The following is a 72,089-nucleotide window of genomic DNA, read 5'->3' on the forward strand; positions in this document are numbered from 1 at the left end:
GTTAGATATTTAAATCTTAAAGGTAAATTTACTATCATGATAAATTATAATTTCTTAACTAAAATAAGTCTAGATTAACTTATCTCAATTGGTCACATATTTAAATTTAGGCTATTAATTAAATTATTGGACATAAAGAATTTATTTGCTACTTATCTCAAGTTAATTAAATAAATCCCTAAACCTTCTTTTATTTTAAAATGATTTATTATTTATCTTAAATAAATTCTAAGAATATTTTCTTAATATTAAAATTTATTTCTTTACTCCAACTCCGGTCCGGCCTCACTTAATGAACTGAAAAGAATAAAATTTAAACTACTGAATAAAATACTTAGCTTCAAAGAATGCATTTAAATACTCATGCAATGAAGTCAATTTAATTAAAAAAAATTAGAATTATGCATGGCTTATACGCAGTCTAATTACGGGTTCTACAATATCACCATGGACTTTGTCACGAAATTTCCGAAGTCGTCGAGGGGTTGCGATGCCATTTGGGTTATCGTTGACAGATTAACCAAGTATTAGTATTTCATTCCTTATCAGATGACATATAGGCATGATCATATGGCGAGATTGTACATCAGAGAAGTTTTGCGATTGCATGGTGTGCCTAAGTCCATTGTATCAGATCGTGATCCTAGATTTTCTTCTCATTTTTGGCAGAGTTTACAAGAGGCCCTTGGTACTCGTTTGCATTTGAGTACAGCATATCATCCTCAGACAGACGGACAGTCAGAACGTACTATTCAGACATTAGAGTATATGCTAAGAGCTGTAGTGATGGATTTCGGTATTGGTTGGCAGGATTCGTTACCACTTGTCGAGTTTTCTTATAACAACAGTTCTCAAGTGAGCATTGGAATGTCACCATTTGAAGCACTATATGACAGGAAGTGTCGATCTCCTTTGTATTGGGACGATTTATCTGAAGCACCAATTGTAGAACCTGATATGATAAGAGATATGACAGAGAAGGTGAAATTGATTCAGGGTCGTATGCGAGCTGCTCAGGATAGGCAGGCTAAGTATGCGAACATCAGGAGACGACCATTGATTTTTTAGAAAGGTGACAGAGTTTTTCTGAAAATATCTCCTTTCCGCGGTACAGTTAGATTTGGAAAGAAAAGAAAATTATCACCGAGATTTGTAGGTCCGTATGAGATTTTGGAACGTGTTGGTGATTTGGCTTATAGATTAGCTCTTCCTCCTGCATTATCAGGTGTTCATGATGTTTTTCATGTATCCATGTTGAAGAAATATCATCCAGATCCTTCTCATGTACTTCCACCTGACGAGGTTGAGTTAGATCAGATTTTGAGCTATATTGAGAGACCGATTCAGATTCTAGACAGAAAAGATAAGCAACTCAGAAATAAATTGATACCGTTGATTAAAGCACAGTGGAAGAGACGTGGTGTCGAGGAGGCAACTTGGGAATTAGAAGAAAAAAATGAGACATAAATATCCAGAGTTATTCAAATGAAGTATGCTTCTATTTTCAATATTGATCATCATATCGTAGACTTGAAATTGACGATTTGATTTCGAGTACAAAATCTATTTTTAGAGGAGAGAAATTGTAATGCCTGATTTTTTTTTAAAAAAATTACTATTCATGCGCTGCGGCGCTTGAATAGTGGCGCCTAGGCGCTGACAGTTCGGGATTTTGGCGCTGAGGCGCTAGAAAATAGCGTTGCTGCTCTAATAAATGCGAAAATTGATTTTTTTTAAGCTCACTTTGACTTCCACCATTCTTCTTCCAATCATTTCTCCTCCTCCTCTATCGAAACTTTTCTCTTCTATCCATTATCGAATTTCTTTCTTCAATTTAAGGGAGATTTGCTCAAGAAAATTATCAAATAAAGTTAGATTTGTGATCATCTCATCACGGGCTTCACGAGGATGTAAGTATTTTTTATTTTTATTCAAGTTTGGAAATGAGTTGAAGTTTAGAATTGATATTTGAGTTGATATTTGAGATATTAAGATGTTGTAATTTAGTTGGTTTGAATTTAAAATGGATATGAGTATGGTTTCTTGTTTTTGTGCAAGATCAAATTTTATGCCTACTGTATTTCGGGTATATGGGATGGTTCTATTTGGATTTTGATGTTATGGTCTTCATCAAACTTGTAGACCATCAAGTTAGCTTCGATTTGGTTCTTGAATCACTCAATTCCATGAAGAAATGAGAGAGATATGTAATTTTTACTAAAATTGGTCTGGAATTCCGAGTAAGTGCAGATTTGTGTACATGGCTTATGTTTATTCAAATTTTGGTATTAATCGGTTGGGATTCTGAATTTGATGTTCAAATGAGAGTTATAGATCATTGTCTTATCTTCGAAATGATAACAAATTGGCTTGATTCCATTTGATATTGAGGAAGTTATGCTCAAAATAATAAAGTGTGCCAGAAATGTATTGACACAGAATTCGTGAGAATAATGTTGTATGTTTCAGATTATGAACAAATGGGTAAACGACTTTGTTTGACAAAACTTTGTGAAAAACAATTGTTGGGCTTTGAGTTTTCTTTAATATTCAATTTGCGGATCTTGATTTGAAGCAATATTGAATTAATTATGAATTTTGTACAGAAACTGCTCTGTTTTGATAAATGAACCGAGTTCTTGAGTTATAGTAACTTCAGAGATTCAAGACTTCTCGACTACACCATTCGATATCCTTTTGGTAATATTTGAAAGGTATGTTATGGTCAGTAACATACGAGGTAAGAGTATCATTTTTATTTTAAATTGAAAATTCTATGGCTCGATTAAATACTTGTGATTTGATGATGATTGTTGTCTTGAGATGAGTTTATTATGATATCGAGATGATGATATTGATTTGCATCATTACATTGCATATTGAGCCACTTGTCGCTTTAGATTTCATATGGCGGAGGTCGCCTTGATTTATTGATTTGTTGGATGTATGGGGCTATAGTTCAGTTGACATAGTGTATGCGGAGGTCGCTGCTATGGCCTGAACACTCTCTATAGGTGCACCATAGTCCTAGGATTGTAGAACACAGCAACCCACCCCGAGCGGATGAGTCGGTGGATGTTGCTGGGGGATTCTCTTCCCTTGGGTACCCTATGAGCAGATGATTCACTTGATTTTGAGATTTATTGATAGCCCACAGCTTCTGATTATGCATTGCATTATATTGCATCTTTTTGAAATTATATGAACTATTTGTCATTATAAATCTCATATGTTATTGATTGTATCATACTGGGTTTATAGTCACCGGCAAGTCGGCTACCTCTTGTTTTCATGTGTTTGACGGTAGGTGAGGCGAGGCTTGGGATGCCAGAGTCCAGCTCCAGGCGAGGAGATACGAGTTAGAGTGGGATTCTCGGGTCTTAGGAGCTATGTGATGATGTTGGATTTCTTTGATTCAATACTTTATTTTGGCATGTTAAAATTTATATTTCAAGTATTTGAGATCTTTAAATTATTTTAACGATATTTATGTCGGTTGGTGAACAACTGCTTATATATTTTACTCAATCATTTGATTTGTTACATTTATAATTATTAATATTAGATGTCGGACCCGGAGCCCCACAAATTCGGTGATTAAAGTCGAGGAACAAAGCAATGAAAGAAGGGACATAGAATTGAAGTTGGAGGAGACAAAGACTACTATTACAACTACGTGGCATTAATAAAATTTTTGACCCTTTCTCTCATTTGGCCTATAAATAGAGGCCTTGTGCTAGCTTGAGAATCATTCTATCTCATTGTAAAATATAGTGTGAGTGTGTATAAAAGTTCTAAGTTCCAATATATTTTTCATTTTCCCAATTATGAGTGATGTTTTTAGTGTTGATCAAAAGTAAGCTCATGGAAAGCTAAATCTGTTATGTCAAGGTGAAGAGGATGAATTCTTGGTGAAGTAAGATTGTTTATATTTTGTATATTCTTTCTTTATTTCTTTTCATTTTGCTAATTTCTTTTCATTGTAGGTATAAAAATGAATTATTTGTTGTTATCAATTTACATCAAATGTTTGATATCGTTGAAGTGGTTATCTTAATTTGTTGTTTAATGTTGATACAATAAATATTTCATCAATTATTATTGTTATATTATATATATATATACCTATACATACATATATATATATTTATATAATTATATCATTTATTTCATTTAGACGATAACGTGGCTCTGCCAGTTGTTCTAAATGAAATATTATGATTTAATACTAATATCTAACAATCTAACAGTTACTTTATCGCAACTAACTTTTACTTTCCGCATCTAACATTTATTTTATCGCAACTAAATTTTACTTTTTGTAGTAACTTTTACTTTCTCGGAAATAACTTATTAAATCATATATTTCATTTAGGCAATAGCGTGGCTCTGCCGATTGTTCTAAATGAAATATAATGATTTAATTTAACATTTACTTTATGCAATTATATATTTATATAGTTATATTATATATATAATCATAGGTACCATATATAAAATATCGGTGAATTCTGTATTTTCTATATTGGGAACTATATTATATTAGGTGTGTGCTTAAATATTTAATTTTCTTGGAACCATTATTTATGGTGGTTTCCTTTGTTTTACTTTTAGTTAAACAATATTTCATAAACCAAGAATAAATCCTGTAGTCTTGACAAAATTTATAATTTGTAAACTTCGTTCTTGCATTTGGTAATCTATAAATTAATAAATTTAAACTTAAAAAAACTTCTCTGTGGATCGATCTCGTACTTACGAAATATATTACTTCCAGACAACCTACACTTGGGTGAATTATAATTTAAGTAGTAGCAAGTTTTTGGCGCCGTTGCCGGGGAGGTATAAATTAAGTTTATATTTGTTAATTATGTTTTATTTATAAGTATTGTGTTGTTTTTTTTTTTTTGTATGAGTATTTGGAGTTGAAAAAAAGTGGTAGACTTATTCGAGTATCTGAAAATAATTTAAACATGGATGATAAGTCAAATAACCAAGATAATGATAACAATAATAACAATAATAATAATAATAATAATAATCAAGAACATGATCAATTAAGAACACTTAGGCACCATATGAACCCTATTAGAACTAGTGCCCCATCTTGTTTAGTTTTTCCTCCTGATGCATCTAATTTCAACTTTAAACCTCAAATTATTCAACTTTTACCAAATTTTCATGGCTTAGATTCTGAAAATCCATATTTACATCTAAGAGAATTTGAGGAAGTTTGTAACACTTATAATGATCAAAATTGTAGCATGGATATAGTTCGATTAAAGCTTTTCCCTTTTTCTTTAAAAGATAAAGCTAAAACATGGCTACAAAATTTGAGATCAAGTTCAATAAGATCATGGGAAGAAATGCAACAACAATTTCTCAAAAAGTTTTTTCCTTCCCATAGAACAAACTCTTTTAAAAGACAAATTACTACTTTTTCTCAAAAACAAGGAGAAACATTTTATCAATGTTGGGATAGATATAAAGAATTACTTAATACATGCCCACATCATGGTTTTGAAACATGGAGAATAGTTTCTCACTTTTATGAAGGTCTAATACCTAAAGATAGGCAAATGATAGAATTCATGTGTAATGGAACTTTTGAAGATAAAAACCCAAATGAAGCTATGGAGTATTTGGATTCATTAGCAGAAAATGCTCAAAATTGGGATAATATAGGCACAATAGAACCACCAACAACTAAAATCAATAATTCAACAAATGGGGGTGGTATCTATAATCTTAAAGATGATATGGATATTCAAGCTAAACTTGCATCTTTAGCAAGAAAAATTGAGTCATTAGAAATGAAAAAGAGTGGTCAATTAAAAAGTATTCAAGAAATTGTTTGTCATATATGTGATACACATGATCATGCTACAAAAGATTGTCCAACATTACCTTCATTTAAAGAATGTCTCCATGAACAAGCAAATTATGTTAACAATTATAAAAAACCAATACTAGATCCTTTTTCAACATCATATAATCCTGGATGGAAAAATCATCCTAATTTTAGTTTAAAGAATGATAATAATGCACAACCCTCACAAAAATATTTTCAAAATAACCAAAATCATCAAGGTTATATTCCTTATGTTACACCTTCAAGAAAAAAATTTGAAGATGTAATTCATGCATTTATCCAAAAGCAAGAATCTATCAATATTCAAAACAGTCAATCTATGAGTGATTTGAAAGAAACTCTTGCAAAATTTGCATCTGCACTTAATATTCATGAAAAAGGAAAATTTCCATCTCAACCTCAACCTAAACCTAATCCTAAAAATCAAAATCAAGAATTAAAAAATGAAAAAATTGATCAAATAAAATCTGTTATTACCCTTAGAAGTGGTAAAATAGTTAATGACCATATAGTAATGAAAACAAGGATCATTTAAAATCAAAGAGTAAGGATGATAATCCTGATACTTTTGATATTGATGATACCTTAAATTCTAAAAATAATATGTTGAATGATAAATCATCTGAAATAGTAAATATATCAAATAAACCTCCACCATTTCCTCATGCATTAACAAATCATAAAAAACAAAAAAATGATTCTGATATTTATGAAGTTTTTAAACAAGTAAAGATAAATATTTCATTATTAGATGCTATTAAACAAGTACCTTCGTATGCAAAATTTTTAAAAGACTTATGTACTGTGAAGAGAAAATTGCATGTGAGGAAGAAAGCATTCTTGGCTGAACAAGTAAGTTCTATTCTTCAAAATAATTATAGTTTAAAATATAAAGATCCTGGTTGTCCAACAATTTCATGTATTATTGGAAAAAATAAAATTAAAAAAGCTTTGTTAGATTTGGGAGCAAGTGTGAATTTACTTCCTTATTCGGTTTATTAAAAACTTAATTTAGGAGAATTAAAACCCACTTCTGTTACTCTCTTACTGGCGGATAGGTCAATCAAAATACCTAGAGTTATTGTAGGAGATGTGTTGGTTCAAGTTGATAAATTCATATATCCTGTAGATTTTATTGTTTTGGATACACAACCAATAGAAGTACATAATGAAATTCCAGTAATATTGGGACGATTATTTCTAACAACTTCAAATGCTTTAATTAATTGTCGAAAAGGAATAATGAAATTGTCTTTTGGAAATATGACTCTAGAACTTAATGTGTTCAATTTATGTAAACAACCAAGTATTAATGAAAATGAATATGATAATGAAATTGAAACAATTGTGGAAGAAAATATATGAAAAGAAAACTTAAATCAACAATCTGAAATTTTTTCAATAGATAGTTTTGAGTCTGATAATAATTTTAAAGAAGATGATAATACAAAACTTGAATTAAAAGTTTTACCATTCGAATTGAAATATGTATTTCTTGGTGAAATAAAACATTTTCTGTTGTAATTTCTTCCACTCTTCTACCAAATCAAGAAGAAGATTTAATTAAGTTACTTAAAAAATATAAAAATGCAATTGGATGGACTTTGAAAGATATAAAAGATATAAATCCTTTAATTTGCACACATAAAATTCATTTGGAAAAAAATGCTAAAACATATCAACAACCACAAAGAAGGTTAAATCCACATATGAAGGAAGTTGTTAAGAATGAAGTATTAAAACTATTAGACGCTGGAATTATCTAGCCAATCTCAGATAGTAAATGGGTAAGTCCAACACAAGTAGTGCCTAAAAAGTCAGGCATCACTGTTATAAAAAATGAAAAGGGAGAGTTATTACAAGCTAGGATTCCATCTAGTTGGCGTATGTGTATTGATTATAAAAAATTCAATGATGCAACTAGAAAAGATCATTTCACAATACCATTTTTAGATAGAATTCTAGGAAAAGTAGCAGGAAATTCTTATTATTGTTTTCTTGATGGGTATTCGGGGTATTATCAAATACCTATATCATTAGAAGATCAAGAAAAAAATACTTTCACTTGTCCTTTCGGAACTTTTGCATTTAAAAGAATGTCATTTGGTTTATGTAATGCTCCGGCTACTTTTCAAAGATGCATGTTAAGTATTTTTAGTGATATGATTGAAGAATTTTTAGAAGTTTTTATGGATGATATAACTGTTTTTGGAAACTCATTTGAAATTTGTCTTAAAAACTTAGAAGAAGTATTAAAACGATGTGAAGAAAAAATCTTGTTTTAAATTGGGAAAAATGTCATTATATGGTTAAAGCTAGGATTGTGTTAGGTCATGTGATATCTGAAAAAGGAATTAAAGTTGATATAACCAAAGTTGATGTTATTGCTAATTTAACATCACCAAAAACGGTCAAAGAAGTTCGATCATTCTTGGGTCATGCAGGTTTTTATAGAAGGTTTATAAAAAATTTCAGCATAATATCTAAACCAATTTCGAATCGTTTAACATCACCAAAAACGGTCAAAGAAGTTCGATCAGTTGTCTTATGCTACTGTTATGCCCTGGTTTGCTAACATTGTAAATTTTATTGTGACAAATAAAATGCCTTCTCATTTTAATTCACAGGATAAGAATAAATTCTTGATAGAAGTTAAAAAAATTTTATTGGGATGATCCTTACTTGTTTAAGTATTGTCCTCACCAAATTTTTCGACGATGCATACCCGACAATGAAGTAAGTAATGTTATTAAATTTTGTCGTTCTGAAGCATGTGGAGATCATTTTTCATCCAATAAAACAGCTGCAAAAATCTTACAATGTGGATTTTATTGGCCCTCTTTATTCAAAGATACGCATTTATTTTGCAAATCTTGTGAAAACTGTCAGAAGATGGGATCAATTTTCAAAACGAAACATGATGTCTTCAAATCCAATCATAATTATTGAAATATTCGATAGTTGGGGGATAGATTTTATTGGTCCATTTCCATTATCTTTTGGATATACGTACATTTTAGTCGCTGTTGATTATGTTTCAAAATGGATTGAAGCAATTGCATGTAGAACTCATGATCATAAAGTTGTTATAAAATTTTTAAAAGAAAATATTTTTAGCCGATTTGGAATACCTAGAGCAATAATTAGTGATGGAAGAAGTCATTTTAAAAATAAATCATTTTCTTCTTTGTTAAGAAAATATGGCATTACACATAAATTTTCTACCCCATATCATCCTCAAAGTAATGGTCAAGTTGAACTTGAAAATAGAGAAATAAAACAAATATAAGAAAAAACAGTTAATCCAAATCGAAAAGATTGGTCTTTAAGATTAATAGATGCATTATGGACATATAGAACTGCATTTAAAACATCATTAGGGATGTCACCATATTGGTTAGTTTTTGATAAGCATTGTCATTTACCGTTTGAACTTGAACAGAAAGCTTATTGGGCAATTAAAGCATTTAATAATAATTTAGATGATGCATCTAAATTTAGAAAATTGCAATTAAATGAACTTGAAGAATTAAGAAATGATGCATATGAAAATTCAAAGATTTATAAAGATAAAACTAAAGCCTTTCATGATAAAATTATTTTGAGAAAGTCATTTGAAATTGGACAAAAAGTTTTACTTTATAATTCTCATTTGCATTTATTTCAGGAAAACTAAGATCGAGATGGTCAGGACCATTTATAGTTAAATTTGTTTATCCTCATGGTGCTGTTGATATTGAAAATTCTAAAAATAATGACGTGTTTAAAGTTAATGGGCAAAGACTTAAGCCTTTTATAGAAAATGAAATTCTTAATGATGATTTTATGCCTTTATATGATCCACAATAGTTGTTTGATATTTTCATTTTGTTTTTGCTGATTCTAGTTCATTTCCCGGTTAAGTGGCGGATAACGGTACTCCGTGACTATCTAAGTCGGTTTTTTCAGTTTTCCCAAAATAATTAAAATATATAATAATAATATGGATGCTTGTATTGTGAATCTTCATAAATATTTTGCTTGTTTACCTGATAATGCGTTGAAAAAATTTATAAAGTCAGATGTGAGCGACTAAGGTTGATGATGTCATATGGCATACCGAATGATATCCGTTTGATGATTGAAGCAAAAGTCCGATTGGTTGGGGAAGCAAGTGAAATAATAATAAGACATATGTCAGGATTTGGTAAAAGCACATATGCCAAAAAGCGAAAAGCTAAACGTATAGGTGGATGTCATAAATGTGCAAGGTGTACTTGTAAAGAGAAATGCAAAAATGTTGGAATGACATCAATGAATAGAGAAGATAAAATTTTATTCATTAAGAATGGTCTGAGTAAAGAGCCTTTGGATAATTTTCTAGAGGTTTTTGATACGCATTCAAGTGGGTACGTGCAAAATGTACTTCTTAAACTATGGCGGCAATTTCAACATGAGGAATATCAATATGGACGGTGGAATCAGCCTTATAAAGATCCTACTGTAGTAACGCATATCTGTTTAGATAAGTAAATATATATATACAATTTCGTCTCAGGAATCTGACGTTAAAAGACCTTGTTTGCCAATTTATAAGAAAATTGGATGGGAAGCATATCCTCGATTCATAGAAGGCGTTGAAGCCGTTACTGAACGTAAAATCATAGGAAGATGTAAGTCACAATCACAACTACACTATATATATGTGTTTTAATTTATGTCATTTTTATTTTCTTTTAATAATAATAATTTCCTGTTCAAATATTGACTTTTTGCATGTTACGCTTATAAATTCATATGCTGTGATTTAACAATTGCAGAAAACATATTTCTCAACATGTCGACGTCCACGGTAAGTAAAATAAAAAATATTTGTGTATTTTGTGGATCTAGTGCAGGAAAGGATTCAATTTATGAAGAGGTACCAGAAAAGCTTGGAATAACACTTGCTAAAAAAAGATTCATTTGGTATATGGTGGTGGTGAAGTTGGTCTCATGGGAAAAGTTGTGCATGCAGGTGGAAGTGAAGTCTTAGGCATTATTCCGATTACCGTAGCCAGTCTTACTGGACCAACAATAGGAGAAGAAATGAAAGTGGACGACGTGTATGAACGAATTACTCACATGATTGAACATTCTGATGCTTTCATTGCTTTGCCAGGAGGTTTCGGTACTTTGGAAGAAATATTTCACACTGTTTGTTGGGCACAATTAAATATCTATAATAAGCCAATTGGTTTGTTAAATGTTAACAATTATTATGATAAACTACTATCGTTTCTTGATGATGTTGTGGAACAGAGATTTATTTCATTAGCTTCGCGAAGGATGTTAGTTTCTGCTACAAGTGAAGGTGAACTTATTGATTAACTGCAAGAATTTAGTCATGAACCAGATCCATTCTTATCTCAACTTAATTGGCCAACATCCAAGAGTAAGAAAAGAAAATTCATGTGACGCTAAACTTGTGATTCAACAGTATGTTTTAATTTTTTTTTCTTTGAGGTATGAAAAATCTCCTCTTCTTCTTCTCCTTTTAGTTTGTTTTTATATAAAAATAAAAAAATATATATTCATATATATAGTAATAATAGTAATAATAATTTTGAGTTTNAATAATTTCGAAACTTTTTATGATAATATAGTTAAAAGATATGATTTTTATGGTTGTTAACATGTATAATTGAAAGAATTATTTTCGTAAAAGTATAATATACACTCACACATCTTTTGTGAGTAAGTGGTGAGAAATGAGAAAACAATTAATAGACTTTTATTGATTATTAAAAAATAGTTAATTACAAGAATATAACTCCCTTATAAAAAAAATATTAATTATTGAAAAAAATAGAAGATAAATAACGGACTGCAAAGTTCTTTGTTCATTGTAATTTTTTTTCTAGATTTGATTGATGTACTATAAATGTTTAAGGCCCTATAATCAATTATCCGGTAATTTGGCATAATTCATTATTGAGTAGTAAATTAAAATAATTATTTATGCCAAATAAATTTAAGAAGTTTGTTAAAAATATGTATTTTAGAATGTCGGAGAATTTGACGATATAAAATACATATAGAGTTTAAATAACACACGAGAGAAAAATAAATACAGACCAGAATAAATGAGCTTGAATTACTATTTTAGTAACCAAATACACAATATATATATATATATATATACATATACATGAACACACAACTTACCAAATAAGAGAAGGAAGAATCGAGAGAAAAGTAAAAAAAGAAAGAAGAACTCCATTCCCGTCACTTGTGTAGCGGCTGCGGAAAAATCACGATATCTCCTCCGTCCGGCGTCTAAATCTCAATCGGTCTAAAGGGGTGTCTTCATAACATCCTAAGCTTCGATTCAAGTCAGAAATCGCGAAGTTTGAGCAAGGATTCGAGTAGATCGAAGCTGCTGTTCCGGTGCTCTGTTTCTGCGCGAATTCTTCAAGTTTTTGGGTGAGAGTTTTTGGGTTGCTGCGATTTTTGTATTTTAAATTTGTAGAAATGATCAAAACAAACTTTTTAGTGCTTTATGTTAGCTATTCATAGCCACTAGAAGCATGGGATTTCAATTAGAAACAGATTTGTTATGATTTTTCTACGAAAATGTGTCAAAACCAGATTCGAAATTGAACTGTGCAGAGTACCTACTGTAATTCGGGATTATGGCATAAATGCAATCGGATTCTGTTGGAAAAGAAATTTCGGCGTTTGACAAAATATGAAATTCTGGAGTTTGACAAATTGATCAACCAACTGATACGCGCAACTATATTAAGCAAACTGGACTTAACACCTGGAATCAGCAGATCTAATAAAGAAAACTGATCAGTTGTTGATGGAAACGAAATACCGGCGTTTGGCATAATATGAACCAAATTATAAATTCTAGAGTTTGACAAACTGATCAACCAAGTGATACACGCAACTATATTTCAGCAAACTGGACTTAATAACTGAAATCAGCAGATCTAAACTGATCAGTTGGAAACCGATCAGTTGATATATTCAGCCGTATGCTTCCTTCAACTAAATATGTCTCGGGAAAGAACATTCAACCGACAAAGAGACATAGCATATTGCAACTGAATGCAAAACGCCGCACTTCAATCAATACAGCTTAGAACAACGCATTTCGGGTAAAGCAATTAAGACGCTGCATTACAATAAATGAAGCAAGAAATGCCCAAGGAATGATGAAGTGGCAATCAACGGATATAAAGATTCAAACATATCTCAAGTTACCGTTGGAAGAAAAGCTTATAAATATGACAGAAGAACAGCTGAGGAAAAACACACAGATCACTCTATTCAAAGCTTGTTGTTACTCTGTCAAAATATCAGCTCACACTTACTTGATTTATTCGTAGCAGTCAAGGCTACAATCTGAGCTCATTAGCACTTTGTAATAATCGTTAAATTCGATAGTGCTAAGATCAGTTACGCACTGAGAACATTTTGTAATACTAAGAGTTTCAGTTTTTGGCAGTGATAAGTCCAAACTGAAGTGGGTCAGTACAAAGCTTGTATTCGATCAAAGTCCTTTAATGGAAATCCTATCCTTAAGATAGAAGGGCTGACGTAGGAGTAATTGAAATCTCCGAACATCCAGAAACAATCGTTGTGTATTTTATTTCAGTTTTGTATTCTATCTTTCAGTCAGTTAATTTCCGCAACTACTTCAGTTTAACTGATTGTCATTGACCAGCAAGATTCCGAGAATCAGTTTCTCACCAAACTGAACTCAAAACTCGAAAATATCAGTTTTAATTGAGAGCGTTTATTCAACCCCCCCTTCTAAACACTCTTGTTACGTTAATCGATCCTATCAAGTGGTATCAGAGCGGTTGAATCTTGTTCTTGAATACTTTTGATCTATAAACTTGCTAGCATGACTTCATTCAACAAAATTCCTATGATCTCCAGAGAAGAATTTGATGATTGGAAAATCAGAATGCGGGCTCATTTAGTTGCACAAGATGATGACATGTGGTATGTCATAACCGATGGACCCATGAAGATTCTAAAAAAAATACAGCAGTTGCCATAACAGATGGGGCACCACAAAGAATAGAAAAGCCCAGAGATGAATGGACAACTGAAGATAAAAGAAAAGCAAATCTTGATAATGTGGCTAAAGACATTCTGTACAAAACGCAGGACAAAGTAACCTTCAACAAAATAAAGATGAGTAAGTCAGCCAAAGAAATTTGGGAAAAGCTGATCCAGCTGTGTGAAGGAAATGATCAAACCAAAGAAAATAAACTTTCTGTTACTGTTCAAAAGTTTGATAACATCAAAATGAAAGCAGGAGAATCAATGCACGAGTATGGTGAAAGAGTAAGCAGTATCATCAATGAGTTAAATGCACTTGGAAAAGTGTATACCAACAAAGAGATTGCACTGAAGGTAATGAGAGGTCTTCCCAAAGAATGGGATGTCAATACCATGACTATGAGGAAGTCCAAAGATCTGAACAAGATTGAACTTCATGATCTGTTTGCTGATTTAAAGGCTTTTGAATTTGAGCTGCAGACCAGAGAAGGAGAACTGCAACTCTAGTGATGATGAGGAAGTCAAGTGCTTAATGGCTAATGATGCAGAAGAAGAATCATCTAGCCAACAGATATTTGATTTCAGGTCAACTGATTTCACACGAGAAGAACTCATTCTAACACTACATGACATCGTAAATGAGTATCAAAAGCTTGCATCATCATTTGAAAAAATCAAAGCAAAGCAAACTGATCCCACAGGCAATAAAACCAAAACTGATGAATCAGTTGATGGGTTGAGTCTAAAAAGAGAAATTGCTGAGTTAAAAGCAGAGAGAAACAAAAATCAGTCATTAATTCAGAAGTTGATTCTTGAAAACTCAAAACAGACTGAGCTCATTCAGTCTTGGAACAAGTCATCTACTGCACTGAATGAGATGCAGAATTCACAAAAATCAGTTTCTGATAAAACTGGTTTAGGGCTCAACACTCAAGAAGAAATATATCCAAATGATACTCAACCAAAGTCAAAAATAAACAAAGGGAAATACATTCATTTTGTCAAAACAGCAGTGATACAAGAACAAATTGAGCCCAGTAAACTTATTGAGCAACCTACTGAGAATATGAACAAGGCTAGAAAATATGGGATTGGTTATAGTCAAATATTCTCAACTGATTCACAAAGTCAGTCATCAAAGAGGTCCCAAAAGCGAGAGAAACCCCATCCCTCTCTTTCCTTTGTTACGTCCCCATGTCAAGAACTATTTGAATAGCTATTTCAATTACTATAACTGCAAGCCAGTTCAGAAGAGATATAGACTGAACAATCAGTTGAATAAAGCTAAAACAAATATTGTATCATCTGTACACTACACACCAAGCACACAAAAGCCGAGAAAAACCATTTGGAATACAGCTACTCGAAAGTCTGTTAGACTAATCCAAGTGTGGATTCCTAAGGGACTAATCAGTTCAGGACCCAAATAGATATGGGTACCAAGTTATATTATATGTGTGATTACATGTAACAGGTACAAACAAGAACTCAATATGGTATTTGGACAGTGGATGCTCGCGACATATGACAGGAGCTGCAAGTGTGTTATCCCAACTGATCAAGTACACTGGTCCAAACATCAGTTTCGGGGACAATTCCAAAGGGAGAACTGTGGGTAAGGGTAAGCTTATCCATGGTAATTTTACTTTTAAAGATGTTCTATTAGTAGAAAACTTGAAGTATAACTTGATTAGCATCAGTCAGTTATGCGACAGTGGATTCTCAATACAATTTGACAAAAACTCATGTTTAGTCAAAACTTCAACTGATGAAATCATACTAACTGGCAAACGTTGTGGAAACATATATAAAGTCAGCTGGAATGATCAAACTTATGCACCAGTTTGTTTTATTGCTTCCAAATCATCTAAAAACTGGTTGTGGCATAAAAGACTAAATCATTTAAACTTTAAATCCATTGCCTATCTGAGTAAACATGAACTTGTTACTGGCTTGCCAAAAATAGATTTTTCAAAAGAAAAACTTTGCTCAGCATGTCAGTATGGTAAACAAGTACGATCCTCTTTTAAAAACAAGGGATGTAAATCTTCATCCTGATGCTTAGAACTGTTGCACATGGATCTCTTTGGTCCTATACCAGTCATCAGCTTAGGAGGAATGAAATACACCTTGGTAGTCGTAGATGATTTTTCAAGATTTACTTGGGTTATGTTTCTTAAAACTAAAGAACATACTGCTTCGCAACTAATAAAGCTCTTCAAAAGACTTTTAAATGAAAAATCAGTTGGAATTGATCAAATCAGATCTGATCGAAGAACTGAATTCATCAATCAAACTCTTTCAAATTTTCTAGAAAATGCTGGAATTAAGCATGAGCTCTCAGCAGCCAGAACTCCTCAGCAAAATGGTGTAGCTGAGAGAAGAAATCGGACTCTTAAAGAAGCTGCCAGAACAATGCTTGCTGATTCTGGTATTTCTCAAAGATTTTGGGTAGAGGCAGTAAACAATGCGTGTTATACTCAGAACAGATCAATGATTAATAAGAATCATATGAAAACACCATATGAGATCTGGCATGGAAGAAAAAGTATAATTACTTATTTCAAAATATTCGGCTGCAGATGTTTTATTCTTGATAATGGTAAAAATTATTTAAAAGCGTTTGATGCTAAATCTGCAGAAGGAATATTTCTTAGATACTCATCAGTTAGTATAGCCTATAGAGTCTTCAACAAGAAAACCCTAAATGTTGAAGAATCTGCTCATGTTGATTTCGATGAAACTGAACTAACTAATAAGCCAACTGATCAAGTTGAGCTAGTTGATCGACCAACAGATATCAGTTTAGAAGATGATGACAAAAATGAAAGTCATGACTATCAAAATATACTTCAAACACCTGAACCAGAAAGTACTGGACCAATCAGATGTGCAAGAAGTCGTTGCTGATGATCAGTTGACAGAGCATAATGATAACATTCAAATACCAGTTGACGAAGCACCAACTGAGACTGAAAACTGTGTTCAGTTACCAACTGAAGAAATTTCAGATACAACAAATACTGCGTACAGATGGAGAAAATCACATCCACCTGAACTGGTAATAGGAAACCCATCTGATCCAGTAAGAACTCGCAATCAAATACTAAATTTATTTATCTATTCAGCTTTTGTTTCACAACTAGAACCGAAGAAAACTGATGAAGCTCTTGCTGATCCTAACTGGGTAAATGCAATGCAAGAAGAGCTAAATCGGTTCACTTATAACAATGTCTGGAACTTAGTTCCAAGACCAATTTCAAAAACTATTATAGGTACAAAATGGGTATACAGAAATAAACTGAACTAGGATGGTTCAGTTGTACGTAACAAAGCAAGATTAGTGGCACAAGGATATAGGGAAGAAGAAGGAATTGACTATGATGAGACGTATGCTCCAGTTGCAAGACTGGAAGCAATCAAAATTTTTCTTGCTTATGCATCACACAAGAAATTCAAGGTATATCAGATGGATGTAAAGAGTGCATTTCTGAACTGTAAACTACAAGAGGAAGTATATGTTGAACAACCCCCGAGTTTTGTAAATCACAACTTTCCTGATTATGTATGAAACGACCTAGATTTTTTTTTCCTAATCTTAAATCATAAATTCTAAATTCCTAAATAAAATAATTCAACACAATCATTGATCATAATAATTTAACAATTTAAATCTCAAGTGCATAAAATAAATCATTAACATAATCTTTAAATCATTTATCTATCTAGCTAGTGCGGAACATAAATGGCCCTCGGGTGTGTACTGCTGCACTCGATTCACTCAATCGTCACCGCCTCCAAAATCATCAAATTTTGCATCATACAAACCTAGTGAGTCTAATGACTCAGCACGTTCTAAACATGGATAGCAAATAATACATATACACTCACATGCATTTAAAAATCATATTTTTATTTAAAATAGCTTTTGAAAATAAATAAACCAATTTAAAATCTTTTAAAAATCATTTAAGCATAATTAAATCATAAACAGAAAATCATTTTAAAATAACTTTAAGCATAAATAAATCTTTTAAAAATCTTTTAAAATAAGCTTTAATCATAAATAAATCATTTTAAAATAGCTTTAATCTTCATCGTAAATCATATATCATAAAATCATTTTTTATCATAAGCATTCAATCATATATAATTTTTTGGGTGAAGTTTGATCTTTGAAAGTGACTAGCTTTTATCCATTGGTCGACTGCAGTCTTAGCTCCACATGGCCCATAGGGGTGTGCACTGGGCTCCACCGTGGAAATACGTTCGTCAAGGGTCCCTCGGGACCTTCTCCCATAGACGGGCTCCCATTGGGGCCTTTTCCCACGTATGGGCTCCCTCTGGGGCCTTTTCCCGTAAATGGGCTCCCTCTGGGGCCTTTTCCCCACACGTTACCCCCACAAAATCATATATCATAAATCATATCTTTTGTCACAGTCAATTCACATCTATCAAAATTTTTCTTTTTCTTTAAAAATCATGAAATAGCACAACTTTCCAAAAATAGCATTTTAAACAGTAAAAATTGCACAGCTTTACCAAAAATCATAAAATACCATATTATCATCAAAATAATCATTTTAAATCATAAAATATCATTTAACATGCGTTATAATCCTTCGGGACGCTGCCAAGCATTTTCGTATTTTCTTAGGTGTAAAAAGACAGTTTTACCCCTGTACGTAAAAATTCTCGAATTTATATTTTTCGCACTTTAAATGACCTGAGATTATTCTAAATAATTATTTAAGCTCAAATATATTTTTCTCGTATTTTTATTTGGCTTAAATCGATGACTTTTAAATTAATCTTTAAATAAGAGATATTAACGCGTTTTAATCTCGAATTAAACTAAACCTTAATATAAAATTCCCAAATTAAAAACTTAGATATTTAATAATTATTTAAGCTTAAATATAATTTTCCATAATTTTGTAAAGCTTAAAACTAGGCTTTTCAATTCATTTTTTAATTAGTGTTTCGTGCGGCGATAAAATCCCGGATAAATCCAAAACTTAATATTTTGATCCCAAATTTTTAACATAGCATTTTTATTATTTATTCTACCCTTCCAAGTCATGATCCACACCCGTGGACCCATGGATTCAATTTTAGTCTAATTAAATTCGAAATTGACACATATGAGGACACACCGAGCCATCTCTCATTTTACTCGAGCCACGCCCGAGCCATCTCGAGCCAAACCCAAACCAACCCACCTAGTGACCCTACTGACCAAGCCCAGCCAAAAGAACCATCCCCTAGCTCGCTGAAACCCACCTGAAACTTAACCCAAATTCTGCACCTATGGTGAACCTCACGCCCAAGTCTCCTAGCCAAACCTGGACCCTACCAGCCGAGCCACCACCAAGCCCACACGACCCTCACCATCCCTGGACCACGCCCAGACCCTACCCAGACCAGCCCGAGCCCTGGAGCCAAGCATCGGACCTCCTGAAACAAGAACGAGCTGCGCGCCTCTTCTTCAACGGGAGTGCTTCTTCTTCTCGCGTGGGTCTCCTCGTCTGACCCACCACCGAGCCTTGTCCCTTCCTACCCCTCTCTGAACCATCCTAGAGTACCGACCAGACCACCCAGCCCAGTCCCTACCAAGCCGCAGCCCCCCCTTGCAGTAGACGTGCGTGAACTTGCATGGGAGGAGTCCCACTTCGGGTGGACTCCTTCCACAGCCTAGAAATCGAACCCTAGCCGCCCTAGGACCCTACCTAGCCTTCGAACCTGACCCTGGACAAGCCCCCCACCAGACCCTGTCCAGACCCGTGCCCCATGCAAAGGGACCGAACCATTTGAATTTTGCACCACCATAACACCTACGACCCTCTTTTTTTTATTTTTTTTTCTTTCACGGTTGTTCCAGCCTATTTCCTTCTATCAATTTATCATGTTTTAATCATAATCAATCATAATTTATCATGTATTGGCAGCGTGTCTGTTGGAATCAAAAACGATTTCAAAACAAGCATAGAATCGTTAAAACTTTGAAAAATACGTAACGTATCGTAAAATAATCGAACACCTATTTTTTTTTCATCCAAAAACAATTAAATCATGCATAATATGATTTGAATGATGTTAAAAGAGTTTAGAAAACGTGCCTTTGCGTTAAAAACGCTCGAATATTCGATAATCGTTGCGGGGAAGTCGGTGGCGATCGGAGCGGTGTTTCGATTGTTTCTTTTGCGTAAAAGTGGCGTGAATCGACAGTTCTACGCATGACGATGGATCGGTGATTGTTGTATCGAAGTAATCAAGTCAAAAAATCAAAATCATAGCCTAGAAACTCTCGGCTGCTCGTGTGTGTAATTAGTGTGTGTTTTAGGTGTCCATCACGTGGATGGTGAATGGGTGTGTGAGTTGCCAACTAATAAATACTTAAACATAATTTAGGTTTAAACAAACTCTAATAAATAATTTAAACATTAATTAGATAATTAATTTGACCCCAAGTTTAATTTAAAAATTAAATACTAAGATCAAGATAAACTCAAATTTAAAAAGGTTGATATTTCTATCTTCAAAATTTGCCATAAAAAAATTCTTAGATTTCACTTAGATACTAATTAAATAAATTGATTAAAGCCTAAAAATCATCATAAATATTTCAATAGAATTTCAAGAATTAAATCCTTAATTTAAAAAAATTAATATTTTAAAACACCTAAAATCTTATAAATTGCATAATAATTAAATTAGACCTCAAAATACTAAAATTCGTAAATCATTTAAATTATTAATTTTCTTGGCTTAAAATAAATATAACATTCAACTTTTTTTTGCACCTTAATCGCCTCCGATCTCCGTCTCCCGGTCTGACTTCGAATATTCGGACATAAAATCCTTAATTTCATGAATTCATGTAAAATTGTGCAATTAATCATTTAATCATTCAATCATACCTTTAATCGTATAAAAATATCATGCTAGCATTTAAAAGCAATTAAATAAAATCATTAAAGCAATTAAAACAATTTTGCATGCATGTGGTTTACGTAGACTGATTTTTCGGACGTTACAATGTATATCATTTGAACAAAGCCTTATATGGCCTTAAACAAGCTCCCAGAGCTTGGTACGAAACTATTTCAAAATTTCTAACTGATCATGATTTTTCTGTTGGATCAGTTGATAAGACCTTGTTCAAATTTGCTAAGAATGATCACATTTTATTAGTTCAAATTTATGTTGATAATATCATATTTGGGTCAACTAACCCCAAATTATGCGAAAAGTTTGCTAAGCTAATGCATGATAAGTTTGAAATGAGCATTATGGGCGAACTGACATTCTTTCTTAGACTGCAAGTGAAGCAACTGAATATACTGGTATATTGATCAGTCAGACTAAATATACAAAGGAGCTGCTGAAAAAATTTGGCATGGAATCATGTTCAGCTGCAAATACTCCCATGAGCTCATCAGTAAAAATGGACACTGATCAAGGGGGAATATCAGTTGAGGTGACATTATATCGAGGTTTAATAGGTTCATTGTTGTACCTAGCTTCCAGTCGTCCTGATATTGTATTTGTTGTCCGTATGTGTGCTAGATTTCAAGCAAATCCTAAGCAATCACATTTCTCAGCTGCTAAAAGAATTTTGAAATATCTTAAGGGTACACAAAATGTTGGGTTATGGTATTCTAAAGACTCTACTTTCAATTTAGTTGGATATTCAGATGCAGATTATTTAGGATGTAAGCTTGATCGCAAAAGTACAAGTGGATCTTGTCAGTTTCTAGGAGACAGACTGATCTCTTGGTTCAGCAAAAAGCAGACATCCATAGCTACCTCAACAACTGAAGCAGAATACCTTGCTGCTGGTAGTTGTTGTGCACAACTGATCTGGATCCAGCAACAACTGAAAGATTATGGAGTAATTACAAATGAATCGCCCATATTTTGTGACAATACGAGCACAATTGCCATCACCTATAATCCAGTTCTTCACTCAAGGACCAAGCATATAGATGTCAGGCACCACTTCATTAGAGATCATGCTTTGAAGAAGGACATCAGACTGGAGTACATTTCAACTGAGCAACAAGCAGCTGACATCTTCACCAAACCATTACCCGAGACTAAGTTTTCTTACTTTCGCAATATTCTTGGTTTAATTGACTTGTCTTAAAATTGTTGTTGATGCTGTTTTACTAATAAAATTATTTGCAGAAAATAAGAACACAACAACAAATTGGAAATGATACTTTATTAAGAATAAAATCGATTCCACATTACAGAAGATAACTTAGAACCAACTGAATCTTGCCATTCTGTAATCCAATTATTCAACTCATAAATTCGGATTCTAGAAAATGATTCAGTTGTAGAAATCTTCTCAATTACATGTCATTCTTTCCATAACATTGCATGTAACAGAACATTGTCATCAACCAGGTCTGTAACATGCCTGACTTCAAAACGATCAATGTATTTTCTTGCTGTTGCTGCTTGAGTACGAGAAGGAGCAGCACCACTATTACTTATCATCTGCAAATCATGAATTTTGAACCATGTTGACATCACTTTCGTCAAGACATATTCCTCCATCGTTTTTTTCAACTCTTCTAAATAAGGACTTAATTGTTCGGTAACTTGAATATGCGTACTGCTGCATGCATCAGAATTACTTGAATCCGACATATTGAACTGTTATTATCTCACATTTATCTCTATCGTCCTTTTTATAGACAGATGACATTAAATGTTGAAGAAGCTAAAGAGTCTTGAGTCAACCGAAGCGTTTTTCTCATTTACCTAGGCTTATTATTTATCAGTTGTTCATTATTAACTGATATCAGTTTGTCATTTATTACTTAATGCTTAACTGATTTCAGTTCATAGTCAACTGATAGAAGTTAATCTTTCATCAGTTCATCTGTTTAAAGTTCGCAATTCATATATATATAAAAACTGATGAAGTTTATCATTTGCAGGAAATAGAAAAACAAAGTTAAGCTCATATAAATACTTTATTCAACCATAAATGCCTGCACGGATTACATCATCATATTTTTCCTCTACAAAAATTATCCACATTTTTAACCAAGCGGATAAAGGTCCGGTAGATGTCTTGTCAAAGCCCTGAGAACCAGCTATGCGCTTAAGGATTTTCAGCTCCTTTCGAAGCATTAGCTGATAGAGATGACCATCCTTAAAGACGTCCACCCACACAGCTATGTTCATGTGCTCCCGCAACTTTTTCATCTCTGCCACCAGTTCTGGAGTGGTAGCCTCCTCAGTATTGTACAGGAACTCAAGCTTCTGTAACTTTTCCCCGTAGTGAAGACTCTTATAGAAGACCTCATCTTCTATAACAGCCTTCCTGGCCTCCAGAGCAAACGGCGAAGCTCTCGAGCTACTCGTATCTGCCATTCTTTTTGTCTTGAATATTTTCACCAATATAACTTAAACTAACCGTGTTACTTCTATTTATAACCGAAAGTCATGGAAGCTGAAGGGCAGTCAATGTTTCAGCAAACGATAATCTTTCTGACCCTTAAATTTATTTTATATAGTCATTTTAATTATTCTATGCACCGATTAAGGGGGAATATCAGTTTTTGAAAATGTTAACTGAGAGGACAATTGTTTGTGAATTCTCAACTGAAATGAATCAGTCTCCCAACTGATTGTTTATCTGGATATTTTACAAATCTTCTCGTATAAGTTAACAAATTTAAAAACTTATTATATTCTAAATCAACTAATGTGACTGCAGTTTCATAACGTGGCCTATTTTAAACCACTTACTTTTTGCACACACGCTTACAGCACACGTACACATATTTTTATTCAAAATTTTTTTGGACTGACACGTGTCCCGAATTTGAACAGTCACGAACAAATGTACTATGCCCGCCTCAATTCAGTTTTCTTTCTTACGCATACAATCAGTTCCTAAGAGCATACTAATTCCAAAGCTTATCTTTTACAAATTTCAGATCAGTTTACTTTTCGAAATGGCGAATCAAATCCCAGCTCACATGTTGAACGCTATGGCCATTGATTTTGACTCAGTTTTATCAGTTCAAGAAGCTGATGTTAAGAACGTCTTTCTGAAGATTGAATCTGCTGGTCTCAGGATGTTTTTGGGACAATCTTTGCAGGAGATCTACCCCAAGGAAGTAAATGAATTCTATATGAAGGGGTTTGTCACCACTGATGGAAGTATCTCTGTAACTGTCAATAGTCAGCTGTTGATCTTATCTGAAGAGACCTTCGGAGAAATTTTCTCGTTGCCAACTGATGGGTACGTCAGATTCTCTGAAGTCAAAACATCTGACATTGAAGAAATGCAATCCTTGCTGTCTGCTGATGGGCGGAAAATCAAAGTTTCCGATCCTAAGAAGGAACTGAAGCATGAGGTTCAGTTATTAGCCGACATTTTGGCAAAGGGCATATTGGCTAAAGCAGGCTCTTATGCAGCCCTTACTCTTGAGAAATTCCAAGTGATGACCATCATCATGGGAGAGAAGAAAGCTAACTAGAGGCACATTATCTTCAATATTCTAAGGAATATGCTTCAATCTACCAAACAATCAAGAGGCTTTGCCATTCCAATCAGTTATTTTCTAAAACTAAAGGGATTGGTAGCTGACAATGCTGGAAAATCCTCAAAGTCCAAGGCCTTCACTGCCAAGAACATCTTGCCACCAAAAACCAAACAGGAGGTTGGGACGCAACCACCTGCTCCAACACCAGTCAAGAAGGCCAAAAATTTGGCCCAACTGAAGACTGCAAAACGAAAACTGATTATCAGAGAATCAGATTCGGAGAAAACTCCTTCTCCTAAGATTGTCAAGAGACCGAGGACGCAAAGAACTAAACCAATAACAGCGGTGAAATTCATTCCAACTGAGAGCTTGACTCAATCAGCTGCTCAACAGCCTATTCAGGCTATACCTTTGCAGGTTGTTCCACCTGATGATTCAGTTGCTGAAGAAGAGGAACCCGCTAAAATAAGATCTCCCTTGACTCATGTAAATCGCCCTACCATTTTGCCTCGGGCCAGATCTAAAGGCGTTAATTGAGGGAACCAGTGGACACTACTCATTCTGGTCTGGATATTCCTCACATTCTCATAACTGACAAAGGAAAAGGCAAGCTAGTTGAAGAGCCAAGGCCATCTAATGTCATCCAAACTCACATTGACATTGTTTGGGAACAGGTCAATGCATTTGCCACAGCGAAACTGAAATCTTTTGATAGTTGGAAGAACTTCAGGACTGAAATTTTTGCCAAAGAGCTGAAGCGCAAATCCCAACTGAAAAAGTTCATTAAACTTGAAGAGATTGTCTTGAAAATAGTCAAAGCTGCTACGATTGCCCAGGCATTGGAGAGGCAAAAATATTTCTTTGATCAGATTCGAGTCAAAGAGCTGACTAAAATGGTTGAAGAGCTGAAATCCAACTACAATCCCGTAGGTCCAAATGCCTATTATGATAGAGCTGTGTTCACCCAACTTGACACAGATCTTATTGGGCTTCAAATGGAAATCAGATTTTGGGAACATGATCAGGAATTGGTTCTCCCTGAAAAATCCTCTCGTTCAAAAGCAAAAGAAGATACACTCTCCTCCCAGCAGAAAGAGCTATCTCCACAACTAGCTGCTGAAAAACCTGTTCAGGATGTGCCACAATCATCTGCTGTAGAACATCAGATGTACTCTGAAGCTGAGCTGACTTTTGCCAACATTGATGAAATCATTCAAGCAGTGGCGCAAGAATCTCTTATGAGTGAACCCATCTCTGAAGAAGTTGATCACTCAACTGATCAAATCGCTAAAGAGGTTCCTATCTCAACAGAAGTACCAGTTCAGTCTGTTGTTGCTGAAAAACTTCCAACTGATGAGCCAGCTCAGATCACAACTAATTTTCAAAAAGATGCATCAGCTCATGATCAATCAACTGAAAATCCTGCAGTATCTCCTATTCAGCAGGAAAATATCTCTGATGATCATCATCAATCTTCACCTCCTACAGTCCAAGTGCCAGTAACTGAAACAGATGTTCCAGCACAGACTGTTTCTGAAACGATGATATCTGATAAGACCATGGTGGTCTTTGATCAAGTCTCAAAGGAACCAGGAACATCTTGTCAGTCTCCACCTCATTTTACTACAGATTTTGATAAAGTTCTTGAAGATATTAAGGAAATTCAGCAGAAAATGAATGAAATGATCAATCATTTATATAAGATCCAGCATATTTAATTAGAGCATTCTCTGAAACTGGAACACTCTGAAAAATTCAACTATCAGAAACTGACGACAATTCAAGATGCTTTAACATCTCTCTCTCGAACAGTGGATGATATACAGAAGAACAGAGGATTGGTTAAGAGTCTCTCTATAATGCCCAAGAATTGTATGTTGATAAGATGAGATTATGAAGTTTTGCATGGAAAGGACACCGCCCCCGCGCCCCAGTTTCTACCGCACCCGCGGTGTAAGGGCAGAAAGTAGAGTTTTGACTACAAGAGAGACCGCACCCGCGGTCCAAGACATACAGCACCCGCGGTTGTAACTCATGAAATGTGACGAATTACAGTAGGGTCACCGCACCCGCGGTCCAAGACATACCGCACCCGCGGTCGTTGATTTTGAAATGTTGAAGGATTGCCGTAGCCTGAGCGCACCCGCGGTGAAAAAGGGACCGCACCCGCGGTCGCTGTTTCTGAATTTTTAGATGAGGATGCCGTGAGCTGAGCGCACCCGCGGTGAGAAGCTACCGCACCCGCGGTGCAACGTGTTGAGTGAAAAATAAAACATGTGTCCTTGCCATGCATATAACATGTAATCTTCCATTCTCCCTTCATTCAGAATGAGACCACCGAAGGAATCCATGGGAGAACTCTCACATTTTCTTAAAGCTTAAGAAATTGATTTCACACAAGCCGATCATCCGATTTTCGATCCGAGACCAGATTTGTGCTCCTCTCTTCGATAGCTTCGTAAGGATGTAAGTTTCTTTACAGTTCAGCATGTTTGGGAGGTTACATGTTGGGGGAATTCTGATATGCTTGTAATTATGGGTTCTTGAGATTATTGACATCGTAGAAACGTAAACGAATCGAGAAAGTGATACCATATGTGAATGTTATGAGTTTTCCTGCATATATATTGAGTTGAGATGGTGCAGAATTCAGTCTTATGAATTGATGTTGATAAGAATTATGAGTATTTCTATTGAGTATTGATATTTGAGTTGATTAGTATCGAGAAACTACGCCGTTATGCCGTTGAATTGTATCGAGATTGATTCCTGATTTGTACAAGACTTGCTTTGAGTTGTGTCTTGATAGATTATATCTATACATTGTCATTTCAGATTTGATATTGACCGATTCGACATCGAGACTTCAACTACGACAAAGATTATACGACAAGAAGGTATAATTCATGTTGATTCGGGAAGATATAACTCGAATTAGATCTGATTTGAGTTTCCCAAAATCACATACTAGATTGTTATTTTTTTTTTATATGTTGATGCTTTGTTTATAGATTTATATTCAAGCATTTAATATAGGAGAGTCATTGGCAGACTTGCCAAGCTAGACGTTCGGTGATATCGACGCATAGGAGCAGAACTCCTCCGATTGTAGACACTCGATACAGACAGGACCGAAGTCTAGGAATAAGCCGTACCGCCACCACGATTGGGAGAGTAGGTGGGAGACTTGTTACGTCTTATTCACACCGGGATCCCTAGACTTAGATATGGGTCCAGTCAAATAATAAGAGTCGAAGAGTTTTATCTGTATTCACTAGTGTGTCATAATTACTGATTTATGTGTTATGATTTTGTATTTAATTGCATGACATGCATGTATACATGTTTTATACTGGGATTTGTTCTCATCGGAGTTTCCGGCTGTTGTTGTGTCTGTATGTGTGCATAACAACAGTTGGGGCAGGATCAGGGTCGAGACGAGGATGATTGAGAGGTGATAGCGTGGTGATCATGGGCGTAGCAGAAGAAAATAGTTGTTGTATTAGACATGTATTAATACTTTTAAAAACTAGTTTGATTGTATGAACGAAACGAGATATGTATTTGCTTTTAATGAAATGAAATAAATTTTATGTATGTGTGTTATGTTAAAAGCAAATTTTTGACCCACATTTTCTAGCAAAGATCCATTTAATCCCAAAGATAATTGAGTTAGAGCCCGGGTCCCCACTACAGGTGGTATCAGAGCCATAGATCTTTTAGACTGAGATAGAATAGAATGAACGGGGTAGATTGAGTCGTCCTCCTTGCTTTTGTTGTATTAGCATGATTTATTGCTTTCCCTATTACATGTTGTCTTGTTATCTGAGTTGCTTACAGCATGCAATTGCAAAGACTGAATCAGAACCGATTCTGAATCAGAGGTATATGATGAGAGGAGGACTGAGACAGACTGTATAGATTGTGTACTAATCCGTTTGATAATCAGATATGCCTCCTCGACGAGTACCGCAACCAGTAGCAGGTCGGGCACCAGAACAGGGCAGTACTTCCAATGATCCGATGGATGTGACCGCTACACCGATGAAGACCTTGTTAAAGCGGTTTCAGTCGTTCCGACCACCTACACTGAAGGGCACAGAGAATTCAGTTGAGTGTGAAAGCTGGTTAGATGACATCGAGATGTTATTTGATTCTCTTGACTACACCGATGAACGACGAGTTAAACTGATTGGGCATCAACTGCAAGAAGTTGCCAAGAATTGGTGGCTTACCACAAAGAGGGCCTTGGAGCATCGTGGTACAGAGGTCACTTGGAAGGTGTTCAAGACAGAGTTCTATCAGCGATTCTTTCCCGTCTCCTACCGAAAGGACAAAGGTGCTGAATTTGCCAACCTGAGACAGGGACAGCTGAACATCGAAGAATATGTCGCTAAGTTCTCCACCTTGCTCCGATTTGCTCCCCACATTGCTGGGAATGACGAGGCCGTTGCGGATCAGTTTATCAATGGCCTGAATCCTGAGATATTCACCTTGGTGAACACGGGACGACCCAACAATTTTTCTGATGCCTTGAACAGGGCGAAGGGAGCAGAAGCCGGGTTGCTTAGGCAACGAAGCACTTCTTATACCACTCCGACTCCTAGACCACCCCAGCCCTCGGGTCAGTATCAGCAACCACCTCCCAGATTCGAGAGTGGTGGTAGCAGCAGCGGGAGGAAAGACAGTTTGAAAGTGAAGGGGAAGCAGTTCAAGAAATCAGGGAGCAGTTCGTCGAGCTCCAGTGGGCCGAGACAGACAGGGTCGGGCCAGAGATCAGAGTATACAGGGGTTTACTGTAGTTCTTGTGGAGGTAGACATGCCACCGAGCAGTGTCAGGGCGTGATGGGTCGCTGCAACATTTGCAGACAGCAGGGCCACTTCGCCAGGGTCTGTCCACAGAGAGGTGCACAGCAGACTCAGAGTGTAGGAGCATCTGGCTCTGTAGCTCAGCCTGAGAGGCAAGCTTCATCTGTTCATTCATTCCAGCCAGTCCCTACATCGACACAGCCCCGAGCCAGAGGTGGTCAGACAGTGAGCCAACCTCCCAGACAGCAGGCTCGAGTGTTTGCATTGACAGAAGAGCAGGCTCAGGATGCCCCTGATGACGTGATAGCAGGTAATTGTTCGCTTTGCGGTTACTCTGCTTATGTACTGATAGACACAGGTGCATCACATACATTCTTATCTGAGCATTTTGCATTGACACATGCATTGCCTATGGAGTCGTTGTCTACTGTAGTGTCTGTCTCTTCTCCTTTGGGGACAGGGTTGATATCAGTGACATCTGTTAGATCGTGTTTACTCCAGTATGATGGGCATGAGATAGATTTAGACTGTATTGTACTTGGATTATCTGATTTTGATTGCATTATTGGCATCGACATGCTAACCAAGTACAGAGCGACAGTAGATTGTTTCCACAAGATTGTTAGATTCAGACCAGAGATGGCTGAAGAGTGGAAGTTCTACGGCAAAGGGTCTAGAGCTAGGATTCCTTTGATTTCAGTATTGTCTATGACTCGATTACTACAGAAAGGAGCAGAGGGGTTCCTTGTCTATTCAGTAGATCTACTGAAATCGAGTCCTACCTTGGCAGATATGCCAGTGGTTTGCGAGTTTGCAGATGTGTTCCCTGATGAGATTCCGGGATTACCTCCAGTCAGAGAGGTAGATTTTAGCATCGACCTAGTACCAGGTACGGTTCCTATTTCTCGAGCTCCTTATAGAATGGCACCGATCGAGTTGAAAGAATTGAAAGAACAACTTGAAGATTTGTTGGCCAAGGGATATATCAGACCGAGTGTATCTCCTTGGGGCGCACCAGTGCTATTCGTGCGAAAGAAAGACGGTTCGATGAGATTGTGTATCGATTACCGGCAACTGAACAAGGCAACAGTAAAGAACAAGTACCCATTGCCTCGCATCGACGATTTGTTTGATCAGTTGCAGGGATCCTCTGTCTATTCCAAGATCGACTTGCGATCTGGATATCATCAGCTGCGAGTCAGAGATTCAGATATACCGAAGACTGCATTCCGAACCAGGTATGGACATTTCGAGTTTATTGTCATGCCTTTTGGTTTAACGAATGCGCCAGCGGTGTTTATGAGTCTGATGAACCGTGTCTTTCAGAGGTATCTGGATGAGTTTGTGATTGTTTTTATAGATGATATTTTGGTTTACTCGAGAAATGAGACTGATCATGCTGAGCATTTGAGAATTGTGTTGCAGACGTTAAGAAATGAGCAACTGTATGCTAAACTGTCAAAGTGTGAGTTTTGGCTGAGACAGGTTGTCTTCTTGGGTCATATCATATCTGGAGACGGTATTTCTGTTGATCCGAGTAAAGTTGAAGCTGTGATCAGTTGGCCGAGACCGACTTCTGTGCCAGAGATACGCAGTTTCATGGGTTTAGCAGGGTACTATCGACGATTTATTAAAGATTTCTCCAGTATTGCGAAACCGATTACCCAGTTGACACAGAAGAATACTCCATTTGTGTGGTCTGAAGATTGTGAGTCTAGTTTCTTAGAGTTGAAGAGACGACTAACCAGTGCTCCAGTGTTGACGATACCTTCAGGTACAGGTGATTTCGTTGTATATTGTGATGCATCGCACAGAGGGTTAGGATGTGTTCTTATGCAGCGACAGCATGTTATTGCCTATGCTTCGAGACAGTTGAAGCCACACGAGACTCGATACCCAATTCATGATCTTGAATTGGCGGCTATCGTATTTGCACTGAAGATATGGCGACACTATCTGTATGGCGAGAAATTTGAGATCTACTCTGATCACAAGAGCTTGAAATATCTGTTTTCTCAGTCAGAATTGAATATGAGACAGCGTAGATGGCTTGACCTACTGAAAGACTTTGATTGCGAGATCAAGTACTATCCAGGGAAGTCAAATGCAGCAGCGGATGCCTTGAGTCGAAAGGTATGTTCCCTATCCTTATCGACGATAGGTGTTTCGAATTTAGTTGAAGATTGCTGTTTGTCTGGATTAGAATTTGATACAGATAGTAGACCGTTGCGACTTGCCAATATTCAGTGTGAACCAGATTTGATTGTTCGCATCAAAGAGGCACAAAGAAACGATCAGAGTGTTCAGAAGTCGATTGATATGGTCAGATCAGGACATATTTCTGAGTATCAGGTACGTGATCATGTTTTGTATGTGAATAACCGTCTTGTAGTGCCAGATGTTTCAGATTTGAAACAACAGATACTGTCAGAAGCGCACTGTAGTCGGTTCAGTATTCATCCTGGTGGCAGGAAGATGTACAATGATCTGAAAACACAATTCTGGTGGAAACAGATGAAGACAGATATTGCAGAGTTTGTGTCTAAGTGCTTGAATTGCCAACAGGTGAAGGCCGAGAGAAAGAAGCCCGGAGGGTTACTTCAGAGTTTAGCTATTCCTGAATGGAAATGGGATCACATTTCCATGGATTTTGTCACGAAGTTACCACGATCATCTAGGGGCTATGATGCGATTTGGGTGGTGATAGACAGATTGACCAAATCAGCATGCTTCATTCCTTACAAGATGACATACCGACATGATCAGATGGCAGATATATATGTCAGAGAGGTTGTCAGATTACATGGTGTGCCGAAGTCGATCGTATCAGATCGTGATCCACGATTCACTTCACACTTTTGGCACAGTCTACAGCAGGCTCTAGGTACGAATTTACACTTGAGTACTGCTTACCATCCCCAGACAGACGGACAGTCAGAGCGGACTATCCAGACTTTAGAAGATATGCTGAGAGCTGTAGTACTAGATTTTTGTACTAGTTGGCAGGATTCACTGGCTCTTTGTGAATTCTCGTACAACAACAGCTACCAGACTAGCAACGAGATGGCACCGTTCGAAGCTTTATACGGAAAGAAGTGCAGATCTCCGTTGTACTGGGATGACATCTCAGAGGTACCAGAACTTGGGCCTGATATGATTCGTGAGATGACTGAGAAAGTAAAGATAATTCAGAAGCGAATGAAGACGGCACAAGATAGATAAGCGAAGTACACGAACATCAGACGTAGACCGTTAGTGTTTGAGCAAGTAGACAGAGTATTCTTAAAGATTTCTCCTTTCAGAGGCGTGGTCAGATTTGGCAAGCGCGGGAAGTTGTCTCCTCGATACGTCGGTCCGTACGAGATTCTTGAAAAGATTGGCGATCGTGCGTATAGACTTGCTCTTCCTCCTTCTCTATCTGGGATACATGACGTCTTCCATGTATCGATGTTGCGTAGATATATGCCAAATAGTTCTCATGTCATTCAGCCTGAAGAAGCCGAGTTAGTTCAGACTTTGAGTTACGTTGAGCAGCCGATTCAGATTCTTGATCGGAAAGAGAAACAGCTCAGAACGAAGACTATTCCATTAGTGAAAGTTTAGTGGAGTCGTCATGGCATTGAAGAAGCGACTTGGGAAACAGAATCAGAGATGAGACAGAGATATCCAGAACTATTCGCATGATGTGAGTTTTATTCGGCTTTTGATCATATTGCTTCTTTTATATACCATTACTTGATTACCTGTGAGTTCGAGGACGAACTCATATCTAAGAGGGGGAGAAATGTAATGCCCAAGAATTGTAGGTTGATAAGATGAGATTATGAAGTTTTGCATGGAAAGGACACCGCCCCCGCGCCCCAGTTTCTACCGCACCCGTGGTGTAAGGGCAGAAAGTAGAGTTTTGACTACAAGAGAGACCGCACCCGCGGTCCAAGACATACCGCACCCGCGGTTGTAACTCATGAAATGTGACGAATTACAGTAGGGTCACCGCACCCGCAGTCCAAGACATACCGCACCCGCGGTCATTGATTTTGAAATGTTGAAGGATTGCCGTAGCCTGAGCGCACCCGCGGTGAAAAAGGGACCGCACCCGTGGTCGCTGTTTCTGAATTTTTAGATGAGGATGCCGTGAGCTGAGCGCACCCGCGGTGCAACGTGTTGAGTGAAAAATAAAACATGTGTCCTTGTCATGCATATAACATGTAATCTTCCATTCTTTCTTCATTCAGAATGAGACCACCGAAGGAATCCGTGGGAGAACTCTCACATTTTCTTAAAGCTTAAGAAATTGATTTCACACAAGCCGATCATCCGATTTTCGATCCGAGACTAGATTTGTGCTCCTCTCTTCGATAGCTTCGTAAGGATGTAAGTTTCTTTACATTTCCGCATGTTTGGGAGGTTACATGTTGGGGAAATTCTGATATGCTTGTAATTATGGGTTCTTGAGATTATTGACATCGTAGAAACGTAAACGAATCGAGAAAGTGATACCATATGTGATTGTTATGAGTTTTCCAACATATATATTGAGTTGAGATGGTGCAGAATTCAGTCTTATGAATTGATGTTGATAAGAATTATGAGTATTTCTATTGAGTATTGATATTTGAGTTGATTAGTATCGAGAAACTACGCCGTTATGCCGTTGAATTGTATCGAGATTGATTCCTAATTTGTACAAGACTTGCTTTGAGTTGTGTCTTGATAGATTATATCTATACATTGTCATTTCAGATTTGATATTGACAGATTCGACATCGAGACTTCAACTACGACAAAGATTATACGACAAGAAGGTATAATTCATGTTGATTCGGGAAGATATAACTCGAATTATATCTGATTTGAGTTTCCCAAAATCACATACTAGATTGTTATTTTTTTTTATATGTTGATTCTTTGTTTATAGATTTATATTCAAGCATTTAAGATAGGAGAGTCATTGGCAGACTTGCCAAGCTAGACATTCGGTGATATCGACGCATAGGAGCAGAATTCTTCCGATTGTAGACACTCGATACAGACAGGACCGAAGTCTAGGAATAAGACGTACCACCACCACGATTGGGAGAGTAGGTGGGAGACTTGTTACGTCTTATTCACACCGGGATCCCTAGACTTAGATATGAGTCGAGTCAAAGAGTAAGAGTCGAAGAGTTTTATCTGTATTCACTAGTGTGTCATAATTACTGATTTATGTGTTATGATTTTGTATTTAATTGCATGACATACATGTATACATGTTTTATACTGGGATTTGTTCTCACCGGAGTTTCCGGCTGTTGTTGTGTCTGTATGTGTGCATAACAACAGGTGGGGCAGGATCAGGGTCGAGACGAGGATGATTGAGAGGGGATAGCGTGGTGATCATGGGCGTAGCAGAAGAAACTAGTTGTTGTATTAGACATGTATTAATACTTTTAAACACTAGTTTGATTGTATGAACGAAACGAGATATGTATTTGCTTTTAATGAAATGAAATAAATTTTATGCATGTGTGTTATGTTAAAAGCAAATTTTTGACCCACATTTTCTAGCAAAGATCCATTTAATCCCAAAGATAATTGAGTTAGAGCCCGGGTCCCCACACTCTCAGTGACTCAAGACTCTATCAGCAAGAGAGTTGATGCTGTGGAGACACTTGTATCAAGAAAGATAGATGTACTTCAAATCGATCTAACCTCTGCTGTTGAAAACGTATCCAACTCTGTCAATTTTATATCAACAGATGTTCGAAGATTATCCTTGAAGATGGAGCTGTTTGAAAAAAAGGGGGAAGAGATCAAAGAGATTCTAGAACAACAGAAGAATCTTCTTGTTGAAGAAAAATCTCTACAAGTATATCTATCCTGTATTTGTGTGGATTATTATTCAGCTGATCAAGATCAACCTCTTATTTTATCTACAAAACCTCTTATTTTATCTACAATGTTTTCAGATGATCAGTTATTATTCACTTAGTTTTGTCAAACACCATAAAGGGGGAAATTGTTGGAAACGAAATTCCGGCGTTTGACAAAATATGAAATTCTGGAGTTTGACAAACTGATCAACCAATTGATACGCGCAACTACATTCAGCAAACTGGACTTAACAACTGGAATCAGCAGATCTAATAAAGAAAACTGATCAGTTGTTGTTGGAAACGAAATACCGACGTTTGGCATAATATGAACCAAATTATAAATTCTAGAGTTTGACAAACTGATCAACCAACTGATACGCGCAACTATATTTCAGAAAACTGGACTTAACAACTGAAATCATCAGATCTAAACTGATCAGTTGGAAACCGATCAGTTGATATATTCAGCCGTATGCTTCCTTCAACTAAACATGTCTCGGGAAAGAACATTCAACCGACAAAGAGACATAGTAGATTGCAACTGAACGCGAAACGCCGCAGTTCAATCAATACAGCTTAGAACAACGCATTTCGGATAAAGCAATTAAGACGCCGCATTACAATAAATGAAGCAAACAATGCCCAAGGAATGATGAAGTGGCAATCAACGGATACAAAGATTCAAACATATCTCAAGTTACCGTTGGAAGAAAAGCTTATAAATATGATAGAAGAACAGTTGAGGAAAAACACACAGATCACTCTATTCAAAGCTTGCTGTTACTCTGTCAAAATCTCAGCTCACCCTTACTTGATTTATTCGTAGCAGTCAAGGCTACAATCTGAGCTCATTAGCACTTTGTAATAATCGTTAAATTCGATAGTGCTAAGATCAGTTACGCACTGAGAACATTTTGTAATACTAAGAGTTTCAGTTTTTGGCAGTGATAAGTCCAAACTGAAGTGGGTCAGTACAAATCTTGTATTCGATCAAAGTCTTTTAGTGAAGATCCTATCCTTGAGATAGAAGGGGTGACGTAGGAGTAATTGAAATCTCCGAACATCCAGAAACAATCGCTCTAACCTCTGCTGTTGAAAACGTATCCAACTCTGTCAATTTTCTATCAACAGATGTTCGAAGATTATCCTTGAAGATGGAACTGTTTGACAAAAAGGGGGAAGAGATCAAAGAGATTCTAGAACAACAGAAGAATCTTCTTGTTGAAGAAAAATCTCTACAAGTCTATCTATCCTGTATTTGTGTGGATTATTATTCAGCTGATCAAGATCAACCTCTTATTTTATCTACAAAACCTCTTATTTTATCTACAATGTTTTCAGATGATCAGTTATTATTCACTTAGTTTTGTCAAACACCATAAAGAGGGAAATTTTTGGAAACGAAATTCCGGCGTTTGACAAAATATGAAATTCTGGAGTTTGACAAACTGATCAACCAACTGATACGCGCAACTATATTCAGCAAACTGGACTTAACAACTGGAATCAGCAGATCTAATAAAGAAAACTCATCAGTTGTTGTTGGAAACGAAATACCGGCGTTTGGCATAATATGAACCAAATTATAAATTCTAGAGTTTGACAAACTGATCAACCAACTGATACGCGCAACTATATTTCAGCAAACTGGACTTAACAACTAAAATCAGCAGATCTAAAATGATCAGTTGGAAACCGATTAGTTGATATATTCAGCCTTATGCTTCCTTCAACTAAACATGTCTCGGGAAAGAACATTCAACCGACAAAGAGACATAGCAAATTGCAACTGAATGCAAAACGCCGCAGTTCAATCAATAAAGCTTAGAACAACGCATTTCGGCTAAAGCAATTAAGACGCCGCATTACAATAAATGAAGCAAACAATGCCCAAGGAATGATGAAGTGGCAATCAACGGATACAAAGATTCAAACATATCTCAAGTTACCGTTGGAAGAAAAGCTTATAAATATGATAGAAGAACAGTTGAGGAAAAACACACAGATCACTCTATTCAAAGCTTGCTGTTACTCTGTCAAAATCTCAGCTCACCCTTACTTGATTTATTCGTAGCAGTCAAGGCTACAATCTGAGCTCATTAGCACTTTGTAATAATCGTTAAATTCGATAGTGCTAAGATCAGTTACGCACTGAGAACATTTTGTAATACTAAGAGTTTCAGTTTTTGGCAGTGATAAGTCCAAACTGAAGTGGGTCAGTGCAAATCTTGTATTCGATCAAAGTCTTTTAGTGAAGATCCTATCCTTGAGATAGAAGGGGTGACGTAGGAGTAATTGAAATCTCCGAACATCCAGAAACAATCGCTCTAACCTCTGCTGTTGAAAACGTATCCAACTCTGTCAATTTTCTATCAACAGATGTTCGAAGATTATCCTTGAAGATGGAACTGTTTGACAAAAAGGGGGAAGAGATCAAAGAGATTCTAGAACAACAGAAGAATCTTCTTGTTGAAGAAAAATCTCTACAAGTCTATCTATCCTGTATTTGTGTGGATTATTATTCAGCTGATCAAGATCAACCTCTTATTTTATCTACAAAACCTCTTATTTTATCTACAATGTTTTCAGATGATCAGTTATTATTCACTTAGTTTTGTCAAACACCATAAAGAGGGAAATTTTTGGAAACGAAATTCCGGCGTTTGACAAAATATGAAATTCTGGAGTTTGACAAACTGATCAACCAACTGATACGCGCAACTATATTCAGCAAACTGGACTTAACAACTGGAATCAGCAGATCTAATAAAGAAAACTAATCAGTTGTTGTTGGAAACGAAATACCGGCGTTTGGCATAATATGAACCAAATTATAAATTCTAGAGTTTGACAAACTGATCAACCAACTGATACGCGCAACTATATTTCAGCAAACTGGACTTAACAACTAAAATCAGCAGATCTAAAATGATCAGTTGGAAACCGATCAGTTGATATATTCAGCCGTATGCTTCCTTCAACTAAACATGTCTCGGGAAAGAACATTCAACCGACAAAGAGACATAGCAAATTGCAACTGAATGCAAAACGCCGCAGTTCAATCAATAAAGCTTAGAACAACGCATTTCGGCTAAAGCAATTAAGAAGCCGCATTACAATAAATGAAGCAAACAATGCCCAAGGAATGATGAAGTGGCAATCAACGGATACAAAGATTCAAACATATCTCAAGTTACCGTTGGAAGAAAAGCTTATAAATATGATAGAAGAACAGCTGAGGAAAAACACACAGATCACTCTATTCAAAGCTTGCTGTTACTCTGTCAAAATCTCAGCTCACACTTACTTGATTTATTCGTAGCAGTCAAGGCTACAATCTGAGCTCATTAGCACTTTGTAATAATCGTTAAATTTGATAGTGCTAAGATCAGTTAAGCACTGAGAACATTTTGTAATACTAAGAGTTTCAGTTTTTGGCAGTGATAAGTCCAAACTGAAGTGGGTCAATACAAATCTTGTATTCGATCAAAGTCTTTTAGTGGAAATCCTATCCTTGAGATAGAAGGGGTGACGTAGGAGTAATTGAAATCTCCGAACATCCAGAAACAATCCTTGTGTATTTTATTTCAGTTTTGTATTCTATCTTTCAGTCAGTTAATTTCTGCAACTCCTTCATTTTAACTGATTGTCATTGACCAGCAAGATTCTGAGAATCAGTTTCTCACCAAACTGAACTCAAATCTCGAAAATATCAGTTTTAATTGAGAGTGTTTATTCAACCTCCCTTCTAAACACTCTTGTTACGTTAATCGATCCTACCAGATTCTGAACTTATGATTCAAACGGAAGTTGTAGAGATATGTGTTGTATTCGTAATGATATAAGATTGGTTAGATTCCATTAAGAATTGAGATAGTTATGCTCATTTTGCCGAAACTGCTCAATTACAGAATTATGCCGCATAGTGCGTATGGAGTAGCATCTTCTTGATAATTCTTGGATTTATCTATTAGGATTATAGAAATGGTTTCTTCTAAAAAAAGTTAGATATTTGAGTTATCTTTCATTTCCAATTGGCGGATATTAATTTGAGTTAATATTGAGCGAGATACGAATTTTATGCTCTTTTGTGCCAAATCAGACATTGGTATGGATTGTAGTTTTCATGATCGGCTTATTGTGGTTTTGTTTAGGCCGAGAGTCTTGAAGAAAAGTTGATATTGGAGTTTCAAGTTGGTATAGGTATGTTACAGCTCGGTAACATACGACGGTAAAACATAAATTATGTTTAATTGTCATTCTGTGTTGCACTGATCGTGTTTTTGATTTGTTGACTGTTGTAATTTGTTAAATGCCTTTGTTGTGATATATGTTATTATTGTGAAATATTATTGGCATTTAGCATATGACATACTGTTGTGATATTCATGTTGAGCCATATCGTTCTTGTTAGCCCATTGTTGATATCTGTTGTTATCTGGCACTGTTGTTTATCTCGAGATCATCGTGTGGCTGATAGGCCTATACACATGAGACTGTAGATGTGATTGAACAATTCCGTGGTTAGTGCAGCCTTTTGAGGTGAGCGCTGGGATTGTGTCATCTAGTTTGTTCTGTTGTGCCATCCAGTTATATCGTATCAGCTGTATGGAGGCCGAGTCAGGGGTGTTATTCAGCACAGCTTGGCATACCTTGCATATTTGGCAGGGCGGTTTAGCTGCATGACGATGTAGCTCTCATGTGTTGTTGCTCGAGCATTATTCCAGTTGTTATCGTACCGTTTGTTGGCTCCTGTTATCCCGATTATTCGTTGAACTTTTCATGCATTGCATATTACATTTTATTTTATGATTATGCATGATTTATGATTATTGTTGAACTGTTTCATACCAAAATCCTAACCTCAGTTGTTTTCTGGGGGGGCTGTTGTGGTTGCTATTGGGCACCATGGTAGATCTCCCGAGTCGTTTTGCAGCATCAGGCCGAGGTTCAGCCAGTGGAGCTCGGGATTTAGGTTGGATTGCTTGGTTCTGTCAGTGGAGTTTCCCAGTTAGTGAATATGTATGTCTTGAGTTTGTTTTAGTTTTGTATTGTACTTTATTTGTCGGGGAGATGCCCCGTGTATCTGTAGTGATATTTGGTTTTTTTTTAATGTTCTGAGTCTACCATATGATTCTTATGATCTGGTGAATATTTGATAAGTTTTAATTTTTGTTTAGTCCTGGCCAGTGCGACTATAGGTTGTTTAACTTCGGTTTTGTTTTGATGACTCTAGTTGGAGTATATTTTGATATAAATTGTTGCTTGAGTTTTCGGGATGTCTTACTAGGCCCTGAGATCCGTTTTAAAGTATTTTAAACATTTTTCCGCTGCGGATTTATATCAAACCATTATTGTTTGATCATTAATTGTCATTAAAGTCAATGGGCCTCACAAAATGTGTTCTAAAAAAAATAATTAATCAATCAATATGTTCTAAAAAAAAGATTTGTTTGTGTTGGATAAGTTTCAAAGGTAGTCGAATGTATCCGTTATATAAATGTTTATATATATAGACATTTATGGTAGAATGTTTGGATAAAAAAAAAATTTATGTCATTGTAAAAATTTGCAGTCACGTTAATAAAAAAAAGAAAAAAAAAGTAAAAAAAATAAAAAAAGGAGATTTTATTCTTTGTAAATTTAATTATTTTTTTTCAATATTAATTTATTTAATTGTCTGCTTTAATAATTAGCCTTTTTCAATGAGAGTTAATATTCATTCCAACTCCATAAGTGTAAATCAGCTATCNATATATATATATATATAAATCGATATATGAGTTTGTTTTTAAAATGAATATGTGTGTATATATGAATATATAAAAGGAATAAAGAATCTAGATTGTGATTTTAAAATAAATTTTATTCTTAAGGGACTAGTAATAAGATAGTGTGGGGGTGTTATGAAACTTAAAATTAATAATTTATTATATGTTAAAACCTATATTTTAAAATTTAAGTTTCATTAAAATTATAAAATTATGTTATTTTAGTATTTTTTGTTTATATTTAAATGTCTTACTTAATATGTTTTATTTTTAGGTTTTCTATGTGTTGGTAAAATAATGATAACTCAAGTTAGAAAATTCAAATGGAGGTGATTCAAACATTTTTGAAATTCTTGAGAAATTATCTACAACTTTGCAGAAGACATGATTGCCTAAAAAGTTCGTTAAGATGATCAAATTGTGAAAATATCAAAAGAATGACAAATTTACTTTCACCATGACCAGCATATAGTAAAAAAATTATAACAATTTCAATATTTAACCAAATAAGGTGAACCAAGTGGCCAAATTCATCTACAGACAATTTCCCACATGTTTGCTGTTTTGAGCAGAGTCCAATTCGGTGATTAAAGTCGTGGAACAAAACATTGAAAGAAGTGACATGAAATTGAAGTTGGAAGAGACAAAGACTACTATTACAACTACATGGCATTAATAAAATTTTTGACCCTTTCTCTCATTTGGCCTATAAATAGAGGCCTTGTTCTAGATTTAGAATAATTCTATCTCATTGTAAAATATAGTGTGAGTGTGTATAAAAGTTCTAAGTTCCAATATATTTTTCATTTTCCAAATTATGAGTGATGTTTTTAGTGTTGATCAAAAGTAAGCTCAGGGAAAGCTAAATCTATTATGTCAAGGTGAAGAGGTTGAATTCTTGGTGAAGTAATATTGTTTATATTTTGTATAGTCTTTCTTTATTTCTATTCATTTTGGTAATTTATTTTTATTGTAGGTATAAAAATGAATTATTTGTTGTTATCAATTCACATCAAATGCTTGATACTATTGAAGTGTTATCTTGATTTGTTGTTTAATTTTGATACAATAAATATTTCATCAATTATTATTGTTATATTATACACACACACACACACACATAAATATAAATCCTCGAGCCTATAAATTAATAAATTTAAACTTAAAATAACCTCTCTGTGGATCGATCTCGTACTTACGAAATATATTACTTGTTGACAACCTACACTTGGGTGAATTATAATTTAAGTAGTAGCAGGCATTGGCCCTCACGTCATCTCCACGAAATCATATATCATATATCATATCATTTGTCACAGTCAAATCACATCCCTCAAAATATTTTTCTTATTATTTTAAAATCATAAAATAACATAGCTTTCCAAAAATAGCATTTTAAATAGTATAAATTGCACAGCTTTACCATAAATCGTAAAAATACATGTTATCATCAAAATCATCATTTTAAATCATATAATAACATTTAACATGTGTTATGATCCTTCGGGACGCTGCCAAGCGTTTTCGTATTTTCTTAAGTGTAAAAAGATCGTTTTGCTCCTGGACATTAAAAATTCTCGAATTTATCTTTTTCTCACTTTTAATGACATGGGATTATTCTAAATAATTATTTATGCCTACATTAATTTTATCATATTTTTATTTTCCTTAAATCGATGACTTTTAAATTAATCTTTAAATATAACATAGTAATGCATTTTAATTCAGAATTAAACCAAACCTTAATATAAAATTCTAAAATTAAAAACTTAAACTTTCAATAATTATTTAAGCTTAAATATAATTTTCCATAATTTTATTAAGCTTAAAACTAGGTGTTTCAATTAATTCTTTAATTAACGTTTCGTGAGACGATTAAATCCCGGAAAAATCCAAAGCTCATTATTTTGATTCCAAATTTTAAACATAGTATTTTTATTATTTATTCTACCCTTCCAAGTCAAGTGCCACACCCGTGGACCCATGGATTCATTTCTTGTTATTAAATTTTTGAATTTGACCCTTGCAAGGACACCCCGAGCCAACTCATTATTTACTCGAGCCACGCCCGAGCCACCTCGAGCCAAACTCTAGCCAACCCACCTAGGGACCCTACTGACCAAGCCCAGCCCAAAGAACCATCTCCTAGATCACTCAAACCCACCTGAAACATGACCATGTACTGCATGTGCGTGTTTGCGTGTATCATAGTTGCTCTAGGACTCCTAGTTAGCCTAGGACTCTTCGAGCTGAGCCACCACTGAGCCCAGCACGCCTAACCGACCCTTGACCAAGCCCCTACCTAAGCCACCCCAAGCCCGAACCCCTGGGCCATGCACGAAGCTCCTGAATCCAGAAAGCAACCTGCGCACAAGCTTGACTCACGCCTAATGACTCCTGGCTGGCAAGGGCTCTTCCAGCTGAGCCACGACCAAACCCACCTGACCCTAACCATCCCTGGACCACGCCCAGACTAGCCCAAGCACTGGACCCAAGCAACGAACCATATGAATGAGAAGACACCTGTAGCGCGTTTCCAAGCTTCCTCTCACAGTTTCCACTTTGGCTCGACACAACCGCCAGTCCAGCCGCTCCAGCCCCTAGCCCGACCCCTGCCCATGACCCTTGGACCGTGACAGACCCCCCTGGCTCACCCCCAGGCCAGCTGCGAGCCCCTCTTCTCAGCCACACCCGAAAACTTCACGTGAAGAGTGCCTTCACAACAAGGACTCTTCCTTAGCCACCTCCCTCGACCTAGCCACCCTAGGACCCTACCTAGCCTTAAAACCTGACCCTAGAAAAGCCCCCAACCAGCCCTTGGTTAGACCCGTGCCCCATGCAAAGGAACCGAACCACTTGAATTTTGCACAACCAAGCAAACCCACGTTTCTTTTTGTAATTCTTAGCCTACGTTTCCAGCTTTGTTTCCTTTCAATAATTGTCATGTTTTGTCCATAAATTAATCATATTTTATCATGTTTTGGCAGCGTACTCATTGGATTCAGTAACGTTTTCAAATCAAGCGCGAAATCGTTAAAACTTTGAAAATACGCAACTTACCGTAAAATAATCGAACCCACATATTTTTCATGCATAAAAAATTAAATCAAACATATTATGATTTGTATGATATTAAAAGAGTTTAGGAAATGTGCATTTGCGTTTATAACGCTCGATTATTCGATCTTCGACGAGGGTGCGATGTTGGACGACCGGACGACGAAGAACACAAGCTTTTCTCCTCTAGATATTTTCGAAAACTTGGTGGTGTGTGTGAGGAGTGCACGGCTGATGATGTGAGGAATTATGAGGTTTTTGAAACCTAAATCACTTGTTTATAATTAATTAACATGCTAATGAGCTTTGGTTTTTGGGCTTTCAAGTTTAAGGTAATTGGGCCTTCTTTGAATCATTAAATTGAGCACAATAATACTTAATTAATTAAAACATAAAAGTTTGTAAAATTAGTTTCCATAAAATAATATTTTTGATCTTTTAAAATTCTTTGTTTGCCCAAAACCGGCTTCCCGGGAAAAATCGAGCTTGACTCGTAAAATAATTCGAACTCCAACATTTTTAGAAAAAATTAAAACATTTTTAATCGTATTAGGAAGCATTTCCATTATTTAAATAAAAAAATATATTCTTGTCTTGGTCGTCTCCGGTCTCCTTTCCCTAATCTATTATCGAGAATTCGGGTAAAATCTTTAATTTCATGAAATCATGTCATATAATCATTTAATCATGCAATTCATACATTTAATTATATTATAAATATCATGCTAGCATTTAAAATCAATTAAATAAAACAATTAAGCAATTAAAACAATTTTGCATGCATGTTGTTTACGTAGGTTGGTTTTTCGGACATTACAAAAATTGAGTCATTAGAAATGAAAAAGAGTGGTCAATTAAAAAGTATTAAAGAAATTGTTTGTCATATATGTGATACACATGACCATTCTACAAAATATTGTCCAACATTACCTTCATTTAAAGAATGTCTCCATGAACAAACAAATTATGTTAACAATGAAAAAAAACCATTGTTAAATCCTTTTTCACAATCATATAATCTTGGATGGAAAAATCATCCTAATTTTAATTGGAGGAATGATAATAATGCACAACCTTAACAACAACATTTTCAAAATAACCAAAATCATCAAGGTTATATTCCTTATGTTACACCTCCAAAAAAAAACTTTGAAGACGTAATTCATGCATTTATCAGAAAGCAAGAGTCTATCAATATTCAAAAAAGTCAATCTATGAGTGATTTGAAAGAAACTTTTGCAAAATTTGCATCTGCACTTAATATTCATGAAAAAAAAAATTTCCATCTCAAACTCAACCTAATCCTAAAAATCAAAATCAGGAATTAAATAATAATTAAATTGATCAAATAAAATCTGTTATTACCCTTAGAAGGGGTAAAATAGTTAATGATCCATATAACAATGAAAACAAAGATTATTTAAATTAAAAGAGTAAGGATGATAATCATGATACTTCTGAAAATGATGATACCTTAAATTCTAGAAATAAAATGGTGAATGATAAATCATTTGGGACAGTAAATGAGTCAAATAAACCTCTCCCGTTTCCTCATGCATTAACAAATCATAAAAAACAAAAAACTGATTTTGATATCTATGAAGTTTTTAAACAAGAAATGATGAATATTCCATTATTAGATGCTATTAAACAAGTACCTTCATATGCAAAATTATTAAAAGACTTATGTATTGTGAAGAGAAAATGGCATGTGAAGAAGAAAGCATTCTTGGCTGAACAAGTAAGTTCTATTTTACAAAATAATTATAGTTTAAAATTGTAAAGCCCATGGGCTGTTCCCGATCCAACTAGCGGGAGTCGGTTGTCCCATGGCCCATTACTCACTGACTCCTCCAGCCCAGGCACTGGAGTTTGTACCTCCCCAAACTCGAACCTAATATCTCTTGGACATATAGATACTTAGCACAAGTCTGGTACCAATTGAGCTAATCTCACCAGAAAATTATTACATGTTATTTCATTACAGGGCTCCAAGGAGCAAACATTTTCACTATGATTTTCAGTTCAGTTATGCACGTATTATAATTAATCATGACACGATATTTTACGTTATGCCTCACGACATGATATTTTCACTTGCATGAAATTTAATTATTTATTTACTAGTTATTTACGATATATGCATGCTGAGTCTTTAGACTCACTAGACTTGATTGTTGTAGGTACCGATGATGCAGGGACCGAGGGCGGGGACCAGTGAGCTAGCTTGGGTCGGCAGTAGTGGAACCCGAGGACCTCATGTTTTTAGCATTTACTATTTTGACTCAAACAAATTTCTTCGTTGTTANGGTACCAGACTTGTGCTAAGTATCTATATGTCCAGGAGATCTTAGGTTCGAGTCTGGGGAGGTACAAACTCCAGTGCCTGGGCTGGAGGAGTCATTGAGTAATGGGCCATGGGATAACCGACTCCCGCCAGTTGGATCGGGAACAGCCCATGGGCATTACAATAAAAAGGCGCCTTTTTTATTGTAATGCCCATGGGCTGTTCCCGATCCAACTGGCGGGAGTCGGTTATCCCATGGCCCATTACTCAATGACTCCTCCAGCCCAGGAACTGGAGTTTGTACCTCCCCAGACTCGAACCTAATATCTCCTGGACATATAGATACTTAGCACAAGTCTGGTACCAATACTAGCTCAATTGGTACCAGACTTGTGATAAGTATCTATATGTCCAGAAGATCTTAGGTTCGAGTTTGGGGAGGTACAAACTCCAGTTCCTGGGCTGGAGGAGTCATTGAGTAATGGGCCATGGGATAATCGACTCCCGCCAGTTGGATCGGGAACAGCCCATGGCTGTTCCGATCCAACTGACGGGAACAGGAGTTTGTACCTACCCAGACTCGAACCTAAGATCTCCTGGACATATAGATACTTAGCACAAGTCTGATACCAATTGAGCTACAAAACTTGAATTAAAAGTTTTACCATTAGAATTGAAATATGTATTTCTTGGTGAAAATAAAACATTTTCTGTTGTAATTTCTTCACTCTTCTACCAAATGAAGAAGAAGAATTAATTAAATTACTTAAAAAATATAAAAATATAATTGGATGGACTTTGAAAGATATAAAAGAAAAATATAAAAATGCAATTGGATGGACTTTGAAAGATATAAAAGGTATAAGTCCTTTAATTTGCACACTTAGAATTCACTTGGAAGAAAATGCTAAAACATATCAACAACCACAAAGAAGGTTAAGTCCACATATGAAGGAAGTTGTTAAGAATGAAGTATTAAAATTATTAGATGCTGGAATTATTTATCCAATCTCAGATAATAAATGGGTATGTACAACACAAGTAGTACCTAAAAAGTCATGCATTACTGTTATAAAAAAATAAAAAGTCAGGCATTACTATTACAAGCTAGGATTCCATCTAGATGGCGTACGTGTATTGATTATGGAAAATTAAACGATGCAACTAGAAAAGATCATTTCCCACTACCATTTTTAGATCAAATTCTGGAAAAATTGCAGGTAATTCTTATTACTGTTTTCTTGATGGGTATTTGGGGTATTATCAAATACCTATATCATTAGAAGATCAGGAAAAAACTACTTTCACTTGCCCTTTTGGAACTTTTGCATTTAAAAGAATGCCATTTGGTTTATGTAATGCTCCGGCTACTTTTCAAAGATGCATGTTAAGTATTTTCAATGATATGATTGAAAAATTGTAGAAGTTTTTATGGATGATATAACTGTTTTTGGAAATTCAATTGAAAATTGTCTTAAAAACTAGAAGAAATATCAAAAAGATGTGAAGAAAAAAATCTTGTTTTAAAATGGGAAAAATATCATTATATGGTTAAATCTGGATTGTTTTAGGATATATGATATCTGAAGAAGGAATTGAAGTTGATAAAGCCAAAGTTGATGTTATTGCTAATTTAACATCCCCAAAAACGGTTAAAGAAATTCGATCATTCTTGGGTCATGCAGGATTTTATAGAAGGTTTATAAAAAATTTCAGTATAATATCTAAACCAATTTCAAATATTTTAACAAAATATACACAATTTGAATGAACTCATAAATGTGAAAATAATTTTAAAAAAATAATTAATCTTTTAATTACATCACTTATTTTTCAACCTCCAGATTGGTCTTTACCATTTGAATTAATGTGTGATGCAAGTGATTTTGCTATAAGAGCTGTGTTAGGACAAAGAAAAGAAAGAAAACCTTATGCAATTAATTATGCTAGTAGAACATTAAATAGTGCTCAAATAAAATATTCAACTACTGAAAAATAATTACTTTCAGTAGTATTTGCATTAGACAAGTTTCGATCTTATTTAATTGGTTCTACTACTATTGTTTACAATGATCATTCCGACGTAAAATATTTATCAAATAAACAAGATGTTAAGCCAAGATTAATACAGTGGATTTTATTGTTACAAGAATTTGATATTATAATTAAAGATAAAAAAAGAAAAGAAAATATCGTAGCCGATCATTTATCTAGAATAATGACTGAATCATCTCATAGAGAAATAGCAATAAATGAAAATTTTACAGATGATCAGTTGTTTTATTTTACTATTATGCCATGGTTTGCTAACATTATAAATTTTCTTGTAACAAATAAAATGCATTCTCATTGGAATTCACAGGATAAGAATAAATTCTTGATAGAAGTTAAAATTTTTATTGGGATGATCCTTACTTGTTTAAGTATTGTCCGGACCAAATTTTTCGACGATGCATACCCGACAATGAAGTAAGTAATGTTATTAAATTTTGTCATTCTGAAATATGTAGAGGTCATTTTTCATCCAATAAAACAGCTACAAAAATATTACAATGTGGATTTTATTGGCCGTCTTTATTCAAAGATATGCATTTATTTTGCAAATCATGTAAAAAATGTCAGAAGATGAGATCAATTTCAAAACGAAACATAATGTCTTTAAATTTAATCATAATTATTGAAATATTTGATAGTTGGGGGATAGATTTTATGGGTCCATTTCCATTATCTTTTGGATTTACCTACATTTAGTCGGTGTTGATTATGTTTCAAAATGGATTGAAGCAATTGCATGTAGAAGTAATGATCATAAATTTGTCATAAAATTTTTAAAAGAAAATATTTTTAGCCAATTTGGAATACCTAGAGCAATAATTAGTGATGGAGGAAGTCATTTTATAAATAAATCATTTTCTTATTTGTTAAGAAAATATAACATTACAGATAAAGTTTCTACTCCATATCATCCTCAAATTATTTGTCTGCATTTGATTCAAAATCAGATGTTGGACTTTTTCTTGGATATTCAGCAGTAAGCAAAGCATTCAAAATTTTCAATAATAGAACTCTTAATGTTGAAGAATCTATTCATGTCGTATTTGATGAAGATAGTAGTGCTCCTGAAATTTCTAACGTGTCAAATTTAAGTAACATGTTAGACAGGATTCATCTTGAACTGGACAGTGAAGATGATGCAGTACCTAGTGTTAAAGATGCTCAAAATCCAGAACCAGACATTCCTCTGGTAGAACAAATTGTTCAAACACAGGATATACCAGAACCAGAAGCGAACATTCCAGAACCTGCTACTGCTTTACCTGAGCATGACCCAAATTGTTCAAACCATGAAGAAATCCCTCTAAACCCTTTTATTTGGAGAAAATCTCATCCTCCATCTTTGGTTATTGGAAATCCAACAGCACCATTAAGAACTAGAAGGCAAATTCTTAATGAATATATGCATACTGCTTTTATTTTTCAGGTTGAGCCAAAGAAGATTGAAGAAGCTCTTCTGGATCCTAGTTGGATTGAAGCAATGCAAGAGGAGCTGAATCAATTTAAAAGAAATGATGTTTGGTTTCTTGTACCTAGACCATCTCATCAAGCTGTTATTGGAACCCGGAAGGTATTTATAAACAAGATAAATGAAGAAGGCATTGTAGTCAGAAATAAAGCAAGACTGGTAGCTCAAGGTTTCAGACAAGAAGAAGGAATAAACTATGATGAAACTTATGCCCAGTAGCAAGGCTTGAAGCCATCAGAATATTCTTAGCCTTTGCTGCTATCAAGAATTTCAAAGTTTCTCAGATGGACGTGAAAAGCGCCTTCCTAAATGGTCTACTACAAGAAGAGGTCTACGTTGACAACCTCTAGGTTTTATCGATCATTTCTTACCACATCATGTATTTAAATTACACAAAGCCCTGTATGGTTTGAAACAGGCACCTCGAGCTTGGTATGATACGTTCTCACAATTTCTTATCAATCATGATTTTACAATCGGCACAGTAGACAAGACCTTGTTCACTTTAGTTAAGAATAAGCACATCCTGTTAGTGCAGATTTATGTTGATGGCATTATTTTTGGGTCAACTAACCTCAACTTGTGTGCAAAGTTTCTAAATTAATGCAGGAAGTATTTGAAATGAGCATGATGGGAAAATTAACATTCTTCAGAGTACTGCAGATCAAGCAACTTGATACTGGAATCTTCATAAATCAGGCTAAGTATACTAAGGAACTACTAAAAAAGTTTGGCATGGAAACATGCTCTACTGCTTCTACTCCTATGAGCTCATCTACCGTGGGGCCCCGGGTCCGACATCTAATATTAATAATTATAAATGTAAGAAATCAAATGATTGAGTAAAATACATAATATGTGGTTCACCAACCGACATCAATTTCGTTAAAATAATTTAAAGATCTCAAATACTTGAAATATAAATTTTAACATGCCAAGATAAAGTAGTGAACCAAAGAAATCCAAACATCATCACATAGCTCCTAACACCCGAGAATCCCACTCTAACTCCTATCTCCTCGCTTGGAGCTGGACTCTGGCATCCCAAGCCTTACCTCACCTACCGTCAAGCACATGAAACAAGAGGTAGCCGACATGCCAGTGAGTATAAACCCAGTATGATCCAATCAATAACATATGATATTTAAAATGACAAATAGTTCATATGAAATTCATAAAGATGCAATATAATGCAATGCATTATCAGAAGCTGTGGGTATCAAAAAATCTCAAGATCAAGTGAATCATCTGGTCATAGGGTACCCAAGGGAAGAGAATCCCCCAGCAACATTCACCGACTCATCCGCTCGGGGAGGTTGCTGTGTTATACAATCCCAGGACTATGGTGTGCATATAGAGATTGTTCAGGCCATAGCAGCGACCTCTGCATACACTATGCCAACTCAACTATAGCCCCATACGTCCAACAAATCAACAAATCAAGGCGACCTCCGCCATATCAAATCTGAATCGACAAGTGGCTCAATATGCAATGTAATGATGCAAATCAATATCATCATCTCGATACCATAATAAACTCATCTCAAGACAACAATTATCATCAAATAACAAGTAATTCATCGAGCCATAGAATTTATAATTTAAAATAATATGATACTTTTACCTCGTATGTTACTGACCATAACATACCTTTCAAATATTACCAAAAGGAGATCGAAAGGTGTAGTCGAGAAGTCTTGAATCTCTGAAATATACTATAACTCAAGAACTCGGTTCATTTATCAAAATATAGCAGTTTCTGTACAAAATTCATAAATAATTCAATATTGCTTCAAATCAAGATCCGCGAATTGGATATACAAGAAAACGCAAAGCCCAACAATTGTTATTCACAAAGTTTTGTCAAACAAAGTTGTTTACCCATTCGTTCATAATCTAAAACATACAACATCATTCTCACGAATTCTGCGTCAACACATTTCTGACACACTTTATTATTTTGAGCATAACTTCCTCAATATCCAATGGAATCAAGCCAATTTGTTATCATGTAGAAGATAAGACAATGCTCTATAACTTTCATTTGAACATCAAATTGAGAATCCCAACCGATTAATACCAGAATTCGAATAAACATAAGGCATGTACACAAATCTGCACTAACTCGGAATTCTAGACCCGTTTTCGTAAAAATTACATATCTCTCTCATTCTTTCATGGAATTGAGTGATTTAAGAACAAAATCGAAGCTAACTTGATGGTCTACAAGTTTTATGAAGACCATAAGTCCAAAATCCAAAAAGAACCGTCTCATATACCCGAAATACAGTAGGAATAAAAACTGATCTTGCAAAGAAACAAGAAACCATGCTCATATCCATTTTAAATTCAAACTAACACAAATGCAACATCTTCAACATCTCAATATCTTAAATATCAACTCAAATATCAATTTTAAATTTCAACCCATTTCCAAACTTGAACAAAAATGGGAAAAACTTACATTCTTGTGAAGCCCGTGATGAGAGGATCACAAATATAGCTTCATTTCATATTTTTACTTGAGCAACCTCCCATAAAATAAGGAAGAAATTTCGAAAATGGAAGGGGAGAGGGTTTCGATGGAGGAGAAGGAAGAGAAATGATTGGAATAGGTGAAGGTGAGCTTACATAGTCAATTTTCACGTCTGTAGCGCCGCAGCGAGTGAATAGTTACTCGTGAACAGTAAATTTTTTTTTTCAAAATTTTTTTTTTATTTTTATTTTTAAAATCAGGCATTACAATTTCTCCCCTCTAAAAATAGATTTCGTCCTCAAAATCAAATCATCAACTTCAAGTCTACGATATAATGATCAGTACTGAATGTAAGATCGAAAATAGAAGCATACTTCATTTAAATAACTCTGGATATTTATGTCTCATTTTTTCTTCTAATTCCCAAGTTTCCTCCTCGACACAATGTCTGTTCCACTGTACTTTAATCAACGGTATCAATTTATTTCTGAGTTGCTTATCTTTTTTGTCTAGAATCTGAATCGATCTCTCAATATAGCTCAAAGTTTGATCTAACTCAACCTCGTCAGGTGGAAGTACATGAGAATGATCTGGATGATATTTCCTCAGCATAGACACACGAAAAACATCATGAACACCTGATAATGCATGAGGAAGAGCTAATCTATAAGCCAAATCACCAACACGTTCTAAAATCTCACACGGACCTATGAATCTCGGTGATAATTTACCCTTCTCTCCAAATCTAACTGTACCACGGAAAAGAGATATTTTCAGAAAAACTCTATCACCTTTCTCAAAAATCAACGGTCGTCTCCTGATATTCGCATACTTAGCCTGCCTATCCTGAGCAGTTCGCATACGACTCTGAATCAAGTTCACCTTCTCTGTCATATCTCTTATCATATCAGTTCCAACAATTAGAGCTTCAGATAAATCGTCCCAATATAGAGGAGATCAACACTTCCTACCATATAGTGCTTCAAATGGTGACATTCCCATTGTAATGCCCGAGATTTATAGTATGTTAATATGCGATTATTGATTATAAATTGATGTGATTATAGACGGAAAGGAACAGACCGGGGAAAACAAGAGAAAACATGAGATATGTGCAAGGACAGAACCCCTCGCGCATATGCGCGACACGAGGCGCGCATATGCGCGAGCATGGCAGAGAACCTCGCGCATAGCGCGAGAAAGTGCGCGCATATGCGCGAGCTGGTGGACAGACATTGTGTTGAGACAGTAAGTCTAGCGCATATGCGCGGAGACAGGTCGCGCATATGAGCGAGCAGATGAGAAGCCAAGCGCCGAGACAGTAGGTCTCGCGCATATGCGCCGATGATGGTCGCGCATATGTGCGAGACGTGCAGTACAAAGATGAAGCCACTTGGCCTTCCCATGCATGATATATATATCAAAGTTTCATTTCCCCTTCAGAATTGCTGCAAGAATCGAGAAAGCTCCGGGGAAAACTTCAAATTCATATATAGCGTAGAACTTTGGCTGTGAAGAATCCGACCGTCTGATTTTCGATCCGAGCTTAGTACCGTGATCCTCTCAACAAAGGCTTCACACAGACGTAAGTTTTCTTATGTTTCGATATGATTTGAAAATATGACAGTGAAGGAATCAGATATGATTGATATATGGTGTTCTTGACATAGTAGACATCATATAATTGAAACCGGGTTGAAGAACAGATACTGTATGAAATTGTTATTATTTTCGGAAGGGATTTGATTTAGATTTGATATCAGATTGGTATTGTGATTGAGTATGAGTTGAGATTGATATCAGTTGAAAATTGTATTGCTGGATATATTGAGATTGTGCAGTTATACCGTTGAAACCAGAATTTGATTTAGTTCTGATTATATTCAGTAGTGATTTGAGTGGTGTATTGATATTATACTCCTCGATATTGTCATTGCCAGATTGAGTATTGACAGGCTTTAAGTTCGAGACCTTGACAGAGTCAGATCGAACGAAAGAAAGGTATAAATCAATGTTGATCCGGGATTGCACAACTCGAGTTACATTTGACTTGAGTTTCCCTAAATCACATACTTTACTTTATTGCATTGACAATTGCAATTGAATGAGATTGATACACTTGGGCTAGTGATTGATGTATTGAGTCATAGGCTGATTCGCCTAGTCGTTGGCTGATTCGCCAAGTCTTCGGCTGATTCGCCATGGCACTGGACGTGTAAATTATATCGATGTCGCTTAGGAGTTGATTCATTCCTATCACTGAGATTCGATATATGTGTTAATGTCCAGAAACTGGGATCCCCAGATTAGATATGAGTCGAGTCTGAGATGACGAGTCAAACTTCCAACTCTGAAAGGAACAGAGACTTTTGTGGACTGTGAGTGTTGGTTAGATGATATTGAGATGTTGTTCGATTCTTTGGATTACCCAGATGAGCGAAGAGTTAGACTGATTGGGTACTAGTTACATGACGTTGCAAACAACTGGTGGATTACGACAAAGAAAGCATTGGAGCATCGAGGTACGACTATTACCTGGAATGTCTTTAAAACTGAATTTTATCAAAGATTCTTCCCAGTATCGTACAGGAAGGACAAGGGTGCAGAGTTTGCCAATCTGAGACAGGGCCCGTTGAATATTGAAGAGTATGTGGCCAAGTTCTCTACTTTGCTTCGATTTGCTCCACATGTTGCCGAGAATGACGAGGCCGTTGCTGATCAGTTCATCAATTGGCTGAATCCTGAGATATTTACGTCGGTGAACACGGGACGACCAAATAATTTTGTTGATGCTCTGAACCGAGCTAAGGGAGCCGAAGCTGGTCTGATACGACAGAAAGGAGCTTCGTTTGTGCCTCCAGCACCGAGACCACATCAACCTCCTCCCCGATTTGAGAGTGGTAGCAGAAGTGGTGGAAAGAAAGAATTTCTGAAAGCCAGAGGGAAGCACCTTAAGAAGTCTGGCAGCAGTTCTTCTAGCTCCAGTGGTTCCAAACAGGGTTATACTGGACCTTATTGCAGAGTGTGCGGAGGGAGACATCCCACAGAGCAATGCCAAGGAGTGCTTGGTAGTTGCCATATTTGCAGGCAGCAGGGAGACTTTGCTAGAGTGTGTCCACAGAAAGGTTCCCAAAGATCTCAGGGAGCCGAATCGTCGGGATCAGCAGCACAGACTGATAGACGATCAGCTGCTGTTCATTCATTCCAGCCAGAGCCAGCTCAGTCACAGCAGAGGCCAGGAGGAGGTCAGACAGTTAGCCAGCCTCCTAGACAGCAGGCTAGAGTATTTGCGTTGATAGAGGAGCAGGCTCAGGAAGCACCAGATGACGTTGTTGCAGGTAACTGTTCTTTATGTGGTTACCCTGCATATGTATTGATTGATACCGGTGCTTCACATACTTTTATTTCTGAGCGATTTGCATTGATTCATGCATTGTTTGTTGAGTCATTATCCTGTAGTGTCTGTTTCATCTCCGTTGGGGACAGGTTTGATATCAGTGAAGTCTGTTAACCCTTGTCTGCTACAGTATGATGGGCATGAGATTGAGTTAGACTGTATTGTACTTGGTTTATCTGACTTTGATTGTATTATCGGTATCGATATGCTGACCAAGTACAGGGCTACCAATGATTGTTTCCACAAGATTGTGCAATTCAGACCTGAGATGGTTGAGGAGTGGAAATTCTGCGGTAAGGGTTCTCGAGCCAGAATTCCTTTGATATCTACTATATCTATGACTCGATTGCTACAGAAAGGAGCGGAGGGATTCCTTGTCTATTCAGTTGATGTACTGAAATCGAGTCCATCATTGGCCGATTTGCCAGTGGTGTGTGAGTTTGCTGACGTCTTTCCAGATGAGATTCCTAGTTTGCCTCTGATTCGAGAGATAGACTTCAGCATTGAGTTGATGCCAGGTACAGTTCCGATTTCTAGAGCTCCGTACAGAATGGCACCGATTGAATTGAAAGAGCTGAAAGATCAGTTGGAGGATTTACTGGCCAAGGGGTATATCAGACCAAGTGTTTCTCCTTGGGGTGCTCTAGTATTATTTGTGAGAAAGAAAGACGGTTCGATGAGACTCTGCATTGATTATCGGCAACTGAATAAAGCAACGGTAAAGAACAAATATCCCTTGCCTCGTATTGATGATTTATTTGACCAGTTGCAGGGTTCTTCGGTATATTCCAAGATCGATTTGAGATCTGGATACCATCAGATGAGAGTCAGGGATTCTGATATCTCAAAGACAACATTCAGAACCAGGTATGGACATTACGAGTTTATTGTCATGCCGTTTGGTTTGACGAATGCACCGGCTGTATTTATGGGGTTGATGAACCGTGTCTTCAGAAATATCTCGATGATTGTGTGATGATTTTTATTGATGATATTTTGATTTATTCGAAGAATATGATTGAGCATGCGGAACATTTGAGAATTGTGTTGAAAATTCTGAGAACTGAGAAATTGTATGCTAAACTGTCAAAATGTGAGTTGTGGTTGAGACAGGTAGTATTTTTGGGTCATATTATATCCGAAGATGGTATATCAGCTGATCCCAGCAAGGTTGAGGCTGTGATTTCTTGGCCGAGACCGACATCAGTGCCAGGGATTTGCAGTTTTATGGGTTTGGCAGGATATTACCGTCGGTTTATTAAAGATTTCTCGAGCATTGCTAGACCTATTACTCAGCTGACGTAGAAGAATGTACCATTTGTTTGGTCTGAAGACTGTGAGTCCAGTTTTCTCGAGCTGAAGAAAAGATTAACTAATGCACCGATACTGACTATCCCCTCAGGTACTGATGATTTTGTGGTTTATTGTGATGCATCTCACCGAGGATTGGGTTGTGTTTTGATGCAGCGAGGGCATGTTATTGCTTATGCCTCGAGACAGCTAAAGCCACATGAGACCCCTTATCCAATTCATGATCTTGAATTGACAGCCATCGTCTTTGCGTTGAAGATATGGCGAAATTATCTTTATGGTGAAAAATTTGAGATTTATTCTGATCACAAGAGCCCGAAGTATCTGTTTTCGCGATCCGAGTTGAATATGAGGCAGCGAAGATGGCTCGATTTACTGAAGGATTTCGATTGTGAAATCAAATAATATCCTGGAAAATCTAATGCAGCAGCTGATGCACTGAGTCGAAAGGTATGTTCTTTATCCTTATCGACGATTGGTGTTTCGAATTTGATAGAAGACTGCTGTTTGTCTGGATTAGTATTTGAAACAGATCGTCAGCCTCTGAGAAGATGTGCTATTCGGGCTGAACTAGAACTGATATTGAGAGTCAAAGAAGCACAGAAAGTTGATCATAATGTACAGAATTCGATTGCTATGGTCAGATCTGGACATCAATCGGAGTATCAGGTTTGTGACAGTGTTTTATATGTGAATAATCGTATTGTCGTGGCGAATGTTTCAGATTTGAGACAGCAGATACTGGCAGAAGCGCACAGCAGTCGTTTTAGCATTCATCTTGGTGGCAGAAAAATGTACAATGATCTGAAGGCACAGTATTGGTGGAAACAGATGCAATCTGATGTTAATGACTTTGTAGCCAAGTGTCTGAATTGTCAACAGGTCAAAGTAGAAAGAAAGAAACCAGGAGGATTGTTACAGAGTTTGTCCATTCCTGAATGGAAATGGGATCACATTTTCATGGATTTTGTAACACAGTTGCCACGTTCCTCCCGAGGTTGTGATGCGATTTGGGTCGTGATTGACAGATTGACCAAATCTGCATGTTTTATTCCATACAAGATGACATATAGACATGACCAGATGGCCGATATTTATGTCAGAGAAGTGGTCAGATTGCACGGAGTGCCGAAGTCGATTGTATCAGACCGTGATCCTCGGTTTACTTCGCACATCTAGCAGAGTTTGCAGCAGGCTCTAGGTACGAAGTTACATCTGAGTACCGCATATCATCCACAGACTGACGGACAGTCATAGCGGACTATCCAGACACTGAAAGATATGCTGAGAGCCGTAGTGCTTGATTTAAGCACTAATTGGCAAGTTGCATTGCCTCTTTGTGAATTTTCGTACAACAACAGCTATCAGACGAGTATTGAGATGGGACCATTCGAGGCGTTGTACGGAAAGAAGTGTCGATCCCCTCTTTATTGGGATGATATCTCTGAAGTTCCTTAGACTGGACCTGACATGATCCGAGATATAACTGAGAAAGTGAAGCTGATTTAGAAGAGAATGAAGACAGCTCAAGATAGACAAACCAAATATGCCAATGTTTGACCAAGACCGTTGGTATTTGAGGCAGGAGATAGAGTCTTTTTGAAGATTTCACCTTTCAGGGGCGTGGTTAGATTTGGCAACAAAGGAAAGTTGTCTCCACGATATATTGGGCCGTATGAGATTCTCGAGAAGATAGGAGATCGTGCCTATCGACTCGCATTACCGCCTTCATCATCTGGAATACATGATGTCTTTCATGTATCTATGTTGCGGAAATATCTCCCTGATGATTCTCATATTCTTCAGCCAAATGAGGCCGAGCTTGATGAAACTCTGAGTTATATTGAGAAACCGATTCAGATATTGGATCGTAAAGAAAAGCGACTCAGAACAAAGATTATTCCCCTCGTGAAAGTTCAGTGGAGTCGTCATGGCACTGAAGAAGCTATCTGGGAGACTGAATCAGACATGAGGCAGGAATTTCCAGAGCTATTCTATTGATGTGAGTTTCCTGTGTAGTTTCTGTTATACATTTCTTATGTGATATGATTTTCCTGCCTCTGATTTCGGGGACGAAATCATATCTTAGAGTGGGAAAAATGTAATGCCCGAGATTTATAGTATGTTAATATGAGATTATTGACTATAAATTGATGAGATTATGGACGGAAAGGAACAGACCGGGGAAAACAAGAGAAGACATGAGATATGTGCGAGGACAGAACCCCTCGCGCATATGCGCGACACGAGGCGTGCATATGCACGAGCATGGCAGAGAACCTCGCGCATATGCGCGAGAAAGGGCGCGCATATGCGCGAGCTGGTGGACTGACATTGTGTTGACACAGTAAGTCTCGCGCATATGCACGGAGACAGGTCGCGCATATGCGCGAGCAGATGAGAAGCCAAGCGCCGAGACAGTAGGTCTCGGGCATATGCGCGAGACGTGCAGTACAAAGATGAAGCCACTTGGCCTTCCCATGCATGATATATATATCAAAGTTTCATTTCCCCTTCAGAATTGCTGCAAGAATCGAGAAAGCTCCGGGGAAAACTTCAAATTCATATATAGCGTAGAACTTTGGCTGTGAAGAATCCGACCGTCTGATTTTCGATCCGAGCTTAGTACCGTGATCCTCTCAACAAAGGCTTCACATAGACGTAAGTTTTTTTATGTTTTGATATGATTTGAAAATATGACAGTGAAGGAATCAGAAATGATTGATATATGGTGTTCTTGACATAGTAGACATCGTATAATTGAAACCGGATTGAAGAATAGATACCGTATGAAATTGTTATTATTTTCGGAAGGGATTTGATTGAGATTTGATATCAGATTGGTATTGTGATTGAGTATGAATTGAGATTGATATCAGTTGAAAATTGTATTGCTGGATATATTGAGATTGTGCAGTTATACCGTTGAAACCAGAATTTGATTTAGTTCTGATTAAATTCAGTAATGATTTGAGTGGTGTATTGATATTATACTCCTCGATATTGTCATTTCCAGATTGAGTATTGACAGGCTTTGAGTTCGAGACTTCGACAGAGTCAGATCGACAGAAAGAAAGGTATAAATCAATGTTGATCCGGGATTGCACAACTCGAGTTAGATTTGACTTGAGTTTCCCTAAATCACATACTTTACTTTATTGCATTGACAATTGCAATTGAATGAGATTGATACACTTGGGCTAGTGATTAATGTATTGAGTCATAGGCTGATTCGCCTAGTCGTTGGCTGATTCACCAAGTCTTCGGCTGATTCGCCAAGGCACTGGAGGTGTAAATTATATCGATGTCGCTTAGGAGTTGATTCATTCCTATCGCTGAGATTCGATATATGTGTTAATGTCCAGAAACTGGGATCCATAGATTAGATATGAGTCGAGTCTGAGATGACGAGTCAAAGAGTTTTATCTGTATTCACTAATGTGTCATAAATTATGATATATGTTTTGTGATGCATGGTTTATGATTTTGTATATGACTTTATGCATTGCATGTATACATTGTTTATACTGGGATGATATTCTCACCGGAGTTATCTGGCTGTTGTCTTGTTTGTATGTGTGCATGACAACAGGTGGGACAGGATCAGGGTCAAGAAAAGGATGAGAGAGAGGGCAAGTTAGCGTGGTGATCCGGATTCAGAAGTAGATAGGTTTCAACACTTGATAGATAGTAGTTGAACCCTAGTTTGACTTTGTCGAACGTTGTAATAGATTTTTACTTTTATACTGATATGTATATTAAAAGGATTCCATTACTTTCCGCATGTTAAAAAAAAAAATTTTAGACCCTGTTTATCTTAATTAATTGAATTATTCCGCAAGAATGATTAAGAAATGATTAGCGTCCGGGTCCCCAAACCAATGCTCGCTTGATAACTGTTATTATAAGAAAACTCGACAAGTGGTAACGAATTCTGCCAACAAATACCAAAATCCATCACTACAGCTCTCAGCATATCCTTTAATGTCTGAATAGTACTTTCTGACTGTCCGTCTGTCTGAGGATGATATGTTGTACTCAAATGCAACCGAGTACGAAGGGCCTCTTGTAAACTCTGCCAAAAATGAGAAGAAAATCTGGGATCACGATCTGATACAATGGACATAGGCACACCATGCAATCTCAAAGCTTCTCTGATATACAATCTAGCCATCTGATCATGCCTATATGTCATCTGATAAGGAATGAAACATGAAGACTTTGTTAATCTGTCAACGATAACCCAAATGGCATCGCAACCCCTCACCGACCTCGGCAATTTCGTGACAAAATCCATGGTGATATGGTCCCACTTCCATTCTGGAACCTTAAGGCTATGCAAAAGACCTCCTGGTCGCTTCCTTTCTGCTTTCACTTGTTGACAATTCAAACATCGAGATACAAATTCTGCTATGTCAGATTTCATTCTTTTCCACCAAAATTGTTTCTTCAAGTCATTGGACATCTTTTTGCTTCCAGGGTGTACACTGAATTTACTGCAATGAGCTTCGCGCAAAATCTGTATCCTCAACTCTGAAATATCATGAACTACAATACGATCATTCACAAACAAAATACCCTCATTATTGACCCGAAATTCTGATTGATGTCCGGATCTGACAAGTTCAACTGATTTTTGAATGCTTTGATCTAACCTTTGAGCCTCTCTAATTTTTACAAACAACTCTGGCTCTGCCTGAATCATAAATACTCTTACAGGTTGAGTTTCTATTAGAAAATCCAAACCAGAAAGACAACAGTCTTCTACTAGATCAGATACACTGCTAGTGATCAAGGACATATTGAATACTTTTCTGCTCAAAGCATCGGCTGCTGCATTAGACTTGCCTGGATAATATTTTATTTCGTAATCATAGTCTTTCAACAGGTCTAACCAACGCCTCTGTCTCATGTTCAGCGCCGCTTGTGAAAAGAGATATTTCAAACTCTTATGATCAGTGAATATTTCAATTTCTCCCCATACAAGTAGTGACGCCAAATATTTAATGCAAAAACCACTGCTGCTAGTTCCGAGTCATGCACTGGGTATCTAGATTCATGTGGCTTCAACTGTCGTGAAGCATAGGCAACAACACGACAATGCTGCACTAATACACAATCCAGTTCTTGATGTGAAGCATCAGTGTGCACTGTAAATCCTCATACACCTGATGGAATAGTCAGAACTGGAGCACTAGTCAATCTCTTTTTAAGTTCAACAAAACTAGCCTCACACGCCTGAGACCAAATAAATGGTGCATTATTTTGTGTCAGCTGGGTAATTGGCCTCGCAATCTGTGAGAATCCTTCAATAAATCTGCGATAATATCCTGCCAAACCCATAAAATTACGCACCTCAGGAACTGATGTCGATCTAGACCAATTGATGACTGCCTCAACTTTACTAGGATCAACTGATATACCAGCACTCGAAATCACATGTCCAAGAAAAACCACTCTATCCAACCAAAACTCGCATTTGGATAATTTAGCATACAATTTTTCAGTTCTCAAAATCTGCAGAACAGATCTCAAGTGCTCGGCATGCTCAATTTCAGATTTTGAATAAATAAGAATATCATCAATGAAGATCACAACAAATTGATCTATATACCTTTGAAACACACGGTTCATCAAATCCATAAATACCGTAGGTGCATTGGTCAATCCAAAAGGCATAACCAAAAATTCAAAATGCCCATACCTGGTACGAAAAGCAGTCTTAGGCACATTTGCCTCTCTAACTCTTAACTGATGATATCCAGATCTTAAATCAATCTTAGAATATACTGAAGAACCTCGCAACTGGTCAAAGAGATCATCAATCCTTGGTAAAGGATACTTATTCTTTACTGTGGCTTTATTCCATTGTCTATAATCGACACAAAGCCTCATAGACCCGTCTTTCTTCTTCACAAATAAACCGGAGCACCCCAAGGTGAAACACTTGGTCTTATATATCCTTTAGCCAATAGATCCTCAAGTTGTTCCTTTAGTTCCCTCAGTTCAATTGGCGCCATCCTATAAGGAGCTCTAGAAATAGGCTGTGTACCTGACATCAACTCAATGTTGAACTCAATCTCTCGGACTAGAGGAAATCCTGGAATCTCGTCTGGAAATACATCTGAAAATTCACTAACAATTGGAATATCTGCCAATTTAGGTACTGACCTTGAAATATCAATTGCATACACCAAGAAACATTCTGCTCCTTTATGCAACAAACGAGTCATAGACAAAACAGATATCAAAGGAATCTTAGCTCGAGAACATTTACCATAGAACGTCCAGTGATCTGTCATATCAGGCCTAAACTTAACAATCTTCTGAAAATAATCTACAGTAGCCCTGTATCTTGTCAACATGTCAATCCCAACTATGCAGTCAAAATAGGACATCTCCAACACAATACAATCAAGTTCAATGACATTATCCTCATAACGAAATTCACAACCATTTACCATTTCAGCTGACTTCATCACTTTGCCCAGTGGAGTGAAAATAGATAATGTAGATGATAATGGCATAGAATGCAACAAATGCAATGTGACAAAGTGCTCAGCTATGAAAGTATGTGATGCACCGGTATCCATCAAAGCATAAGCAGGATAACCTGAGAGAAAACAATTACCTGCAATGACAATATCTGAGCATTATGTGCCTCATCCTCAGTGAGTGCAAAAACTCAGGCTGCTGTCTAGGTGGTTGTCCTACCCTGTGGCTACCACTCTGTTTGTTCTGATCTGATCGGTTTGACTGCTGATAGAAATGAACTGTAGGGGTCTGGCGGTTCTGGTGAGGTGTCTGTCTCAATGATCCCCCACTCTGAGATATATCACTGCCACGGTTAGGACACACTCGAGCATAGTGTCCCACCTGATTACACAAGTGGCAAGCTCCCGAGACTCCTCTACAGTGATCTGTATAATATTTACCACCGCACTGACCACAAGTCGGGCCGGAATAACCAGTGCTCTGAACTGAAACAGACTGTCTCGATCCACTAGAACTCGAAAAATTACTGCCATATCTCTTGAATCGCTTGCCTCTAGCCCTAAACTGCTCTCTTATGTTGCCACTGTTACCGCTACTATTACCCTGTCTGAACTGCTTTCGATTCTGTGGCTGTTGGGGTCGTTGCATATACTGAGAACCTCTCTGCCTAATGATTCCGGTTCCAGCTCCTTTGGCTCGATCAAGAGCATCAGCAAAAGTGTTAGGCCTTCCAGTATTAACCAGGGTAAATATATCAGGATTAAGAGCATTTATGAAGTGATCGGCCTTAGCTTCTTCATCAGATGCTACATGAGGTGCAAATCTCAGTAAATTTGAAAACTTAGCGACATAGTCCTCAATATTCAGATTTCCTTGCTTTAAATTTGCAAACTCGGCTCCCCTATCTTTCCTGTAAGAGGTAGGAAAGAAACGATGATAAAATTCAGATTTAAACATATCCCAGTTAACAATCGTACCTCGACCCTCTAAAGCTTTCTTTGTCATGATCCACCAACTCTTAGCAACATCCAATAGCTGATAAACCACTAACTTTATTCTACGATCATCTGGATACTCAAGAGATTCAAATAACTGATCCATATTCTCTAACCAGTTCTCACACTCTAATGCATTCTCAGTACCTTTCAACATAGGTGGGTGCAAAGACTGAAATCTGGCTAACAGTATCTCCATCGGAGTTGGAGTTATATCAATCTGAGTATGAGTAGCACTGCCCTGATCTAGTTCCACTAGTATGTTCTGTCTAGGTCTACCACGACCTCTACCTCGAGTACCCATGTCTGATATACAATAGATCAAACACATATAAAATCACAATATCATAATCATCTCAATCTTGTATCAATCATCTCTGGCTCTCGAGACTCAATAATATCAAAAATCTCGAATAAAGCTCAACAATATAATATCATAATTATAATAATGTATTTCAGAGTATGACACAATGAAAATGCTAGGAAATATATCACATGATCAAGCAATTCGAACTGACTCGATTTACCATGTTCCCAAATATCATATGCTCTGATACCACCTAATGTGGGGCCCCGGGTCCGACATCTAATATTAATAATTATAAATGTAACAAATCAAATGATTGAGTAAAATACATAATTAGTGGTTCACCAACCGACATAAATATCGTTAAAATAATTTAAAGATCTCAAATACTTGAAATATAAATTTTAACATGCCAAAATAAAGTAGTGAACCAAAGAAATCCAAACATCATCACATAGCTCCTAAGACCCGAGAATCCCACTCTAACTCGTATCTCCTCGCCTGGGGCTGGACTCTGGCATCCCAAGCCTCGCCTCACCTACCGTCAAGCACATGAAATCAAGAGGTAGGCGACGTGCCGATGAGTATAAACCCAGTATGATACAATCAATAACATATGATATTTAAAATGACAAATAGTTCATATGAAATTCATAAAGATGCAATATAATGCAATGCATGATCAGAAGCTGTGGGCTATCAATAAATCTCAAGATCAAGTGAATCATCTGGTCATAGGGTACCCAAGGGAAGAGAATCCCCTAGCAACATCCACCGACTCATCCGCTCGGGGTGGGTTGCTGTGTTCTACAATCTCAGGACTATGGTGCGCCTATAGAGAGTGTTCAGGCCATAGCACCGACCTCCTCATACACTATGCCAACTCAACTATAGCCTCATACGTCCAACAAATCAATAAATCAAGGCGACCTCCGTCATATCAAATCTGAATCGGCAAGTGGCTCAACATGCAATGTAATGATGCAAATCAATATCATCATCTCGATATTATAATAAACTCATCTCAAGAGAACAGTCATCATCAAATCACAAGTAATTCATCGAGCCATAGAATATTCAATTTAAAATAAAAATGATACTTTTACCTCGTATGTTACCGACCATAACATACCTTTCAAATATTACCAAAAAGAGATCGAAAGGTGTAATCGAGAAGTCTTGAATCTCTGAAGTATACTATAACTCAAGAACTCGGTTTATTTATCAAAATAAAGCAGTTTGTGTACAAAATTCATAATTAATTCAATATTGCTTCAAATCAAGATCCGCGAATTGGATATGCAAGAAAACTCAAATACCAACAATTGTTATTCACAAAGTTTTGTCAAACAAAGTAGTTTACACATTCGTTCATAATCTGAAACATACAACATCATTCTCACAAATTCTGCGTCAACACATTTCTGGCACACTTTATTATTTTGAGCATAACTTCCTCAATATCCAATGGAATCAAGCCAATTTGTTATCATTTAGAAGATAAGACAATGCTCTATAACTTTCATTTGAACATCAAATTTAGAATCCCAACCGATTAATACCAGAATTCGAATAAACTTAAGGCATGTACACAAATCTGCACTAACTCGGAATTCCAGACTAGTTTTCGTAATAATTACATATCTCTCTCATTCTTTCATGGAATTGAGTGATTTAAGAACCAAATCGAAGCTAACTTGATGATCTACAAGTTTTATGAAGATCATAAGTCCAAAATCCAAAAAGAACCATCTCATATACCCGAAATACAGTAGGAATAAAAACTGATCTTGCAAAGAAACAAGAAACCATGCTCATATCCATTTTAAATTCAAACCAACACGAATACAACATCTTCAACATCTCAATATGTTAAATATCAACTCAAATATCAATTCTAAATTTCAACCCATTTCCAAACTTGAACTAAAATGGGAAAAACTTACATCCTTGGGAAGCCCGTGATGAGAGGATCACAAATCTAGCTTCATTTCATATTTTTACTTGAACAATCTCCCATAAAATAAGGAAGAAATTTCGAAAATGGAAGGGGAGAGGGTTTCGATGGAGGAGAAGAAAGAGAAATGATTGGAATAGGTGAAGGTGAGCTTACATAGTCAATTTTCACGTCTGTAGCGCCGCAGCGTCATTTTCTAGCGCCTTGGCGCCAAATTTTCGAACTGTCAGCCCCTAGGCGCCACTATTCAAGCGCTGCAGCACGTGAATTGTAACTCGTGAACAATAATTTTTTTTTTTCAAATTTTTTTATTTTTATTTTTAAAATCAGGAATTACATCTACGAAACTTGACAAGGATGAAAATGGAATTTCAGTAGAGGTAACTCAGTATCAGGGTCTTATCGGCTCACTGTTATATCTTACTCCTAGTAGACCTGATATTATGTTTGTTGTTTGCATCTGTGCAAGATTTCAATCTAACCCTAAGCAGTCACAGTATATTGCTGCTAAGCGTATACTGAAATATTTGAAGGGTACTCAAAATGTCGGCCTTTGGTATCCCAATTATTCATCTTTCAATCTTATTTGATATTCAGATGCTGATTATGCAGGTTGCAAGCTGGATAGAAAGAGCACAAGCGGTTTTTGTCACTTTCTTGGTGATAGGTTGATCTCCTGGTTTAGTATGAAGCAGACTTCCATAGATACGTTTACTGCAGAAGCAGAATACCTTGCTGCTGGAAGCTGCTGTTCTCAAATACTGTGGATGCAGCAACAACTTAAAGACTATAGAGTTCAAGCCTCTGAATCACCCATCTTCTGTGACAATACCAGTGCTATAGCAATCACTCAAAATCCAGTACTTCATTCTAGAACAAAGCACATTGATATCAGGCATCATTTCGTTAGAGATCATGTGCAGAAGAAGGACATTCTTCTGGAATACGTTTCTACTGATCAACAAGCAGCGGACATCTTTACAAAGCCTCTGTCTGATAATAAGTTTTCTTATTTTTGTAATATTCTTTGTTTAATTTATTGAACTTAAATATATTGTTGCTATCAATTTGTTAATTATTAACAGTATTATGTTATTCAACTAACATTAGTGTGTTTGTAAGGTAAAAAGACAACTTGTGGTAACTACTGATATTTCATTGTGAATGAAATCGAAACCATGTTACACAAGACAACTCAGTTTCTACAAAATCCTGCCACTCAGAAATCCAATTATTCAATTCATGGATTCGAATCCTTGTGAAGGACTCTGCATTAGAGATCTTCTCAAGCTGATGTCATTCCTTCCACAGCATCACATGTAGCAGAACTTTATCAGAAGCAAGCTTTGTAATATGATCAATGTCAAAGTGCTGCTTGTACTTTCTTGCTATTACTCTCTGTGCGACAGTAAGAGTCATACCATTTGCATGCATATTCTGGAGATCTTGCACCTTAAACCATGAAGACATGACCTTCATCCAGAAGTATTCCTCAATAGTCTTCTTTATATTTTCCAGATGAGGAAGTGATCTTGCTGTAACTTGAACATGTGTACTACTGCAGGCATCGGAATTGCTTGGACTAGACATATTTAATTGTTGTTATCTAATATTATTTTCTTACTTATAGACAGGATTTTGGAGAACCTGTACAGTATCAAGTAGGCTTAGTTCCAGACTTTATTCAGACTAAGCCAGTTGAGGAAAGGACTCTAGCTCCCTCAGAAGCTAAGGTTTCCAGTACTCCTGCATCTCCGAAGCAGCCTACTCAATTTTCATCTCTTCTATCTGTTTGAGAATTGGCTTCAGTGGATGAAGTCATTCAATCTATTGTTCTTACTGTCTCTACTGCACCAGAAGCAGTTCAGGCTGATGATGTGGCCCAACCAGCAGCTCAACCAACAGACCAACCCATGGAAGAATCAGATGCTGCTCCATCTCAATCACGGCCGAATTTAGAGATTTTCTCTGCTGAACATCAAGTGGAAATGAAAGCTATGTTGAATGTTCAATCTAAATCCATTCCAACCGCTGAGCAACTGGAGGCCATGGAAGCAGCTGAACCAGAAGAAAGTGCAGCTCCTGAACCATCTACTGCTACTGCAGGAACTTCTGCTGATCATTTCACTGCTGCCACTACTAGTCCAACAGGACCTGTCTCCTCTACTGCTTTGATTGTCCTTCCTACTGATTCATCGGCTCGCATTGCTCACATTGCCCATCTTGCTGAAATCACAGAGCGACAACTTGCAAGAATTCCATCCCAGACGAAGAGCACTTTAATCTTGAATCTGAGATTGATACACTGAGACAGAATATTGACAAACTTTCGGAGATCGTCAACAAGTTATCATATGAACATGCTGGTTAAGTCGATGCCACCAACTTCTTCCGAGAACGTGGTACAAAATATGTCATTAACACGGTAGAATCGTTGGCAAAGCTTGAATTTAAATCCAGTCTTTTCAGAAAAAATGTCTTAACAAGTCATGCCAACATTATTCTCGGTCAATTTGATGTTATTCGAACTATGTCTGATCATGAATCGTCTCTTCGTTCAATCTCAACTAAAGTTGAAGCTACTGATTCAAAACTTGAAACCATTGTTGCCAAGATTGAGACCCAATCTCAATCTCTTCAAGCCCTTAATGATCGAGTTTCGAATCAAACCCTATTTCTGGAGATGATGAATGATAGCATTATCAATCTTATTAGACGAGTGGATGAATTACTCACTCGTATTGATGCCAAAAAGGGGGAAGCAGTAGGTAGGATAGAAGGAAGGACAGAAGAAGGTAGATCTGGAGGAATCATCAAGCAGAATCTTCTTTCAGAAGCCAAGATCCTAAGGATGAGGATACACTGTTCAGGGATATCGGAACTGATGATTAAACTTCTTGATTAATACTCTTTTGAACTCTGTCTTACTGTTTATTTACTTATCGATCATTTGGTTTTAATTGCTATCTGCTTTCATTTTCATCGATACTAACTTCTAGGTTTCGGCATCACCGCAAAGGAGGAAATTGTTAGACTTAATTTAATTGTGATGATGAGAGTCAAAACCAGTAGATCGCGTTAGTAAAACCAAAAGACAATACACAAGCAGAAATTCTCGCATCACCTTAATAAAGCAGTACTCTTCGAGTACTTATGAGCTTAGATAAATAGAAGCAGAACTTAGCTTTAACAAGATCAGAACCTATCGATCATATATTAAATGTTACCGTTACTTTAACTAGCACAAGTATTAAATGCACCATTAATGCTAAACAAAGACATTTAACTCTCCTTACCAATTTTGGTATGAAACAAGACTGATTGTTTCATAGCTTTCTGCAGGACCCATTTTAGGTAATAAAGCCGATCTTGCTCAGGAGTCAAAGAAGTCGTTTTTGATTATAGACGTTGGAATCAAGACTCCAATAAATACTCAAGATCAACGACGTTTATAGGTTACCCCAAACTAACAACAACGATCACATTCTCTATCATACGAACATCGATTTGAGAACTCAGAACTACTTATCATCTTCAAGCTCAATATACAGAAAAACAACACATGCTTCATAGCAGATATCTCATCTTTTGAGATCATATTATGCTGACTGTTTCTTACTCTCTCCACAAGTTATTCACGTTACTATATCTTTGAGAAGAGTTTGTAAACAGGAAAAGAGTCTTTTCCAGAACCTTGTTGTATTCATTTACATTGTGTTGAGAAACTAAGAATTTCAACAGGCTAATGGTAAGCCCTACTGAAGTGGGTGTGTACAAGTGTGTATTATAATATTCAAAGTCTTTTAGTGATACCTTCTGGAAACAGAAGAAGAGGAGACGTAGAAGATTTTATCTTCGAATTTCCAGAAACAACCACTGTTCTACTGCCTACTGTTTTATTATATTTCACCGTACTCCATCGGATCGTTTCCGCACTTATATTTGTGATCTACTGGACTTACATTCGAACAAGATAAGCTTTAATATCTAACAGGATTCTAGCACCCTTTGCAAAATCACCCAACAAAGGAAAGAGTTTATTCACCCCCCCTCTAAACTCTATATCGATCCCCATCAAAAAGTATAATATTACTTACATATCTTTTGTAATTAAGTGGTGAGAAACGAGAAAACAATTAATAAACTTTTATTGATTATTAAAAAATGATTAATTACAAGAATATAACTTCCCTAAAAAAAAGAAGAAGAAAAAGAGAGAGAAAAAATATTTATAAAAAAAAAGTAAATAAATAATGGGCTGCAAAGTACTTTGTTCATTGTAATTTTTTTTTATAGATTTGATTGATGTACTATCAATGTTTCAAAAAAAAGATTTGTTTGTGCTAGAAAAGTTTCAAAGGTAGTCGGATATATCCGTTAGATAAATGTTTATATATATATAGACATTTATGGTAGAATGTTTGAATAAAAAATTTAATGTTATTGTAAAATTTTGCAGTCGCGTTATTTAAAAAAAAAAAGAAAAAAAAAGAACGAAAAAAAGAAAGGGGATTTTATTCTTTGTAAATTTTTTTTGTTTTGTTTTCAATATTAGTTTATTTAATTGTCTGCTTTAATATGTAGCCTTTTTCATATATATTTTATTTTATTAATAAGGGGCTAGTATTAAGATAGTGTGGGAGTGTGATGAAACTTAAAATTAATAATTTATTATATGTTAAAACCTGTATTTTAAAATTTAAGTTCATTAAAATTATTAAATTATGTTATTTTAGAATTTTTTGTTTATATTTAAATGTCTTAGTAAATAAGTTTTATTTTCTGGTTTTCTACATGTTGGTAAAATAAAGATAACTCAAGCTATAAAATTTAAATGGGGGTGATTCAAACATGTTTAGAATCCTTGAGAAATTATCTACAATTTTGCAGAAAATATAAATGCCTAAAAAGTTCATTATGATGATCAAATTGTGTAAATATCAAAAGAAGGACAAACTTACTTTTACTATGACCAGTTTATAGTAAAAAATTCATAAATAATTCAATATTTAACCAAATGAGTTTAACCAAATGGCCAAATTTATCTACAGACAATGCCCTACATATTTGTTGTTTTGAGCAAAGTAAAATTCAGAGATTAAAGTCGATGAACATAGCATTGAAAAAAGGGTCATAGAATTGAAGTTGGAGGAGACAAAAACTACTATTAAAACTACATGGCATTAATAAAATTTTTAACCATTTCTCTCATTTGGACTATAAATAGAGGCCTTGTGCTAGCTTGATAATCATTCTATCCCATTGTAAAATATAGTGTGTGTGTATAAAAGTTCTAAGTTCCAATATATTTTTCATTTTCCCAACTATGAGTGATGATTTTAGTGTTGATCAAAAGTAAGGTCATGGCAAGCTAAATCGATTATGTCATGGTGAAGAGGATGAATTCTTGGTGAAGTAAG

General features: G+C 36.2%; 1 long non-coding RNA gene and 1 other non-coding gene across 2 annotated transcripts; one reads left to right on the forward strand and one right to left on the reverse strand.

The window, feature by feature from the left end:
* Positions 1-5,410: 5,410 nt before the first annotated feature.
* On the reverse strand, positions 5,411-5,521 carry LOC140985451 (small nucleolar RNA R71). Its single transcript, XR_012176770.1, has one exon. It is a non-coding gene; the product is annotated as a small nucleolar RNA R71 (small nucleolar RNA).
* Positions 5,522-12,097: 6,576 nt separating this feature from the next.
* On the forward strand, positions 12,098-40,197 carry LOC140983722 (uncharacterized). The gene is made up of 3 exons (XR_012176496.1): positions 12,098-12,316; positions 39,248-39,296; positions 40,009-40,197. It is a non-coding gene; the product is annotated as an uncharacterized lncRNA (long non-coding RNA).
* Positions 40,198-72,089: the final 31,892 nt, after the last annotated feature.

Source organism: Primulina huaijiensis, chromosome 9, assembly GCF_012295235.1.
Source record: "Primulina huaijiensis isolate GDHJ02 chromosome 9, ASM1229523v2, whole genome shotgun sequence".
Taxonomy (NCBI): Eukaryota; Viridiplantae; Streptophyta; class Magnoliopsida; order Lamiales; family Gesneriaceae; genus Primulina; species Primulina huaijiensis.